Source organism: Ovis aries, chromosome 1 (assembly GCF_016772045.2).
Source record: "Ovis aries strain OAR_USU_Benz2616 breed Rambouillet chromosome 1, ARS-UI_Ramb_v3.0, whole genome shotgun sequence".
Classification (NCBI taxonomy): domain Eukaryota; kingdom Metazoa; phylum Chordata; class Mammalia; order Artiodactyla; family Bovidae; genus Ovis; species Ovis aries.
In genome coordinates this window covers 274,202,022-274,272,971 of record NC_056054.1, presented here as the reverse complement: position 1 = coordinate 274,272,971, position 70,950 = coordinate 274,202,022, and the positions used below count along the sequence as shown (strand labels likewise).

The 70,950-nt window shown below is 50.5% G+C and overlaps 1 protein-coding gene across 1 annotated transcript; it reads right to left on the bottom strand.

The window, feature by feature from the left end:
• Positions 1-15,780: 15,780 nt before the first annotated feature.
• Positions 15,781-59,038, bottom strand: GALNT15 (polypeptide N-acetylgalactosaminyltransferase 15). Its single transcript, XM_027961962.3, has 10 exons — positions 57,977-59,038; positions 37,734-37,903; positions 35,738-35,942; positions 31,280-31,447; positions 26,473-26,590; positions 24,190-24,384; positions 23,351-23,482; positions 22,882-22,986; positions 19,942-20,085; positions 15,781-17,978 (listed from the first exon to the last, which is right to left on the bottom strand). Exons 1-10 carry the CDS (start codon positions 58,501-58,503, stop codon positions 17,832-17,834), a joined length of 1,911 nt encoding a protein of 636 aa, XP_027817763.2. The 5' UTR covers positions 58,504-59,038; the 3' UTR covers positions 15,781-17,831.
• Positions 59,039-70,950: the final 11,912 nt, after the last annotated feature.

The window sequence follows — 70,950 nt, the reverse complement described above, 5'->3', positions numbered from 1 at the left end:
ACCTTGTTGTTATTCATTCTATATATAACACTTTACCTCTGCTAATCCCAAATTCCCTAATTCTCCTCCCCCTGCCCTTCCCCCAGTAGGGAACAAAGGATAAGTTTGTTCTCTAAGACTGTGAGTCTATTTCTGTTTTGCAACTAAGTTCATTTGTATCATTATTTTTTTAGATTCAGTATGTAAGCAGTATCCATATGATATTTGTCTTTCTCTGACTTACTTCACTCCGTATGACGATATCTGGGTTCACCCATGTTGCTGCAAATAGCTTTGTTCATTCTTTTTTATGGCTGAGTAATATTCCACTGTGGTCTGCACGTGCGTGCCTTCTTTGCGCCCTCATCTGTTGACGGACATGTCGGTTGCTCCCGTGTCTTGGCCATTGTTCACGGTGCTGCTGTGAACACTGGGGTGCATGCGTCCTTTCAGATCGTGTTTCTCTCTGGGTGTATGCCCAGGTGCGGGACCGCAGGATCAGATGGCAGCCCTACTTTTAGCTTTTTAAGGAACTTCCATACTGTTCTCCACCGTGGCCACACTGATTTGTGTTCCCACCAACAGTGTAGGAGGGTCCCCTTCTCTCTGCACCCTTTCCAGCATTTACTGTTTACAAATTTTTTGATGATGACCATTCCAACCGGTGTGAGGCAGTATCCCAATGGAGTTTTGATTTGCATTTCTCTTATAATTAATGAACTTCCCTAGTGGCTCAGACAGTAAAACGTCTGCTTACAATGCAGAAGACCTGGGTTCGATCCCTGGGTTGGGAAGATCCCCTGGAGAAGGCAATGGCAATCCACCCCAGTACTCTTGCCTGGAAAATCCCATGGATGGAGGATCCTGGTAGGCTACAGTCCATGGGGTTGCAAAGAGTTGGACATGACTGAGTGACTTCGCTTTCTTTACTTTCTATAATTAATGATGTTGAAAATCTTTTCATATGCCTATTAGCCATCTGCATGTCTTATTTGGAGAAAAGTCTATTTAGGTCCTCTGCCTATTTTTTGAGTGGGTTGTTTATTTTTATATTACACCACATGAGCTGTTTGTATATTTTGGAAACATCCCTTGTCGGTCACATCATTTGCAAACATTTTCTCCCAAGCTGTGGGTTGTTTTTTGGTTTTGTTTATACTTTCCTTTGCTGTGTAAAAACTTTTGAGTTTAATTAGGTCTCATCTGTTTATTTTTGTTTTTATTTCCATTATTCTGGGAGGTGGAATGAAGATACGGCTGCAACTCTGGTTTCCTCTGGTAGTTTTAGTGTCCAGGCTTACATTTGGGGCTCTAATCCATCTTGAGTTCATTTTTGTGTATGGTGTTGAAGAGTGTTCTAATTTCCTTTTTTTACATGTGGCTGTCCAGTTTTCCCAGCACCATCTATTGAAGAGACTGTCTTTCCTTCGGTGGATAGTCTTATCTCCTTTGTTGTAAATTAATTCGCCATAGGTGTGTGGGTTTATTTCTGGGCTTTCTGTCCTACTCCATTGATCTGTATGTCTGTTTTTGTGCCTGGGCCATACTCCTTTGATGACTACAGCTATGTACAATAGTTTGCAATCAGGGAATCTGATTCTTCCAGCTCCATTTTTCTTTCTCAAAATTGCTTTCTCTGTTTGGGATCTTTTGTGTCTTCATACAAATCTTAAGACTTTTTCATTCTGGTTCTGTGAAAAATGCTGTTGGTAGTTTGATTGCATAGAATCTGTAGATTGCTTTGGGTATTTTTGACAATATTCATTCTTCCGATCCAAAACACGGTGTATCTTTCCATCTGTTTGTGTCCTCTTCCATTTCTTTCATCAGTGTCCTATAGTTTTTAGTTTTTTGAGGAAGGGGTTGCACCAACCTACATTCCTGCTGACAGTGTAGGAGGGTTCCCTAGAAAAGGGCATGCTTGGTAAAGGGAACAGCGTAGCAAAAGCAGGTACAAAAGAAAGAGCATTGCATTAGGGACTATGTGTTGGAGACAGTGGGGTGAGGGGCAGCCAGCGAGTCCAGAGGCTAAAGCCCAGGCTAGGAAGGAGGTTGTAGGCACGCTATGTTGGGGGTCCATGGTATTACTCTGAAAATAATGGGGGAGCCATAGAGGGGATTCCATCAAGGGAAGCATTTTAGCGAGATCACTTGAACTGTAGGAAAGATTGAAGATGCTTGAATGAATGAATCTGAGGTTCAAGGGAGGAGTCGAGGCTGGAGAAACACCTGGGAATTATTACATCACACATAGGTATTGAAGGGTCACTGGATGCTGGGCCTGTTGCTGTGGCAATTTTGGAAAAAGTAATTATTTACAAATGTAAGTCTATTTTGTGTCCCACTTGGCAAGTGTACTTAAGAAGTCTGTTCATTTACTTTCCTGGAATTGTTTTTGAAATAGCTCTGCCTTCCCAGAAACCAGAGAGTACATATCCAAACCCATCTGAATCTGCGCTGACTTAATAGGCAGTGAAGATGATGTTTTGCAATTTTCTGATTCATGGATGGCTCATCAAGGCCATGCAAGCTTAGCTTCCCCAAAACACAGACGAGGACCTAGCCGTGTCCTTGGTACATGACAGAGATTCAAGAAATACTTGGTTTCTTTTTAATTTAGAAAGTGACCTGAAGTGTCTAGAATTCACTCTGGAAAGAGCAATGTAATCTGGGACGCGAACAGCGAACATCATTCAGAAGCTCAAGCCCAGCCTTTGAAACTCGTCAGAGCACAGAAAGGTTTTCACTTTGCCAGCTCAGTCCTCGTGGGTGTCAGCAGATGCCGCACCTTCTGGTTAATCACTGGGCAAAGAAGACGAGGATTAGGACCAAAGGGCTAGAGGATTTTGTCTTAAGCACTTGCCTTATGAGAAAGCCTTGAGGAAATCCAGAGGCCCCTTGACAACTGCCTTGTAATGAGTTCTGCCGCTCATGAGGAGCAGATGAGTTAGGAGGCTGAAACTGTTGTTTTAAATAAAATCCCCCAAACCAATTCCTATATCACACACAAAACAGGAGGAAAGTCATTGTAAATCCCAAGGGACCTTCCCTCCTCACATTCAGAAGCTGTACTTACTTGCTGTTTGTGTTTCGTTTAGAAAGCAGATGGAAACCTGCCTCTCAGAGACGGGAGTAAAGGGAAAGAGTTTTACGGGCCGGTGCTCAGGGCCACAGTGTTTTCCAGAAGGTGTGTGAGAAAAGAGATCAAACACCTTCACCTCTCAGCTTGTCTGAGCAGCCCCCGGGGGTGGAGGGGCGGGACCTGCATGGCAAGCACCCCACACTGGCAGGTGGGGGCAGAGCTGGTTGGACAACACCCAGGAGTTGTGAGCACAGCATGCTGTAGGTCTTGGACTCAGGGTCCTGCGGTTTTCCTTTCATAATGATAAAGGGCAGGCGCAGAGCCCAGTCTTGCCTGAGAGAGGCGCTGGCTCAGCGGCAGACACAGGCCCTGCCCCAGTCAACCTCCCATCTTCTGGCCAGCAGAGCCCCAGGGAGTTCCGAGCGGCAGGGTGCCCAGCCCTCTCCTCTTTGTGAGGGACTTTCTATGACTGTAGGTTTCCCTGGTGGCTCAGAGATTAAAGCGTCTGCCTGGAATGCAGGAGACCCAGATTCAGTCCCTGGGTCAGGAAGATCCCCTGGAGAAGGAAATGGCAACCCACTCCAGTACTCTTGCCTGGAGAATTCCATGGAGGGAGGAGCCTGGTAGGCTACAGTCCATGGGGTCGCAAAGAGTTGGACACGACTTCACTTTCGCTTTCACTTCCGTGACTGTGACTCAGCTCTGGCCAGTGAGGCAGAGCGAATTCTACTGATAGGGAGTGGGGGGCAGGTGAGGGGAAGAGCTCTCTCAACACAAAGATGTTGGAGGAGAGCATCCTTCGGCAACCTCTCTTCCTTCCTACCTGGGATGCTGGGGCTAGGACATCATGGTAGGTGTTGGGATGGACGTCCTGTAACCATGAAGGGATGGATGCCAGAATCCAAAGCCAACAGGAATGGCAAGCGGAAGGCAGCAAGAGCCTGTCGATGAATGAGGTCTGTGAGCTGTTGCAACCAGTGGGGAACTGCCTGCCTTTGAACAGGGCGTGTGAAATGACTCAAGAGTGCCATTTCATCATCCCCTGGGAGCCAGTTATTCTTTGACTTGCTTTCAGACTCATTAAAGTGACTAAATTTTGGTAGATCCTAAAACAACTTTCCTTATTTTCACCCATTCCTGTTTTGGTCATTGTAACCAACACTGGGAGGCAATACTGAGAGAAATAATCCTTCAGTAGGTTGATAAGGAGTCCAGGGCCCTCAAGGAAGAAGGGGTCCAGGGCTCTCAAGGAGGAGAAAGGGACAAACATTTTTTTTATACATTGCTTTGTCTTAGTCACATAAGACGTTCTTTTCTTAAACTCTGAGTTATTATGACAACAATCTTTAAGACTTTCTTTAAGCCCAGATCTAATGATTACACAACAAAACAACTCATGTTTCCCCTTAAGCTCTGTGAAAGGGAAAGTGAAGTGCTCATTTGTGTCCAACTCTTTGTGACCCCATAGACTGTAGCCCACCAGGCTCCTCCATCCATGGGATTTTCCAGGCAAGAATACTGGAGTGGGTTGCCTTTCCTTTTCCAAGAGAACTTCCTGACCCAGGGTTTGAACCTGGGTCTCCCGCAATGCAGGCAGATGCTTTACCATCTGAGCCACACAGTTCAGTCACTCAGTCATGTCTGACTCTTTGCGACCCCATGAACTGCAGACACCAGGCCTCCCTGTCCATCACCAACTCCAGGAGTTTACTCAAACTCATGTCCATTGAGTTGGTGATGCCATCCAGCCATCTCATACTCTGTCGTCCCCTTCTCCTCCTGCCTTCAATCTTTCCCAGCATCAGAGTCTTTTCCAATGAGTCAATTCTTTGCATGAGGTGGCCGAAGTATTGGAGCTTCAACATCAGTCCTTCCAATGAACACCCAGGACTGATCTCCTTCAGAATGGACTGGCTGGATCTCCTTGCAGTCCAAGGGACTCTCAAGAGTCTTCTCCAACACCACAGTTCAAAAGCACGCTTCCCTTGAGGCTCAGCTGGTAAAGAATCCGCTTGCAATGCGGGATTCCTGGGTTCAATTCCTGGGCTGGGAAGATCCCCTGGAGAAGGGCAAGGCTGCCCACTCCAGTGTTCTGGCCTGGAGAGTCCCATGCACTGTACAGCCCTTGGGGTCACAAAGCGTGGGACACAGCTGAGCCACTTTCACTCACTTCACTGGCTTCCCTTGAGGCTCAGCTGAGCCACACAGCCTCCCCTCAAAATCAAAAGATGAACAAAAGGCATCCCTGCGTGGATGTCCTCTGTTCAGTTCAGTTCAGTTCAGTCGCTCAGTTGTGTCCGGCTCTTTGCGACCCCATGAATCGCAGCACGCCAGGCCTCCCTGTCCATCACCAACTCCCGGAGTTCACTCAGACTCACGTCCATTGAGTCCGTGATGCCATCCAGCCATCTCGTCCTCTGTCGTCCCCTTCTCCTCCTGCCCCCAATCCCTCCCAGCATCAGAGTCTTTTCCAGTGAGTCAACTCTTCGCATGAGGTGGCCAAAGTACTGGAGTTTCAGCTTTAGCATCATTCTTTTCAAAGAAATTCCAGGGCTGAACTCCTTCAGAATGGACTGGTTGGATCTCCTTGCAGTCCAAGGGACTCTCAAGAGTCTTCTCCAACACCACAGTTCAAAAGCATCAATTCTTCGGTGCTCAGCCTTCTTCACAGTCCAACTCTCACATCCATACATGACCACTGGAAAAACCATAGCCTTGACTAGACGGACCTTAGTCGGCAAAGTAATGTCTCTGCTTTTAAATATGCTATCTAGGTTGGTCATAACTTTTCTTCCAAGGAGTAAGCGTCCTTTAATTTCATGGCTGCAATCACCATCTGCAGGGATTTCGGAGCCCCAAAAAATAAAGTCCTCTGTACTAATGATTATATAACAGCAATGTATCTTGTTCGAGGACATGTTTTTTCTTCTCAACAAGAAACTTCTGAGTAAACTTGCTATCTTAAGACGTGTGTTGTGGGAGTGGGTCTGGTAAGACCTTTCTCTTGTTAGTTCTAACCTTGTTAATTTAAGGTGTATGTTGTGGAGTGGGTCTGGTAGAAGTGTATAAGGCCTGCTAAGAATAGTGAGGGGGGCGCTCTGCTGATGTCCCTCTTCTGATGTCTCTGTCAGAAGCTTCCTCTGTCCCTTTTTACACTTTAATAAGACTTTGTTACACAAATGCTCTTGAGTGATCAAGTCTGGTCTCTGGCTAAATCTTCTTCTTCGGAGATCATGAATCCAACGTTGTTCACCGTTAACTATCAATACAATGTGGAGGTTGAAAATAAAGACCTTGGAAGCAGGTGAAAACCTGGGTTTGTGATCTAACTGCATCCCTTTCTTGGTTTGTGGCCTTGGGAAGATTGCTTCATCCACGTAAGCCTTTCTTTCTTCAATTATAGAATGGGATAATATAAAATGAGGATTATAATGGTACCTACTTTGCTGGCCTCGGAGAAGGCAATGGCGACCCACTCCAGTACTCTTGCCTGGAAAATCCCATGGATGGAGGAGCCTGGTGGGCTGCCGTCCATGGGGTCACTAAGAGTCAGACACGACCGAGCAACTTCACTTTCATTTTCACTTTTCAGTTTCATGCATTGGAGAAGGAAATGGCAACCCACTCCAGTGTTCTTGCCTGGAGAATCCCAGGGACGGGGGAGCCTGGTGGGCTGCCGTCTATGGGGTCGCACAGAGTCGGACTCGACTGAAGCGACTTAGCAGCAGCAGCACTTTGTTGGCCTATTGTAAATATAACAAGAAATAATGTGAGTTAAGGGTTAGGCACAGATTTATCACCTGTGGCTGTTATGACTCTTATTTCTGATGATGGGTACGTGTGTTTATCACAGAGGTCTTATTGTCTCTTGCCTAGTTAGTGTAGAAAGTTTTTTCTACTTGATTTTTCTCCAATCTCTTGAAACATCATTCATCTGTACTACACTTCCTGGTTTTCCCTCTGTGATAGAATCCATGGAGTTGAGCATCCAGCCCTTTGGTAAGTGCTAAGGGGGGACATCATGAGAAATGCTGGGCTGGGGGAGCACAAGCTGGAATCAAGATTGCTGGGAGAAATTATCAATAACCTCAGATATGCAGATGACACCACCCTTATGGCAGAAAGTGAAGAAGAACTAAAGAGCCTCTTGATGAAAGTGAAAAGGAGAGTGAAAAAGTTGGCTTAAAGCTCAACATTCAGAAAACTAAGATCATGGCATTTGGTCCCATCACTTCATGGCAAATAGATGGAGAAACAGTGGAAACAGTGGAAACAGTGTCAGACTTTATTTTTTGGGCTTCAAAATCACTGCAGATGGTGATTGCAGCCATGAAAATAAAAGACGCTTACTCTGTGGAAGGAAAGTTATGACCAACCTAGATAGCATATTCAAAAGCAGAGACATTACTTTGCCAACAAAGGTCCGTCTAGTCAAGGCTATGGTTTTTCCAGTGGTCATGTATGGATGTGAGAGTTGGACTGTGAAGAAAGCTGAGCACCAACAAAGAATTGATGCTTTTGAACTGTGGTGTTGGAGAAGACTCTTGAGAGTCCCTTGGACTGCAAGGAGATCCAACCAGTCCATCCTAAAGGAAGTCAGTCCGGAATATTTATTGGAAGGACTGATGCTGAAGCTGAAAGTCCAATATGTTGGCCACCTGATGCAAAGAGCTGACTCATTGGAAAAGACTCTGATGCTGGGAAAGATTGAGGGCAGGAGGAGAAGGGGACGACTGAGGATGAGATGGCTGGATGGCATCACCAACTCAGTGGACATGGGTTTGGGTGGACTTCGGGAGTTGGTGATGGACAGGGAGGCTTGGCGTGCTGCGGTTCAATGGGTTGCAAAGAGTTGGACGTGACTGAGTGACTTAACTGAACTGAAGAGGGAACAGGGGCTTCCCTGGTGGCTCAGATAGTAAAGAATCTGCCTGCCAATGCAGGAGAATTTGTTCAATCCCTGGGTCAGGAAGATCCTCTGGAGAAGGAAATGGCAACCTCCTCCAGATTCTTGCCTGGAGAATCCCATGGACAAAGGCGTCTCTGGCTGGCTACAGTCCCTGGGGTTGCAAAGAGTCAGATACAACTGAGTGACTAATGCTTTTACTCACTTTTAAGGGGGAATGAGGAAGCGCAGACCATGGCTCTTTGTTGAAGAAAGCCTGCTGCTCAGTCTGGGATGACTTCTACCGTGAGTCAGACTGACTAGCAGTGCTGGACCAGGGCCATTGTAAGGCAACTGGTACCACGTTCCCATCCAGGCCCCACCGGTTAGGCTCAGGCCAGCTGGGCAGGGAGGCAATGCAAGCATGTAGCAGCCGGGTTTGAGGAGGGAGCTTGGAGGCTCAACCAGCTGGGGGGCCTTTGCTCAGACGGTCTGTGCGGAGATGTCCCTGTCAAGGGCTGGAGCCTTGCGGAGACAGTAGCAGCTCCATCACCCAGCAAAGAAACCACCACCTAGAGCCGTGGGCACAGGCCTCTGTGGAGAGAGGTTAAGGGTACTCTTAAGAGCTGACTGGAGAAGAAAAGAGCATTCCCAGTAAAGAGTAGGAAGAGGGGCTCCTCATCCTCCCGTTCCATGAGGCATCTGATCAGCATGGGGGAATAAAACAAGACCTCTCCGCAGCAGGTCAGGTCAGTGTGCTCAGCGGTGCCTCTCTCTGGGCGGTCGGAGCGATGGGGACGCCTGTCCCTTGTTCTTGGTGAAGGCTCTCTGGACAGGCCGGGTCAGCCACGTGCAGAGCAGAGATGGGGTCGGGTGCTTTGAGCTGTCTGTGTGTGGGGGGAGGAGGCATCCCCAGGCGGTTTATTTTATCAGGAGCCAGCCTTGGGCATGCGGGCACCAGCTCTCAAAGGGCATGACGGGCTGGCAGCTTTGAATGTAGATTGCACCAGGCCAGAGGTACCCCTGGGTCTGGCCTTTCAACACATTCCGTGTGGCCGTGTTGGCTCAGGAGCACAAGGAGGGAGGCTGATTGGCCTCGTACAGCCTGGCCGCGAGCCCTGCTATTGGGAGACCCTCTGCTTGGCTTGACTCTGGCTTGTATGCTGAAGTCTGGCTGAATGGGCTGCCAAGGATCAGAGTTTATGTAAACACACATGGTTCTTGCACCATACAGGAGCTCATATCTGATTGTCCTCACATCCCAGTTGCAAGGGAATCGTGTTGGGGGAAAGCAGGGAGGGTGTGCATTGTCCTTTGTGAGTGTCGTCACCACCATAACCTAGAAACACGTCAGATTTCATCTGTTCCTGCAATTGAATCCCATTGGCTTGGCTGAGATGCTGAGAGGTACTCTGCTCCTTAGCACCCCTCCCTTCCTTGTTGATGCTGCCCGTGGTCTCATTTAGGAAGCTGGCCCTGCCCAACTGTCAACAGGGAAGGCACGAGGCATCTGTGCATCCAAGGAAAGGCAGCTGACAGCTACAGTGTCAATGTTTTATATTTTGATTTTTTAAAAATAAGTCATTTGTTTATTTCTATTTCATTCTAAAAAGGATTGGAGTCTGTTTACAGTTAGATCCTGTTTTTTCCCCTCGTGTGTTTTCTTTCCTTTTTGGTTATTTATAATGTAAAAACACCCTATTTTTAAACTTTCCACCTTTAGTCACAGTTTCTTTGGGAACGGTTTTCTGTTTTTAAAGGATCTATCATTTGTCTCCTTCTGTAGCTGGAAGGAGGTGGTAAACAAGGCCTGTGAGCCACATCGGCCCCATCACCTGTTTTTGTAAATAAAGTTTTATTGGAACACAGGGACGTGCATCTGTTATTGACCCTGCCTGCTTTTGTGCTACAAGGGCAGAGTTGTAGTCAGAGCAGAGACCGTGCGGCTGCAAAGTCAAAAATATTTACTATCTAGCCCTCTGTAGAAAAAGAATAAATACTAAATATAATTTAAAACGTTAAGTTATAATTTTAAAATGCCATCTGGCCCAAGTGCGTTTATTCTTATCGGCACTGTGCGGTGATGTGCGGCTAGAATTGGTATCTGTTCTCTGTACCAGTGTCACCCTGATGCCAGAGGCCCAGCCTTTCTGGATCTGTCTGGCCTGCAGAGGCTGCTCTTTCTGGGCTCTGTCCCAGATAGAGGCTCAACCCAGTTCCTTGGTTCCCATTCTCCAGCACAGGACACGGTCAGTACGGAAGGCTTGGCTGAAAGTTTAGGGTGATAGAAATAAAGTTTTAGATTGAGGACTAGACACAATTCTGAAAATCCCTCTGTTAACCCTTCCTGACTCCACTAGGAATATGTTTTTGACCATCTTGCTCTTTAGATGGAGAAGGCAATGGCACCCCACTCCAGTACTCTTGCCTGGAAAATCCCATGGACGGAGGAGCCTGGTAGGCTGCCGTTCATGGGGTAGCTAAGAGTCGGACACGACTGAGCAACTTCACTTTCACTTTTCACTTTCATGCATTGGAGAAGGAAATGGCAACCCACTCCAGTGTTCTTGCCTGGAGAATCCCAGGGATGGTGGAGCCTGATGGGCTGCCGTCTATGAGGTCGCACAGAGTCGGACACGACTGAAGCGACTTAGCAGCAGCAGCAGCTCTTTAGATGTTCATGATATTGTTTGACCCTTCTCTTCCACTTTCTTCTGGAGAGCTATCATGCTCTCTACTCCCAACTTACAGGGGATACCTGATATCTTCTAATGCTGGTATGTACCAGTTACTGAAAAATAACTGGAATATGAGAGGGAAATTTTCTGTGTTGCAGAGGAACTTTGCTTCCCTAGGCTTCAGGTTTCCACAAGGAGGGGCATCAATTAGTGGAACACGAGTGGCCTCTCTCTGCTGCTCACTCATTAGTCCTCAAGGAGGAAGGACAGCTAATATTTTAGATAAGCTTGGGATGAGGACTGACCACATGCCCCTTCCTCAGTCTCTTTCTCTTGGGACACAGCTTCCTGGAAGCCCATAGGCTGGTCTTGCAGTTTGGAGAGAAAATTTCAGTCCAAGGGAGTAGGAGTATTTGGCGCATGGGGTGGGAGTACTATAAATAAGCAAAGAATGGAATTTGATGAGCAAACTAACTCTTGTAGGTAGAAACTTTTAGTGGACAGGCCATACATTCTAGGGTGGATTTCCCTAGTAGGAGACAAGGAGATAGGGATTTGAGGGCAAGTGATTTGTCTGGAAGGTGAGCTTAGGAAGTTGAGGTGTGAGGAAAGGATTGCAGGCAATCAAGCCATTTATCATTTGGGTGCTCAGAGCTTAACCCCACAGTAAACTCTGGGAAATGGTGTAGAATCTGCACCTCAGAGCTGTCCTGCTGGAGAGATGGGGGAGCTGAGGTATTTATACTCGAACTCTCTGTCACTGATTGAGGACTGCTCCTGGTGGGGGGCGGGAGGGGGGTGACTTCCTAGGCACATCGGGCCTTCCCCACATCAGAAAGCAACCTTTTTATCTTTGAAGAAAACTCACAGGCAAAGAAGGCGGTGCTAGTGGTAAAGAAAAGTGAAGTCGCTCAGTCGTATCTGACTCTTTGCGACCCCATGGACTGTAGCCCACCAGGCTCTTCCGTCCGTGGGATTCTCCAGGCAAGAATACTGGAGTGGGTTGTCATTTCCTTCTCCAGGGTATCTTCCCAACCCAGGGATTGAACCTGGGTCTCCTGCATTGAAGGCAGACGCTTTAACCTCTGAGCCACCAGGGGAAGCCCTGGTGGAGAAGAACCCGCCTGCCAATGAAGGAGACGTAAGAGAAGCGGGTTCGATCCCTGGGTTGGGAAGATCCCCTGGAGGAGGAAATGGCAACTCACTGCAGTATTCTTGCCTGGAGAATCCCATTCACAGAGGATCTTGGTGGGCTACAGTCCACGGGGTTTCAAAGAGCTGGACACGGCTGAAGTGACTGAGCACTCACAAGGAAACCCTCAGGCTGCTGCTCACTCCCTGAGGCTGAAAGGCTGGAGGGAGGAGGGTGGGGCCAGAACACTCTTTCGCTATCGCAGACTGGTGAGGAAGGGTGAGTTTGGCCTCTCTTTCTTAGTTAACTGTGTTTTAACTTTACTGTGGGACTTAGGATTGAGAGGATCTAATCTTGGGCTTTCTCAGGATTTGTTTCCTGATCACAGAATCTCACGGTTGGCTGTTAGTTATGGCTCTTTTCCAAGGCCGCAGGTCCTGGATCATCTCCAGAAGACTCCTATGGCTCAGTGGTAAAGAATCTGCCTGCCAATGCAGGAGCCGCAGGAGACGCAAGTTCAATCCCTGGGTCAGGAAGATCCCCTGGCAGAGGGCATGGCAACCCCCTCCAGCATTCTTGCCTGGAGGATCCCATGGACAGAGGAGCCTGGCGGGCTACGGGCCACGGGGAGGCACAGAGTTGGACACGACTGAGCTCACACGCACACACAGAGGCTCACCATAATCCTCTCCACTGGCTGCCTGCCTGCCTGGGCCCCAGCTGCCTCCTCGAGACAGGGCCCTCCGCCAGCACTTCCAGCAGCAGCTTTAGCAGCCTGTCGTCCTCTGTCCACAGACAATGGTATTTCTGCACCTTCACACCATGGGTTCTCCCAGGAGAGGAGATGAGGCTGAGAACTGCTGAAAAGCTGAGAGATAAACTGGTTTGTCTAGTTCTCATAGATTCTTTGGAGAAGGCAATGGCACCCCACTCCAGTACTCTTGCTTGGAAAATCTCATGGACAGAGGAGCGTGGTAGGCTACAGTCCATGGGGTCGCTAAGGGTCTGACACGACTGAGTGACGTCACTATCACTTTCGTAGAGTCCTACCTTGTCTCTTTTGTCTCTCCCAGGGAGACTAATTTCTTAGGCTCCGTGGAAAATTATTGGTGAATGTGCTGACTGACCCAATTAGGTCAAGTGTCCTCCTGCCACCAGTTGGGGGTGGACTCCTGTAGAGGCAGCAGGTGACTCCTGGTGTGGCCACGTGGCTAGACTTGGGGACTGTGTGGGGTGGGCAATCCAACAGCTGCCCGCCTCGCCCATAACAGACACTTCTCCACGCTCTGAGCAGGGTCACTGGTGCCTCTGTACTAGTCATGGCTTGAAAACAGCTTTCCAGGCTCTTCTGGGCCTTAAGTGAAGCATCGCCACCCTTGGCCAATTCCTAGAGGAGAAGGGTCAACAGTGCCATCAAGAAGGCCGCCCATTGAAGTAAAGGTGCCCCACCTGCTGGTCACATTTTACTGTAAAGTTACGAGGCTTTCGTAAGTCCAAGCTGCAGTAGAATTGGCCCTGTCATCTTCATTTAGCATTTGTCAACGGTTCTGGAATATCGCTTGACTGTGAGTTAGCTGTATGGTTCAAAAATTTTCAACTCCTCTAAGGGAAGAAAGTGAAGAGGAACTTTAGAGCCTCTTGATGAGGGTGAAAGAGGGGAGTGAAAAAGCTGGCTTGAAACTCAACAATAAAAGAAGCTAGGATCGTGGCTTCCAGTCCCATCACTTTATGGCAAATGGAAGGGGTAAAAGTGGAAGTGGTGTCAGACTTTATTTTCTTGGGCTCCAAAATCACTGTGGACAGTGAGTGCAGCCATGAAATTAAAAGATGCTTGCTCCTTGGAGAAAGAACTATGACAAGCCTAGACAGCGTATTAAGAAGCAGAGACATTACTTTCCCAACAAGATCTGTATAGTCACAGATATGGTTTTCCTAGTAATCAGGTACAGATATGAGGGATAGACCATAAAGAAGGCTGAGCACCAAAGAACTGATGCTTTTGAACTGTGGTGCTGGAGAAGACTCTTGAGAGTCCCTTGGACTGCAAGGAGATCCAACCAGTCCGTCCTGAAAGAAATCAGTCCTAAACATTCATTGGAAGGACTGTTGCTGAAGTGAAACTCCAATACTTTGGCCACCTGATGTGAAGAGCTGACTCATTTGAAAAGACCCCAATGCTGGGAAAGATTGAAGGCAGGAGAAGGGGATGACAGGGGATGAAATGGTTGGATGGCATCACTGACTCGACGGACATGAGTTTGAGCAAGCTCTGGGAGATAGTGGAGGACAGAGGGGCCTGGCGTGCTGCAGTCCATGGGGTCTCAAAGAGCTGGACACGATTTAGCAACTGAACAACAACAACAACAATTTTCAAACATGACGCTGATCTATTGGGGCTGAGCTTGTAAACTATCACTGGGAGTGAAGTAACCACGCCGATTTTGTTCTTAACCCAAAAAGAGTCAGGTGACCTGCTTTGATGTCATGAGAGCATGGCATATTGGTATAATGTAGAGACTTTGGTGATGAGAAAATACTGACATTCCAGACCTGTGCAAAGATCTACCGCACCAGCAAAGATCCTCACAATATTGAAGCCATGCTAAGGACATACTTCCCTATTTAAACAGCACGTTTCACAGAAGAGGAGGTTGAAACTGCAGAAACATTGACGTAAAGTGAAGTCACTCAGTTGTGTCCGACTCTTTGCAACCCTATGGACTGCAGCCCTCCAGGCTCCTCCATACTTAGGATTTTCCAGGCAAGAGTATTAGAGTGGGTTGCCATTTCCTTCTCCAGGGGATCCTCCTGACCCAGGGCTGGAACCTGGGTCTTCCACGTTGTAGGCAGATGCTTTACCATCTGAGCCACCAGGAGATTGCAGAAAAATTGGAGATTGGAATATAATTAACAAAGAAATAGCAGAGGGTTCTAGAATGCTGGAAATATCACCTCCTTAGTTATTGTGCTCAACGTAATTATTGAACATATGCCCAAATCCAAGTGTTTGAAGAATCAGGGCAGGACTTGTAGGCGCTTTGGGCTTTGGCCCAACAAGCTGCATTTCTAACAGAGCCTTTACAGAACAAGCATCAACAGCGTCCACAATATGTAGGGCTGTGCCCATCAAGCAGCCCACGGCAGTGTCCGGATTTAGTGACTGGTCACAGGGCGTTTGGTGCCCAGCTGGCTTTTTCATGGCCTCTCAGTGCAAAGTGGAAGTCTCCCCTTGAGGTGGGCATGACAACGTGACCTCCAATGATGTCAAATTCTGGCACAGTGACTGACGCACGATCAGCTCGGTCCTGGGGGACTTTCTGATGTTCGTGGGAGTTGCGATTCTAAGTTGGCCAGTGGGATTAATGCATTGAGACCAAAGAGGAAATAGATCAGGGCCCCTCTAGGGATGACATCTGCTTTCGTTGTGAAATAGCACAAACAGTGTTGGACTCTAACATTGTTGGCTGAAAACTCTCAGTTCCCACAGTGGGACAGCCTCAGGATATTAGCAGAATTTGTGTTGAACATGAACAAGTCTGAAAGAAGACGATGGTGGCTGAATCTCTTCTTTCCATGGGATGATGAATCTGCCTAGATCATTGCTCACTAATGATGGTGAATTCAGTCTTAAAACCCAAACAATTAAGTCTTACAACATTCAGACGGACGAGTGAAACTCTTGGGAATCAAATCTTCTGACTGCCAGGGTTCTCCACTTTTAAATTGATCACTGTAAATAAAATCAGAACTGAGTCCATAGAGGAGAGGATTTGAATACTATTACTCTATGATGAGGAGAAGGTTGAATTTCTTTGAGAATTAAGTGGAGGCATCTGTTTTGTTTAAATTAAGGGTCTTTAAGTACCAGCCAGGGACTGAGTTGACAGCCATTTCTGTAATAAAGTAATAAATCATGGGGATGGTTAAGGAAGCAAGAAACACCATATTCTTACTTTGTTCAGCCAATTAAGCAATAAGCCATCTGGGTCCTTTTGTAAATTACTGTCAAGTACAACTTATACAATTCAATTCAACCTTTCATTTAATTATATTAATTTATTCCAGCAACTTTAAATACCAAACAATGCCAATACCAATGTTCATTTTTAAAATAGAAGTCTAGTTTAGCTTTTATTTTTTAACAGTTAATACCCTTCCTGAGGTTGTCATCTGAGAATTTTTAGCACTGTCTCAGCCTCAGGATATAGGAGAATTTGTGTGGAACATAAACAAGTCTGAAAGAAGAAGATGGTGGCTGAATCTCTTCTTTCCATGGGATGATGAGTCTGTCTAGATCAGTGCTATCCAATAGGCCTGTTTTCATGATGGAATGTGCTATTATCTGTACTCTCCCACACAGTGGCTCTTGAGTCCTTGAAATGTGGCCAGTACTGCTGAGGAACTGAGCCTAAATTTTCTTTAATTTTAATGAATTTATGTTTAGATAGCCACATGTGGCCAGTGGCTCTTTGCCCAAGTCTAGAGTGTATTCTGAGGAAGGAAAAATACGGCATGCCATTAACTTCAACAGGCGGAGAAGAGATGCATAGTTATGACAGATATTTTTTGGAAGCCCTCACTTCCTGCTCAGTGTTTGTTATCTGAAACTCAATGTTTGTTATCTGTATCCCGAGACAGCCCAGAGGAGATGAGCATCTTTGAGGGGAGTTCTCTGACCATGTGAAGAGGGAACTCCATTTGGAAGAGAAATGGGCACCATTTTTTCTTAATCGCAGAACCAACCCCACTCAACAACCCTTAAGTCCCATCTAGATGGGCCAAGTCACAGCATGAGACACATCCGGCTTGCGCCAGCATGGACTCTGCCCTGAGGAAGATGTGTTCTTCCTACGGCTGAATGCCCCTTTGGGAGTAGCCAGACATTTCCTGGGGGCTCAGACCCAGCCTTTTCAACCTCATGGACATCTACACCCCACTCTAGCTCCTCTCAAAGGAATTTTGACTCAGATGCTGGCATTTCCCTCCCAGGGAGATTTGCCTCTTTGCAAAAGTTGCTTGTTCTGATCCAGTCAATGCAAACTTGGTAAGAGGACATCAGGAGTTTCTCAACTGTACACACTTCTTTTTTGTGGGAGTGTTCAGTCTAAGCTGACCCAACACCAGTGACTATAGAGAAGTGTATTGCATGAGAATCTGATTATAGTTAATCAAGATAGAGAACAGTGAGGGCAAGGGTGAATGGAGGTAGAAAGTCCCGAGAACATTCTCATTAACATGAAAACATCTTATTCCAGGTCTACTGACTCTTTGCAGCTGCTAGGCTGAGCTGAAAACCGGGCAGAAGTCTCTGTAACCCTGTTTTCTCTGAGTAGCTTGCTTCCTTCATCTGAGTTATGGTTCAACCAATGAACATGAAATTTGTCTTCATAAACTTATTCAAGTTTTTGGATGTCAGAACTTTGCACCTTCTTCACTCTTTAATTTTTACGGTTGTCGACACAGACAGTCCAAGGTAAGGCAGTTTAGAATAAACTGATCAGTAGGGATTTTGTATCCTGAAGATGTTGCCAGGCCTCTTTCGTTTGTTGTTGCTCAGCCGTGTCCAACTCTTTACGACCTCATGGACTGCAGCCTGCCAGGCTCCCCTGTCCATGGAATTTTCCAGGCAAGAATACTGGAGTGGGTTGCTATTTCCTTCTCCAGGGGATCTTCCCAACCCAGGGATGGAACCCAGGTCTCCTGCATTGGCAGGTGAGTCCTTTACTGCTGAGCCACCAGAGAAGCCCCTCCTTTCCTCAGTCAGAGATAAAAGGAATTGTATACTGCTCAGTTGAGGGGGAAAAAAAACCAAGAATCTTCTGTACCATGCTATGATCATTTACCAGTGATGAAGACAATGAGACAACGGGTCCATATTTTTTGTCTAAAACAGACAGTGGCCTGTGAGAGAAAGGCAGGAAGAAAAGACTTTCCGTATTCATTCACGGCGCTGCGTCTCTGCCCTCGCCACCGCACACACCTAAAGGGCCTGCTTCGTGAAAGGCACGTGCTCCTGCAGTTCGCTTGGGCTGGACTGCGATGGCCACGCTTCTGTGTTCCTTCTGCGGGTGGCGTTCACCGTTCATCCACAGTGCTGACGTTGTCAAATCGCCACAGCTGGCTGGCTTTTCCATCGCACTCACGCAAGTGCAGATCTTTATTGTTTTCCTGCACCACAGCTTCCATGCATTTCCCAGAGAGAATGTGAACAATCATTCCATTCTGAAAGGAGAGAAGAGAAGGAAAAAAAATAAAGAAATAAAGAAAATCGGTCGGACCCTCACGATCAGTCAGCAAAGAAAGAAATACCTAAAATTTGTGCTAGTCATTAAGAGAATGATAAAAGCATTGTCAACTGGCCTGCTAGGGAATTGGAGTATTTTGGCTACTTTGTAATATAATTTATGTAGCCCTAAGTTTCCCAGGTGGCTCAGTGGTAAAGAATCCACCTGCCAAGCAGCAAACACAGGTTGGGTCCCTGGGTCAGGAAGATCCCCTGGAGAAGGACATGGCAACCCAATCCAGTGTCCTTGCCTGGGAAATCCCATGGACGGAGGAGCCTGGTGGGCTGCAGTCCATGGGGTCGCTAAGGGTCGGACACGACTGAGCGCCTTCACTTTCTCTTTTCACCTTCATGCAACTAAACAATGACAACAACAATATGTAACATAAAACTTCCCATCTTAACCATTTTTAAGTGTAAAATGTATTCCTGTTAAGTATATTCACATTGTGTTGAGACAGATCTCCAGAACTTTTTCTTCTTCCAAAACAGAAACTCAGAACCCATTAAATGACAGCTTCCCTTTCCCTGCTTCCTCTCGGGCCAGGTAACGACCGTTCTGTCTTCTGTTTGTATGAATCTGACTTCCCTATACACCTCATATTAAGTGTAATCATATAGTATTTGCCTTTTTGTGACCGGCTTATTTCACTTAGAATAATGTCTTCAAGTTCCATCCATGATGAAACAAAAGACAGGATTTCCTTCTTCCTTAAGATGGAATAATATTCCATTGTGTGTACACAGCATATTTTGTTTATGTATTCGTCAATCATTGGATTCTTGGGTTGCTTCCGCCTCTTGACTATTGTGAATAGTGTTGCTATGAACAGTACCTCATTTCTTTTTATGGCTGGATGAGAATATTTTTTTAATGCCTGAAAGATGCTGGGTATATCTTAGTCACTAATTTTTTACACATTATGCTTAAATGCTATTTCTAAATCTATCTTATCCAGAGGACTTGCTTAGAATGATCCTTTATGATCATTCATAAAGGGCCTTAACTTGGTTTACAAGAATTCTTTGAGCATGTGTGGGCCCCCTGAGCCTTGGGTTCACTTGTCGCCAGAGCCCCGAGAGCTTTGTTCTCAACATTTCTCGTGAGTTCAGCTCAAGTCTTAGGCTATCTGATTTTCCTCTTCCACAGCCTGCTCTAAGGGCGCTGATGCATGGAGTTCTGATTAGTTATTTAACCTCCCTTATTTCCAAGCAAAAGGGGAAGATAAGATATTTTAAAAAGATGTGTGTATTAATTCGTTTTAAGTGTACTTACACCCTAGCTCACATCAGAAGGGATTTGAGGTGAAGGAAAAACAATGTAGACAGTTGTTAATACCGTCTCCTTCCAACCCTTAATCTGCCCACGCTCCCTAAATACTTAGGCTCCTCCTATTTCCCCTTTATTGGATACTGACCTCTGGAAAGGAGCTAGAGCTTCTCTCTGGGGTAACGGGAATTAAAGTCTTTCGAAAATGATGAAATGCTCAGCATGAAATTAGCAAAGGAAGAAAGTACGATCTATACCATCTATGTGATTGTGGAACAGGAGGTGGGCCTTTCCTCTGCTCCTAAAAGCACACCGCCAATGGGGTTTGGCAGCATCTGTAACGCGCCCCACAGTCCTACTCGAGGCCTAAAGCTGATAAACTTTACAGCTAGGGGGTCTCCTTTTTCCAGTGCATGAAGACTGAGCGACACAGAGACCTGGGAAATTAGCACCTTTCTGGATGCCGGCAGATAACTCGGCTGCAAGGTCGGCTTCACCGCCCTCCGAGACCTTAGTGCCAAATCACTAAGTTCAGCCCAGGGACACAGGCTAGTGCGGTAACACTTGACCTCTCGGAAGAGCCAGACACGTGCCCACCAGAGGCCCCGTGAGCTCCTGGGTGGGTCACTCACCTCCTGGTGGTCCCAGTGTTGCTGGTGGATGGCAGAGCCCCCCTCGGTGCAGTTCTGGAGAATCACCTGCTCTCGCCTGACATCAAAGCACAGGTGCCCCGGGCCGCCGTAGCGGATGGTGCTCCGGCCCGTGTGCTCCAGGCGCTGGGACAGGGGAACAGCCGTTAGCACCGCTAGAAGGAGTGGGTAGCCGTTTCCTTCTCCAGGGGACTCTTCCCAGGAATCGAACCCAGGACTCACTCCTGCACTGCAGGCAGATTCTTTACCGACTGAGTTACAAGGGAAGCCCAAGAGTCTTAACTAACTCCAAAACCTAACATTCCTCTTGCACGAGGGAGACCATTATCCCTACTTGCAGATGAGGAAGCCAAGACTCAGAGAGGTTAAGAAGCCTACCTGACGTCACACAGCCAGAAGGTGAGGCGCTTCCACCGTCATAAGGCCTCCTCACCTACCGCTTTCTCTCTGTCCCCTGGGCCAGGAGTGAGTGCCCATCGGTGTGTTCTAGAACACTGGTAGACAGTAAAACCAGAAGGGGACACAGGGATCCTGAGTGCCTGCTTCCCGACAAGTCCTGCAGGCCCAGGGCCTTCGCCTGGGGATCCCAGAGCCTCACTGGTCCTGCCTGCAGGGCTGGACCCTCCAAAGCATTTTCTTGCTTTGGCCCCAGGCTCTCGGGGGCTCATCTGACTCGTTCCATCGTATCTCCAGGAACTCACACTTAGTTGTTCGCTTTTAATAGAGGCCTTTGGGATAGAAGAGCTTAATACAACAGCCCCATCACAGGCTGGAAGCAGAGAGACTTGGGGGCGGGTTAGACTTTTGAGGTTATCATCCAAGCTGCAAAAAGAAGCGAACCCACCAACCCTTGGCCAAAGTCACAGGGGCGTCCCGTTACCTGGGCAGGTATTTGTGTGATGGGAATTTGAAGAGAAGAAACGCCCTCACACAGAAGGAGCCCTTCCTGATAAGCCACGAGCCCACAGGATGCTGGAAGCACCCTCCGCCTCTAACCTCCCCCTCACTCGTTGAGGATCTCCTAGTCCATCCTGCCGGCCGTGCGCCCACGTGCAGGACCTCAGGGTCAAGGAGACCCTCCCCCTGCGGGAGAGAGCCTGCCGGTGGTGTTCATCGTCCCCCTTTGGCCACCGCTCGGGACATAAGCTGGAGAAGGAAGTGGCAGCCCACTCCAGTATTCTTGCCTAGAGAATCCCACGGACAGAGGAGCCTGGTGGGCTGCTGTCCATGGGGTCACAGAGTCGGACACGACTGAAGCGACTTAGCAGCCGCAGTAGCAGGTCATAAACTTTTGTTGTCCTGGGGCGGCCCACCCTTCCAGCTACCCCAGGGTCCAGCCTCCCTGCAGAGGGAACCCCCCGGGAATCTGAGGATGGTCTCCAGTGCACCCGCCCCAGCAGAGTTGTTCCCTTCCCTTCCCCAGGGGCGTTTCCACCCTCTGCCTCCCTTCTGACTGTGGAGAGCAAGCCCTTCTCCCCGAGGGAGGAGTTTCACAGACCACATGCCACACACACACACACACACACACACACACACACACACACACACACGGCTTTTGTATTGCCCTAAGAGCCCCCTCTGGCCTGGAAGTCTTGGCCCCCAGAGGCAGGACTCAGCGCCAGCAGCCTGGAGTCTCAGGAACACAGTCACGAGTCACAGGTTTGATGGACTGCTGTAAATGGGGGATGTTTTCTGAGGTCTCCTCACTTCCTCGGGGCTTCTGTGCCTATAGACCCTGCTTGGTCACCTACTGTCCCCATCTCTGGTTCTAGTTGGCTAATGGTCTTGAACTGGTCTTGAACTGGTTTCAAAAAGGTGCCCTGGTGAGAATTTGCCTGCACATAAGTTTTCTTTGATCTCCGATTATAGATTTTTAATTTAAATGATGAACTTTTCCATTTTGTAAATAAGCTCATTTGCATCATCTTTTAGGTTTCACACATAAGAGATATCTAAAGATATTTGTCTTTCTCTGTCTGACTTACTTCATTTAGTATGTTTACAAAACAGGAACAGACCCACATTCAGAGAAGACAAACTTATGGTTACCAAAGGGAAAAAGGTAGGAGGGAACAGATAAATTAGGAGTTTGGGCTTAGCAGACACAAACTGCTATATATAAAATAGATAAACAGCAAGGCCCTACTGTATAGCCCAGGGAGCTATAGTCAATATCCTGTAATAAGCTACAACAGGAAAGAATCCGAAAAAGAATATAAATATGTATATATGTAGAACTGAATCACTTTATACACCAGAAGCTAAGACAACATTGTAGATCAGCTACAGTCCAAGAAAAAGAAAAAGAGGGAATTCCCTAGCAGAGCAGAGGTGGGGATTCCACACTTGCCCTGTAGGGGCATGGGTTTGATCCTAGTTGGGGAAGTAAGATCCTGCATACTGTGAGGCTTGGCCAGTAAGTAAACAATTTTTTATTTTTTTTAATGGGAGTCTTTCCCATGAATTCTGGATTTCCAGTGTCTTTTATGGTTTTGGATGACCTTGTGATGCTGGATCCACTTCCGCACAAGACAAGAGACATGCCTGTGGGCGGGGCAGGCGCTCCTCAGTAAGAATGGCAGCTGCCCACCTCCCTGTGCCCACTGCCCCTTACCCACAGGGGTTCTGGAGACGCCTGCCTTGGTCGCCCCTGGGCTAGCTGCCCTCCAAGCCTGCGTTTCCTTATCTGTCAGCTGAATGCACTGGCTAAACAGCCTGACCCTTTTCCTTGAGCTCAGAGGCTGGTTCTCTGACGGCTCCACATCGGGGCTAGGGGCTCGGGACAGGTTGGGGGGCGGGTCACAAGAGTGGGGCCCCAGGCACAGACAAGGACGCGGGACCCAGGAAAAGAGAGGCCCCCAGGGGAAGAGAGGGGCATCCCGGCAAAGACGCCCTGGGGGTCTGGGAGCGCTGGCCACCCACCTGCTGCGGCTCACCGTCCCTGCAGGGGGCCAGCATCACGGCACAGCCTGGGGCCGCCTCTTCCGCCGCGCAGTCTGCGCAGAAGCCCAGTCCAGTGTTGTGGAGCTGTGAGCAGACACGCGGGGGTGAATCCCACCCTCCGCGCAAAGACGCCCTCTGTCGGCCGCATTCCCCTCCTTCACTCTCTGCAGTGATGCTCGAGGCCCACGTGCGGGCCACAGACGCGAGGGAGGTCAAGCTTAAACCAGCGATCCTAAGGGCCGGGCCTCCTGAAGGTCGTGGACGCACCCCAGGGTGAGGGGCCCTGCGGCGGGTTACGGCACAGCCCAGCCATGCCCCGCAGGGAGGCCCCACTGGGCCCGGCCTGGGTGCCCGGGGCGGGGGGAGAGCCTCTGAACCCAGGCCCTGGCCGGGAAGCCGCTCAGCCCCCTTTCCTTCTCCTCCGCCCTTTGTCTTTCTCATGCCTTGCCTTTCCGGAGAACCTGGGCCTGCGTTCCAGTGGGTACAGCTCGGGGTAGACGTTGGCCAGAAACCAGTGGAAGGTCCTGCAGCCCAGCCTTCTCTGCAGCTGTTGGCGCTCCGTGCAGTCCGGCTTCCCAGCCTGGGCAGGGGGGAGACACAGGCAGCGGCTTTACATCAGAGCTCACGCGGGGGAGGGACGGGGGTCTGGGAGCGAGCTGAGGGAGGCGGACAGCGCGCGTCACCGCGGGCCGCGTCCCGCGCCAAGCAGCATCCACGTGTCCTGCCAACAGAACTGTGCCGAATGCTGGTGGGCCAGTTGAAAATGCCGTTTGTGGACATTTAATCAAATGTATGAAAGGTTTATTTTTCTGGGCCTTTCCGGGGAGGTCCTCTACGTTTACTTCTATGCTTCTGTTTCACGTCTTGGGGTAATTGCATAGCCCCGAGCACTTTCCCTGGGGTGAAAGGGCCCTGGGGGACCCATCTCAACAATTACTCCCCACCCAGTCTTTCCTCTGGGCCCAGGATGAACGGCCGCAGCCTTAGATGTGATGACAGACCCCGCCCCACAGACACCGGGGGATTCGAGGCCAGGACCAGCTGTGACCTCATCCCCCTCCCACTGTTCCGCTCGCCGCGCCCCCTCACCTCCTCGCCGAGACGCTGGGAGAGACAGAGGACAACCCCACCGGGAGGGGGAGCCCCTTGAGAGGGCCCCCATGGAAGTACCAGCTGGAAGCTTGTATTTGCCCTTCGAGGCGGATGGGGAGGTGCTTCTGGCCCAGCCTCCAGCTCGGGAGGGGCCCCTGGGTGGGCACAGAAGCCTCTGCTGGGTTCTCCCCTTACCTTGCTCAGGGACAAGGCCTCTGGACTGTGCTTGTAGAAGGTTTCTTTGAAGGAGTCCAGCCAGGTCTCAGCGATGCGGATCTTGTTCTGCAGGGCGGCCTCCCGCTCAAGCTGGGAGTGGGCATCTTCATTTCGGTAGAGGTGCCCCACCCGGGAGCAGGGCAGGATTTCCACGGAGCCTCCACAAAGCCAGGTCTGCCAGGAAAGGAGAAAACGCACACTTCTGTGCTCCTCTCCAGAGATGTGGGACTCGAGGGACCCTGGGAGGGGCTGGAAAAATGCCCGCAACCTCACGAGCGCACAGTGACGCTAGTTCTCAGGATGGAACAGAGCTTCCTGATCTGAGAGTTCTGCGCAGGCTGGTAGGCGCAAGGTGGGGAGAACGAGGGTGGTGGTCCCGGGCTGGGATCTGTGGGTTGAGGGGCCACACCCCGGCAACAATGGGAGACAGTGGAAACAGTGGCAGACTTTATTTTGGGGGGGGGCTCCAAAATCATTGCAGATGGTGACTGCAGCCATGAAATTAAAAGACGCTTGCTCCTTAGAAGAAAAGCCATGACCAACCTAGATAGCATATTAAAAAACAGACACTACTTTGCCAACAAAGGTCCATCTAGTCAAAGCTATGGTTTTTCCAGTAGTAATGTATGGATGTGAGAGTTGGACTATGAAGAAGGCTGAGCACCGAAGAATTGATGCTTTTGAACTGTGATGTTGTCCCTTGGACTGCAAGGAGATCCAACCAGTCCATCCTAAAGGAAATCAGTCCTGAATATTCATTGGAAGGACTGAGGCTGAAGCTGAAACTCCAATACTTTGGCCACCTGATGCGAAGAACTGACTCATTGGAAAAGATCCTGATGCTGGGAAAGATTGAAGGCAGGAGGAGAAGGGGACGACAGAGGATGAGTTGGTTGGATGGCATCACTGACTCGAAGGACATGAGTTTGAGTCAACTCCAGGAGTTGGTGATGGACAGGGTGGCCTGGTGTGCTGCGGTTCATCGGGTCGCAGAGAGTTGGACATGACTGAGTGACTGAACTGAATCCCTGAAACTGCCTGAACGTCCCTGCCCTGCTCCTGAAACACGTGCCCAGATTCAGCACTTGGAGGATGCAAGGCTGCTTCCTGGGGGGAGAGAGTACCCCTAGTGGCCAGGGAATCTCTAAAAGCTTGTGACGTCTCCTGCTGCAGTTACCAGAAGCCACTCGTGTGGAGATCGAAGCAAGCTCTCCTCAGTCCTTCCTACTCCTGGGAGTTTCCCTGCTCTCCACTCACTCCTCCTCCCAAGTGCCTGGAGTTCATCTGACAGGAAGTCTCTTATTCCCTACTTGGGAATAAAGAGGAAAGCGAAAACCTGCCTAGGATAGGCAGAACCTAAAGACACCAAGAAGGCAAACCATGGGCTTTCCAAACTGTGCGCCAAGGCGCCCCAGGGTGCCAGAGCAAACTGAGACGGCTGAGTGGGCTGTTTTCAAAGTTCAGGAGAAGCGTAGTGACATCTGTTGGATGTTCTGCTAACTGATTACAACCTGATTGCTGTACTTGCAATGCTGTGTGTCTTCGCTGGGTTGGGTTTTCAGGGGTTGCTGCGGTGAAAAATCAGGCTAAAAATCAATGAGGAAATGAGAGTGAAGGGTCCGATCCGATCCAAGGCTTGAGAAATTGTGTGGTGCACAGTGGGGCTATGCTGTTTGGACAAAAACTGATTAACTTATTAAGTTGTTTAGTTGCTAAGTCGTGTCTGACTCTTGAGACCCCATGGACAAAGGAGCCTGGCAGGCTATAGTCCATGGGATTCTCCAGGCAAGAATACTGGAGTGGGTGGCCATTTCCTTCTCCAGGGGATCTTCCCAACCCAGGAATCGAACCCGGGTCTCCTGCATTGTAGGCAGATTCTTTACCAACTGAGCTACAAGGGAAGTCCCATTATGTTGTTTGGATCAAACTGAGCACACAGAACTGTGTGGTATTTGCTTCGGCCAGCAGGCACGGTGAAAACTCTCCAGGTGCTAAGGGCGCTGGCCTCGGAGGACGCCCAGGAAGCTCTGCATCAGGCGGAGATGACTGAAGACACACCCTTTCCTGTGAGCAGGCTCGACAAGTGGGCTCAGGAGGGAGGCTGTGGCAAAGTCAAGAGAGAGGACAGCGGGGGAGAAAGCAGGTGGGACACCCCCCGATGAGGACTCTGTGTTTGTCTGAAGCAGCATCCTTGACCTCCAAGCTGTGACCCTACCCACGGCTCCAGAGAACCTCCGGGGCCTCCTGTGGCCCAGGACGTACCTTGAGAGACAGCTCGAGGTTTCCACCTCCCTGCAGTGACAGGAGAGGGTCGTACGCTCCGGTGTTCTGGAAGTAATGTCGGTCCACGGCCACCACCCCGCTAGGCACCACGGGGCTCCTGGGAAGAGAAGGTGGGAACAGACCGCAGTTCAGAACCCGGAGCGCCTGGGGCTGGGGACGGCAGGTGGGGCTGTTCCGGGGGCCCAGAGAGTGGGCTCCGGCCTCATTCAGGCCTCAAGGCTGGAGTCGAGCGAGCATGTCACAAGTCCCGGGGTTGCATGAAACGAGAGCTCTGGCCACCTGGACCTTTTATCCCCCATCCTGGGACTCTGCTCCTTCAGGGAGGGCCCCCTCTCTGGTGAGGTCTTTGGGAAGAAGGTGCCCTGAGGCCAGCAGCACCAGGTCTGGACCAAAGCGGCCAGCGGGCCTCTTCCTGCCCTCACTCTTGACCTCACACTCTTATCTGCTTCACGACCACGCACCCCCGAAGACGAATGCCACAGGGAATCTGGAATAGAAAAGTCCCCAAGTGCTCTGGGGGAAATACACGTTCCTTAAAAACACAGAAAGCTGGAATCCCTGAGAGGGAATTAAGACGACAGCAACATCCTGCAGAAGAGTTTCCCTGAGGAGGACCAAGCCAGAGGCTTTGGGATCAGCATCTCTTCATTCGAAAGAGTACACATTTCAATATGGCCAAACGCTGGGTATGCCTCAGGAGTGGATGACTCAGAGTTCACAGTTTTACATGAACAAAACTACTGACGTTTGGGCTATTGAAAACACGAAGTTATACCACACTAAAAACCAATAGTGTAGTTATTTCCAGTTTTACCACTTACGATTTGTAAGATCTTGGACGAGACAGATGACCACTCTGGACTCAATTTCATCACCTCTAATTGGGGACAATAACGTTGCTTCATAATAGAGTTTTGGGGACTAAAAGAAATGTCATGTTGAGTACACCTGCTTGCCAAAACCCAAAGATCTCTGAAACTCAAGTGCTTTTTCATGATGCCTTTGGCAGCAAGCCCTGTCCTGAGCTGACACGGGTATCTGTATAGCCTTTATGTACCTGGCAATGATAGATTGTATTTAAAACTTGACTTTAAAACACAGCAGAGCAGAGCCATGAAGAGCACTGTGGCAGGAGGCTGGCCTCCAAGTTTAACCTTGGATCTACCGCTTAACAACTTCATGCAACTGGGCAGCCTCTGGAGGGTTCATCTCTAATCTCTGTGTACCTCCATTTTCACATGTGGGAAATGGGACTAATAATAGTGATTATTAACAGTAACTGCTTCACAGAATTATGTGTGTGCCAAGTCACTTCAGTCGTGTCGGACTCTGTGTGACCCTATGGACTGAAGCCCACCAGGCTCCTCTGTCCATGGGATTCTCCAGGCACGAAAATGAGTGGGTTGCCATCCCCTCCTCCAGGGGATCTTCATGACCCAGGGATCCAACCTGTGTCTCTTGTGTCCCCTGCATTGGCAGGCAGGTTCTTTGCCACGGAGCCAGCTGATATGTATAATATGTTTATAGCATTAACTAAGCACATGTTCAATAAATATCACTTACCACTACCATTGCAAATGTACAGATGATGGTATCCTTTCTGGAAGTTTCTTGGCATCTGTGTATAACCTATACCCAACCTCATCCTAATTCCACTTTCATGCTCTCTCACCAGACTGATGAGAGAGGTCATGAAGTCAGAGTATCCAAGGTGGGGGAGACACAGTTAGAAACGTTTGAATGTGTGTGAGAAGAGAGCTGGGCCCCGCACAGGGAGCCTGAGGCCTCCACAGGGGCCGGGTAGCAGCCGGGTCTCAGGGAAGGAGCAGCTGCCCCTTGCAAAGGTGACTGGATTCTCCTTGGCTGGAACAGGAGAGGCGCCATCTTTGGCCAATGGTAGGTCAAACTGGGTGGGTCAAGGTGACTACAGTGACCTTAGGCATCAGAGAGACCCTGAGGCCTAAAAGAAGGTTCCAGAGAGGACTGGTGCCTGGAGTCAAGGAGCCTTTGCCTCAAGTTGGGCAAAGGTCATCTGAGAAGTCTGTTCTCTTGAATGGAATCCCTTCGCTTTGGCTGGAGCAGATTAAATTGCTCCCTCAAGCAGGCCTCTCTCTGAACTTTCTGTGGACCCACCTATCCAGCGCTCCTCATAATGCTGAGATCTACCATCCTCCCACACCATAACTCAGAGAGGTCTAGAAACTTCTCTTTCGATTCTTTGGGTTCACAGCGCTCAATAGAGTGTCTGGCGTGAAACAGGGGCTCAGAAGACGCTGACAGGCCAGTAACGAAGTCAGATAGAATTAGCTCCCTGTGCTTTCAGGACGCACACCTATGGTGGAAGGAGGTAAAACATAGCTGGTTCCGCACCCCACCCCTTACACCTGCATCTCAGTACCATGACCCTTCCCCACTGGGGATACGAGGCCTAAGGTTGGTATGGGCCGGTTTCAGACTGAATGTCTGTGTCCCTCCCAAATTCACATGTCAAAGCCCTAACCCACAGTGTATTGTATTTGGAGATGGGGCCTCTGAAGGAGTAATTAAGGCTAAATGAGGTCCAGCAATGTGAGAAAAGTAAATCTCATGTTGGTTAAGCCGCCCAACCTGTGGTTTTTTGTTATGACTGCTGAACTGACTACAACGTGGCCCCAAAGCCGAGAACAAAGACAGCAGCCTCTGAGTTTTCAAGTCTAACGGCAAAGCTGCAGTCTAGGCCTAAGATGAGGGCTCATCCTCACAGAGCCAGGATTTTCTATGCCCAAACTAGATAAGATCCTCAGGCCCGGGGAGACAAGAGAGAGCCCGAGGGGAGATCAAGACACAGAGATTCAGGTAGATCCCCGAGAAGGACCTCGTATCCACCTTGACACCTTCAGGGCAATTCCTGGAGGAGGAGGATCCCTTGCTCGTTGTTTTGGGATCAGAGAGCAGAGGGCACATGGCCCACCTCCCTGCTGGCTGCGCTGGGAGTTCAGGAACCCCCTGATGGCCCTTGGCCCTAAGAGATAGGGTCTAGGTGGTGCCCGGGGAGGCAGGTGGTAGGTGCAGCTCCTTAGAGGCTCCCGGACCATCAGCATGCCAGTGTGGGCTGGAAGAAGATGTGGGACCTTGGCAGACACCATGTGGAGGGTGCAGGCCAGCGGGACCTGCATGCCAGCCCCCTTCTGTGGCCACGGCCCGTGAAAGTGCACGCATCATGATGAATCCGACACAGGACAGCCAGAGCCTGAAGCGGAGCCCTTCCTTCCCACCAACGTCCCCCTGGAAGCCCAGAGCCCAAAGTCCACCCAGAAGGACAGAGGGTGGGCACACCTGGATGACAGATTCAGTGATGAGATGACTAAGCTATCACTGAACCTGTCTAATTTGTCCAGAAGTTTTCTGCTGTTAGGAAACAGGGATCGAGAAAAAAATTACCTAAGTTCAGTTAGTAGAAAATAAAAAAATATTTCCTGCATATCCAAGTTTGGTGGCTTAGGTCAGCTGTTAGAGTCATACGCTCTCGGGTAGGCACTTGGAAGCCCTGTTTGTGACTAACGCCTCATTTTGTGTCCATAGACAAGGCACGCAGAAACAGCCTGGGTGACTTCTTGGTGCTGGGCAGGCCAACGGCGGCAGAATCTTTGTCCGTTGGGCTCTTTCTACAATGCGACGTCAACCCCACTGCGACTGAGGACCACGTCTCCCTCCTGGGAACCTAGGTGGCCTGTGGCTGTGGAGGAAGTGACCCCGGGTGACCTCTGAGACTTGCTTATAAAAGGGGGTACATACTCTGAAACATCACGATAAGTGGGAGAAGCCAGACACAGAAGGTCACCTACTGGATGAGTCCCTTGGTATTAAATATCCAGAACCGATAAATCTATGGAGACGGACAGTGGATTGGGGATTGCTAGCGGCTGAAGAAAGAGGACAATGGGAGACACCGAGTAAGGGACTTGCCTTTAGAAAAAGGGAAATGTTTGGGACTGTAAAAAGGCAATGGTTGCTCAGCATCGCGAATATACTGAATTGTTCACTTAGAAACGGTTCATTTTACATTATATGAATTTCGCCTCAATACGTAATTTTTTTAATTGGGTAGGAGATGACAGCTTGCTTTGCCTGGCTCTTCTGGGACCTTTGCTGTCTGAACTCAGTGCCAGGGTATAGGAATCTCAGGGACCCGCCTGCAGGGATCTCATGCAGAGAACAGGGAAGAAGCTCCCACTGGGTCCCAGAGAAGGCCACCATTGGACTCTGGGGAGTCCTGCCCTGAGCCGTTGAGTCATTTCCAGCCAGTCTAGTCTGATCCTGCTGAGGCCCCGGACACCAGGGAGCAAACAGCCAACACCAGAGCTCCCTTCAGAATTCACAACCCAGAGTCCAGGCTCTTAATAAAAGCTCTTCCACACCCTTAAGTCTGGACGGTTTGTTATGCAGCAGAAGCTCTCTAGAACATCGACCAGATGTTAAACATAACGTATCCTATGATAAACATAGGATATTTGTCTGAAAGTCCTACACGTGAGAAGCAAACCACAAAGCTGGACGTATTTTGAGACTTCCGGTGTTTTAGCATTTACCCAGCTGAATTCTTCCCTTTTACCAAGAAAGTATCTGAGGCCTGAGCAGCTCCAGAGTTTCCTGGTGAGATGGAGCTGGACTGAGACCCCAGATAAGGTGCTTCTGCTTTCTACTTTCAGGGTCTGGAAACTTTGCCAGACTCCACTCGTAAAGCAATGTGAGGATAATAACAGCCATCCCTAGGCAGCGGCGAAGCCGGCTGGGGAAGGAGCCTCACCTGAAGGGACTGACAGGGGAGGCGAGGGCCCTCCTCTCGCGCTCAGGCAAAGGCTCCCAGCGGAAATCCAGCTTCCAGTCCAACACTCCCCGCTGCTGGTCCTCGGAGGGGTAATACTGCAAAGTCTTCCAGTCAATCACGTCTAGGACTGGAGACACCACCCTGCTCCTGGAAGGAACCGTGAGATCAGAGAAGGGATACACACCCTCCATTTGCTGGGGGGTGCAGAAACATAATTTAGACGCCAGCTCCCAATACGGCAACCACCAGTCACGCAGCTACTGGGCTCCTAAAAATATCAGGTGTCTGAACTGAGATGTGGTGTAACTGTAAAACACGCATGGCCTTGAGAAGACTCCGTATGAAAAATGGTGTGCCCATCTCAGTAATCATCGTATTGATCGCATGTGGAAATGATAATATTTTGGACATGTTGGATTTACTAAAATATTTTGTTGAAATTAACATCATCTGTCTCTTTATCTTGACGCGGGACTACTAGAAGTGTTTGTTATACCTGTGGTTCCAGTTCTATTTCTACTGAACAGCACTGTTCTAGAAAATACATTTTTCCACAGGGAGTTGGGGGCCCATTTCATTAAAGAATATTCCTGCCCCCTTCTTTAAAAATCTCTCTGTCCATAAAAATAAACACACACACACACACACACACACACACACACATACACACACACACACACACACACCCTCTCTGGACAAACCTGAGAGACAGAGGAACGGTGACCTAGGCTCAGCTCTGCGCTAGTGCGCTGTGTGGCCTTGAGGCAGCTGTTGTGCCTCTCTGGGCCTTAGCTTCCTCATTTGTAAAATGGGAGGCGGAACTACTTCCCAGAAAGGCCTTTCTTTCTCAGCTGTAATGCTCTAGGACTATGGCTCTTGACTTCTTTGGAGGCCTTTGATTCCTTTGAGAATCACAGGAAAACAATGGATCCCTCCTCAGAAAAATGATCGCATGCACATATACAAAATATTGTGTTTAACTGCAGAGGGCTCACGGCCCCTGCTCTAGGGTCTAGTTCTGGCTCCTACCTGGGTCACGAAACTGGGCTGTCTTGAGAAACCAGGACTGTCAAGCCCCAGAAGTTTCCTTGATGTTAAAGCGTGTGTGTGTGTGTGTGTGTGTGTGTGTGTGTGTGTGTGTGCGTGTGTGCAGGAGCGCACTTGCGTGTGTATGAGTACATGGTGTCTCTCAGCGAAGTCCTCAACTAGATTCCCTTGTCCATTTCCTGTAGCTGTTGGCGTTGTATTTCATCCCCGATTTTTTGCTTGGCTCGGGACTACATGACCTCAGAGAGGGCGCTATGGGAAATTGGTGCAGATTTTGGTACAGGTTGGAAACCCTGCCTTTTCACGCATCACTCAGGTGTACCAGCAGCTGCCCTCCACCTAGTCATATCTCAGTCACATTTTTTTTTTCCCTTTCATGGCCTTTCATGGCAGTTTCTTCTAAAAGCTGTACCTTGGAATGAGTTAGGCATGAACTCAGGGGTTACCCAGTTAGACTGGTAAGAAAAGTCTTAGACTGGCTGGCAGCTACCAGTCTAAGAAAAGGAATATTTCTGGGAAAGAGATGCCAGCCATGCTGTTTACACTCCCATCGCTTTCCATCCACTTCGGAGACGGCCAGGGCTGGCACGAGCCCAGCCCATATGGAGAGGGCCAGAGTGGTCCTGGGATTCAAGGATCTGCTTTAATCTGTGGCCTCCAGTGACTGGCCTTGGCATGAAGGGTCACAGGGTTTATATTTACAGCAAGGATCCTGATACATTTTCCCTGCCCTCTGGAAGGTGATGGTGACTTGAGACCTCTGGCCTCTGCCACTTTGGAGCACTGTGCATTGACCGAAGAAGCTGAGAAGTACGGGCAAGGATTTCAGGGGGACGCGCTCCCAGGTCTGCTTACTGTTGAAAGAGCTGTGCAGAGCGGATGGATTTGGCAAGTGGCAGAGCATTTTGTGGAATTTCAGAGTCAAGAGCCAGGGAAGCCATGTGGCTGAGTTCTGAAGAGCCCCATCGAGTCTGTGCCGTCTTGGTAATTGTAACAGGACAAGAGAGGAAACTGCGTTCAAGTGTCTACACAATGTCTGTCCCAGAGCTCTCAGCTGTGTCCTTCTTGATAAAAGTTGTACCTCCCTTTTCATCAGAGAATGATCACCCTAAAGTTTCTCTTTTTGCTCTACCTTGCTGGAGGCTCAGGGTCATATGTAAATCTCATTTCTAATAACTGTATTACCCCCAGTTTCCAACACCATCTTTTCCTTCTTCTATTTTAGCCAGTTACATAAATGATTCATCATAAGCCTCTTTGAATACATTTTGGGTAAAGATGAAGATTAAAATGTCAATGAGTGAAATGAAAGATGTTTCCTTGTTTTGTTTTTTATTCCCATGGACCAGAGCAGCTGCTTGGTCAGGGCTGAATTAGGAAGAAATTGGAGTTGAGAGACTTGAAAAGGAGTGATTAAAAAAAAAAAAAACAGTCTTACATTTAGCTTTGTGTTTCAAACCTACAGATGTATCTGGAGTTCTTAGAATTCACTTAGGGCGAAATAGCAAAGCTTCCCTGTCTGACTTGGAAGGAGCGAGGAAAGGACTCACTCCATCATCCTGTCACTTGTGAACTGAGTTTTAACTCACAGGCAGACTTGAGGTCAATCCTCTCCTAAGCCTTTCTAAGCTCTAGGTGGTCAAACATTTAGGTTTCAATGGAGCCATCAACAAACACCAGCTAACTGAAATATGTGAGGTCAACCAAAGCACCACTGTCCAGGGAGCCAAAAGGTAGCTACAGCTGCAAACTCATCCACCACACTTTCACCCCAAGGAGGAACGACCCTAGTCTACCTCGCCACTCTTTGCTTTTCCCCTGGGCCTGAATGGTCCTCTTGCTCTGTGATGTAGAAAGTCATTCTGGAAGTTCATGCAAATTCTCAGTGTTTGTGGGAAGTGTCTTATACTAAGAAGCAAGAAGCTCTGCAGTCTCTCTTCCCAGAGCTTTGCTGCTCAAGTGTGACCCCAAGACTGACGCTGGCTCTCCCGGGACTCTGTCTGCCGAGGGGGACAGAGCAGGACGGGGCTGAGAGCTTTCCTGGGCCACAGACCAGAGGAAGGCAGCTCGCTCTGCAGAGCTGGAGGCATCTTAATCCCTTGTTGCTCCTCAACACACACACACACACACACACACACACACACATACACACACACACATACACACACACAAATGTGGGATTCTCCAGACTGCCTTCCATCACTAAGCCCTCAAATATGGAGCAGTCTCAACCTCAGCTAAGAACTAGGTGACCTTGAGAGTTAGGTGACCTTGAGAGTTAGGTGACCTTGAGAGCTAGGTGACCTTAGGAACTAGGTGACCTTGAGAACTGGATGACCTTGAGAACTAGGTGACCCTGGGAACTAGATGACCCTGAGAACTAAGTGACCTTGAGAGCTAGATGACCTTGAGAACTGGATGACCTTGAGAACTAGGTGACCTTGAAAGCTAGGTGACCTTGGAAGCTAGGTGACCCTGGGAACTAGACGACCTTGAGAACTAGGTGACCTTGACCTTGAGAATTAGGTGACCTTGGGAACTAGGTGACCTTGAGAACTAGACGACCTTGAGAACTAGATGACCCTGGGAACTAGACGACCTTGAGAACTAGGTGACCTTGACCTTGGGAACTAGGTGACCATGACCTTGGGAACTAGGTGACCTTGATAACTAGGTGACCTTGGGAACTAGGCATTCCTCTTGGATGCTTTTGATTTGTTAATGTGGGTTCATCAATTGTTAACCATTTTACCACTCTGATGGAAGACGCTGAAACGGGGAAGGCTATGCACATGTAGAGGGAGACGATACATGAGAAATCTCTGTAACTTCCTCTCAACTGGGGGCTTCCCTCGCAGCTCAGTTGGTAAAGACTCTGCCTGCAGTGCAGGAGACCCGGGCTCGATTTCTGGGTCGGGAAGTTCCCCTGGAGCAGGGAAGGAAAACCCACTCCAGCATTCTTGCCTCTCAATTTTGCTGTATACCAAAAATTGTTGTAATAATAAAGTCTATTAAAAAAAGTAGAATGAAGACATCCCAGACCCTGCACTTTGACCAGGAGCTCTTTGTGAACTATAAAGTGATATACACATATTTTTAAAGAACTAGGTATCCCTAAGGCAGGAGCCTGGATCAGTCTTCTTCCATGGGAAACAGCATGGTCAGCATCCTGAGCCAGGAACACCCCTAAGAGGGGGGTCTGCCCCTTTGCCCTTGGAAATCTCCCCTTTTCTCTGGCCATGACCCTTCCTCCCTGGCTTGGGCACTAGAGCTGCAGTCAGCTCAGGCAGTGGTGGCCGGGGAGGTGGGGTGTGTTCTGTGAGTGGCTGAGGCCGTAGACCATCTCTCCCTCTCCTGCCTCCTGCTTTACAGCCTCCGGGGGTGAGTTACCTGTCACCAGCTATTCTGGCCAGGAGGGGCTCCAGCCAGCCCGGCTGGCACTCGCAGTGGGCATCCATGAAGACCAGCACGTCCCCGGTGGCCCTGGCGGCCCCCAGCATCCGGGCTCCACTGGCGCCCAGCCTCCTGGTGCTCCTGAGCAACTTCACACCCTCCAACCGGGCCACGTGCTCGCTGAGAGCCATCTTGAGTTGTCCTGGAATCAACAGGGGGGCGGTCAGTGAGGTCACAGGATGCCACAGCCCTCGAGGGTGCGATGACCATCACTAGGATCATTGCTAACAGGCCCCTCTTGGGAGCGGTGGCGAGCATTGCCTACATTACGGGGTGGTTGTCACTAAGATGCGAGATGCCTAGTTCCTTTGGGTGGATTGGGGTTCCCTCTGGTAAAAACCGGGAGACATGGCGTCTTGAAGTTAGGAGAGAAGAGGACGTGTTCACATTCTCCACAGGCAGCAGCGAGGCTGGAGCAGACGTTGCTGGCGCCCCGCTCCGCTGGGACCCTCTTGCTGGTTTGGTTTGCAGGTGCCCAGCTGCCGGGAGTTGGCCACCAACTGAAGTCCCCATCCTTCCCTGCAGATGTGCCCCAGGGGACCAGAACCCAGGGGACCAGAGCCGCCTCTCCTGCAAATAGCAGGGAGTTGGGCAGAATGCTACCCCTCACTGCAGGTGGGTGATGGGTGGATTGGCAATGACTGACCGCTGCCTGAAAATATCAAGCCCACTGTTTGCCTCAAGGCAAGACAGATGCTGAGGTGCACCTGGGAACGGGCCGTGGCTGACCTTCCCCTGACACCGCACCTTAGCTCGACTTTTTCTGCCTCCTCCAGGCTTCCCCGCTCCCCTAGAGTGTTCCCCTGAGAGCACCGCCCTGCCCCAATAACATACACATGAGTCCCCATCTCAGGCTCTGCTTCTAGGGTACCTGACTAAGACACAGGGGTCAAGGCAGTCAAAGACAGAGGGTCCATTATAGGTGGCCCCCAGGAGGGTGGCACCGGCCAGAGAGGTCTTACCACAGTGGTAGGGGACTGAGCAATGGAGAGAAAATGGGAGGCTAGAGACTGAGATCAAAAGTCTACACGCTCTTCAGGAATGACAGTCCTACGGAGGATACAGGTTGAGAGAGGCTTTTTAGGCTTTGCATTCAAGATCAGGTTCGGTTCCTAGGTGGGGAGGATCCTCTGGAGAAGGGATAGGCTACCCACTCCAGGATTCTTGGGCTTCCCTGGCGGCTCAGCTGATAAAGAATCCGCCTGCAATTCGGAAGACCTGGGTTCCATCCCTGGGTTGGGAAGATCCCCTGGAGGAGGACATGGCAACCCACTCTAGTATTCTTGCCTGGAGAATCCCATGGACGGAGGAGCCTGGTGGGCTGCAGTCCACGGGGTTGCAAACAGCGGGACGTGACTGAGTGACTAAGCACAGCACAGTATATTCAAGATCAGAAAAACTGTGCAGATGGACAGGTGTGAGTGCGCCCAGATGAGCAAACTAGCAGAGATGGAGAGCCCAGCGGACAGTCACCCTTCAGAGTCGGGGTGCGGGCGTTGGCTCCAGGAGCCCCCCCACCCACCGCAGACACCGAATCTGCAGATGCTCCAGTGCTCAAGTGCCTTACGGAAAAGGTCAGTACAAGGGATCTCCCTGGCGGTCCAGTGGTTAGGACCCCACACTTCCAATATAGGGACGCAGGACTAAGATCCCACACGCCATGCAGTGCGGTCAAAAAAGCCAACAACGAGAGGGCAGCGCAGTCACCCTCCAGCTGCTGGTTCCGCGCCTGCAGCCAGCGTCACACCCTGTGGGTGTCACAGGGGGCAGAGCCTCTGGGGCTCTTCCCGGATGAGTCTCCTGCACCCGAATCCCCGTCTGCGGGACCGCTTCGGGGCCTCCCGCCTACACAGGCTCCAAACCCCAGTCTGTGCACGGGGCCCCCCCAGGGTCCACGCCCTCCCGAGAGGGCCTTCAGGAAGCCCGCAGCCACCTTGCTGGCTGAGGTCGTCCACCAGGACGATCTCCTTCAGGAAGGCCCTGGGCGCCGTATCCAGGATGCTGTGCACGGTCCTCAGGAGGGTGGCCCAGGCCTCGTCGTGGAAGCAGAGGACGACGCTGGCGGTGGGCAGGCTGTCCGCGAGCGGTGGCTGCTGCAGGCACCTGCGGGGAGGAGAGGCGGGGCGTGAGGGGAAGGGGAGCCCCAGCCGGGCGGCTCTAGCCAGTGGCTCTCCTCCCAACTCGACGGCTCTCACCCTGGGTTGTCTCAGAATCTCCACTAAAGAGAACCCATGACGCCCTCACAGACGTGCTGTCCCCTGTCTCCCAGGCCTCGGACTCCGAGAACCGCTTTGCAGTGTTTATCCTTCCCTAGCAGCCGAGAGGTGTCACCACCATCCTCAGCAGACTGGCCTGGTCTGTGAAATGGGAATGAATGACAAGATCACCCACCTCTGAGAGCTGGGGTGAGGCCTTAACAGGACGAGATACACAGAAGTGTCCTGTCAACAGGAAAGATCATCTGTTTAAGAGCAGGGACGCTGATTCTTTACTTTTGTATTCTTACAGTCTAGCGTAGCGTCTGACACACTCTACACGGTGACTCTTACTTCACTCCACGTGTGTCCCTTGCCCTGAAGTGGGTCTCCTGCAGGCAGCGTTATCATGGGCTCTTGTTTTGGTTTTTTAACCGACTCTGCCACTCTATATCTTTCAGGCGCAGCACACTTAGAGGCACAGTTAGCCCACTGACTTTTAAAGTAATTACTGTATTTATTGTCTTTTTAAACTTGGTTTCCCATTGATTTTGCATCTCTTCCTTGTCCTTTTCCATTCTGCGGCTGGCTGATTCTCTTTTGTATTAAGCTCATGATCTTTGCTTCTTGGTTTTTGCGAATCTGCTGTATGTTTCAGGTTTGTGATCACTCTGTTTTTCAAATGCATTAATCCCTTCCTACATCTTCTTCTGTTAGACTGGTAGTCACACAGGTTCAAACCCATTCTAGAAAAAAGAACTGTATGTTCTCAGTCATCCCCCACATTTTACGATTTTGATGATTTGATGCTTTTACATCTTCAGGTTCATCTTTTTGCTGTTCATTGTGGTTGTCATCACTTTCACAGAAAAATTCTTGTTTGTTTTTTTTAAATCTGGGTACTGGTTTATTTACATGATTTACCTTCCAACTGTAATTTTCTCTTTCCTATAGATTCTTACTTATTTTCTATTTAGAGAAGACCTTGCAATATTTCCTTTAGGGTAGGTTTAGTATTGCTCTGTTCTTTTCGTTCTTGCTTGTCTGAGACATTCTTTCTTCTCCCTCTGTTCCAAATGATAATCTTGCTGGGTAGAGTATCCTAATTGCAACTTTTTCCCTTTCAGGACTTTGTATATATCTTGCCACTCCCCTGTGGCCTGCGACTTTTCTGTAGAGAAATCAGCTGATGGCCTTATGGGGTCCCCTTGTCATCCTCTTTAACTTTTGCCATTTTAATTCTCATCTGTCTTGGTGTAGATCTGTGTCTGTCAGATGACACACAGGTGCTGACTTTACAAAGCCAGGGGCAGGGGTGTAAATCCATGGTTCACACAACCGCAGGGAGAAAAGCTTCAGCCCTGTTTCCCAGGCAGTGTGGCCCCTGGGGCTCAGCTGTGGTTTCATCCACCCTCCTGTGTGTGGGCAGCCTGTGCCATCTGCTACTGAGCCCCTGAGCTGTGGCTGGGGGCACTCTCTATGAGCCCGCGGAGGTAGGGGTCAGGCACTCTCTAGGAGCCCACAGAGGTAGGGGTCAGTGCGCGGACACAGCAGCTGCTATAGTGGCCCTGCCCTTGGTGCGCTATTTAGCAATGTGCGTTGCTACTGTGGAGGGCTGAGCTTCTTCCAAGAACACCCCTTGGTGAGCTGGGTCATGCTCCAGGCCCTTCAGGCTGCCTCCCAGCAGCCAACTCCAGTCCTCTCCCCAGGCCAGGCCTCTGAACTCCGAGTCTCAGCACCCAGCCCCAGTCCATAGCAGCAGACCTGTGTCTCAGGCTGGGTGCCCAGCCTGGTGGCTGGACCATCTGTGCAGGCCTCTCTGCTCTGTCTGCCGTGGGCTGGTGGCTGGGCTCGCCTCTGAGCCTCTGAAGCTCCGTTTCTGAGCTCCCCACTAGTGAAGGGGCTTCCCAGGGTTCAGGAACATTTCCTCTTTTCAGCTCCGTCACAGAGACCCAGGAACTGTCCCACTTACCTGCCTTTCCCCTTTCATCCTGCCCAGTTGCATAGAAACCTTTCTTGTCCTTTCAGGAGTTTGAGGTCTTCTGTTACGGCCCGGGAGGTGCTCTGTGAGAACTGCCCCACCTGTAGATGCGTTTTTGGTGTATTTGTAGAAGGAAGTGAGTTCCACGCTCTTCTACTCTGCCATCTTGATCAGAGCTCTCTACATGCTAATTATTATTCTGATTAATATTGTAATTATTATTGAAGAAGGGGCAAGGATTGAAACTTTGGGAGCAGTAACAACATGCCAGATGCTATGTCAAGCCCTTTATGCACATTACTGCCTGTTGAGTGTGTGGCTTGAACCACCTCACCCCACTTTACAGATGAAGAAACTGAGGCTCAGAGGGAACAAGGCTCATCAAAGCCACATGATCAGTGATTGGCAGAGCTGGATATTATACTTTCACAGCAGTCACACCCTTTCCCTTTTGCTGGTTTGTGACTGGACCAATGGGCGTGTGTGTGTGTGTGTGATGGTGTGATGGTGTGATCTCTGCTGGGAGACTAACAGGTTCCCACCTTCCTCTCCAGGTGAAGAGAATGCTCTGCTTTATGTTTGCTGAGCATGGGGTCTGTGAGGATTCTGAGTGAATCCACAGTGGAATGGACTCTAATAACAGCCTGACCCATAAAGCAGCATGCAGTTCGCACCTGTCCACAAAGGCACTTTTAAAAAATGCACTGCTAGAGCACGCCTTTCCAGGTTGTAGCTGCTGAAACCACCCATCTGTCCTCAGAGAGGCATTTGCATTTGAACTGGGGTTGTCTCAAGGACCTCAGACTTCTAACATCTAGAGGCATCTGTGCTGGCCTGGGGATCAGCCTAGCTGCTCACCAGCTGGACACCCCTCTGCTGGATGTGTCCCAGCTGAAGCTGGAGCTCTCAATGCACCGGAAACTCACCTGTGACTCTCTGGGAAAGATGCTACATGGTGAGGGATCGGTTCTAGGTGAGTGCTTTCAAATAAAGGTAAAACAGAAACCTTAGATGATGAAGCAACAAAGCACGCGAACGTCTCGTAAGCTGGCTGTGACAACTGTAATATTGTTTCTGTATTTATACACGATTTCTTTTCATAAAGTACTCAAAGTCACTCCAAACTGGGAAAAGAGTATGTCAAGGCTGTATATTGTCACCCTGCTTATTTAACTTATATGCAGAATACATCATGAGAAACGCTGGGCTGGAAGAAGCACAAGCTGGAATCAAGATTGCCTGGAGAAATATCAATAACCTCAGATATACAGATGACACCACCCTTATGGCAGAAAACGAAGATGAACTAAAGAGCCTCTCGGTGAAAGTGAAAGAGGAGAGTGAAAAAGCTGGCTTAAAGCTCAACATTCAGAAAAGTAAGATCATGGCATCCGGTCCCATCACTTCATGGGAAATAGATGGAGAAACAATGGAAACAGTGACAGACTTTATTTTGGGCTCCAAAATCACTGCAGATGGTGACTGTAGCCATGAAAGTAAAAGACATTTGTTCCTTGGAAGAAAAGTTATGACCAACCTAGATAGCATATTCAAAAGCAGAGACATTACTTTGCCAACAAAGGTCCGTCTAGTCAAAGCTATGGTTTTTCCAGTGGTCATGTATGGATGTGAGAGTTGGACTGTGAAGAAGGCTGAGCGCCAAAGAATTGATGCTTTTGAACTGTGGTGTTGGAGAAGACTCTTGAGAGTCCCTTGGACTGCAAGGAGGTCCAACCAGTCCATCCTAAAGGAAATCAGTCCTGAATATTCATTGGAAGGACTGATGCTGAAGTGGAAACTCCAATACTTTGGCCACCTGATGTGAAGAACTGACTCATTGGAAAAGACCCTGATGCTGGGAAAGATTGAAGGTGGGAGAAGGGGACAACAGAGGATGAGATGGTTCAATGGCATCACCGACTCAATGGACTTGAGTAAACTCCGGGAGTCGGTGATGGACAGGGAGGCCTGGCGTGGTTCAGCCTAAGGGGTTGCAAAGAGTCGAACACGACTGAGCGACTGAAATGAACTGAACTGATTCAAAGTCACTCCAAAGAAGTATGCACAACAAAATAATGATTTTTTTAAAAAAGCCTAAAAAGAATGCTGCCTTCTGGTCCCGTAAAAAAAGACTGTTGCAGCCATCAGACAGGGCCGCTCCTCCCCCGCCCCCACCTCTCCGTGTACCCCGAGGGGATTCAGGATAGAGGAGAACAGGCTACTGAAGATGAGCATCTAAGAAATGGTTCCAGTGAGCCCAGATTCTCGCATCTTCCCACACAGAGCAAAGCACTAAGATCACTAACTCCAGATGTCTGTTTTTTTGTGATTAGCAGTAATCTTTTGATGTTCGACTCCATTCGATGTTGACTCCATGGTTTATTTGCTTTTCTTTTTTTCCAGCAAAAGCTCCTATAAATCTGGCTCCTCTCTTACTTCTGGGGAGCAGTTCCTCAGCTGTCTGAGTTGATGTCTCTCCGGTTACAGTTCTCAGTAAGGTTCCCAAATAAAACACACCTCTCAACGCTTAGGTTGTGCCTTTTTCTTTAGTTGACAAGTGGAAAGTCAACATTTGGAAAAGGATGTACATGTGTAGGTCAAAAGAGCCTTGGTATTTCTAGAGAGAATTTAAAATTTGACTCTAAGCTTCCTGGAACCCAAAGTAAAATGGGATTGTTACCGTCAGAAAAGCTACATACCAGGTAGACTTTTTTTTTTATACAATTGATAACTTTTCCATTTGAAATCATTTAAGACCCACAAGAAGTTGCAAAAGTAGTACAGAGAATTCCTATGTTATCTTCACCCAGCTCCACCCAGGGAGAGCATTGAACACCACCACCCACAACTATCAAAACCAGGAATCTGACATGGTTCAATACTGTTAAGTCACATACAGACCTTATTTAGATTTCACCTGTTTCTAAATATAGCACTGATTTGTAAAAGAAATTCTGATGGACTGTAGGGCTTCTCTGCTGGCTCAGTGGTAAAGAATCTCCTGGCTCAGTCCAGGAGACACAGGTTCAATTCCTGATCCAGGAAGATCCCGCACGCTGTGGAGCAACTAACTGGGGTCTCCTGCATTGCAGGAGGGTTCTTTACCAACTGAGCCACAAGGGAAGCCCAGCTAAGCCCAAGGGCCACGACTATTGAGCTGTGCTCTAGAGCCCGGGACCCACAGCAAGGGAAGCCACTGCAAGAGAAACCCACTCACTGCTCCTAGAGAGTGGCGCCCGCTCATGGCAACTAGAGACAAGCCTGCACTGCCGTGAAGACCCAGCCACAGCAATAACCAAATAAGTAGAATTTTAAAAGGAGAAATTCCTGTGGACTCTAGAAAGAAGGCCCTCTTAAAGAGATGACAGTATTCTTAGAAGCATCCCCGAGATGAACAAAATAGTGAACTATATATGATTGCAGCTTGATTTCAGGGCTATTCAAATAACACATTGGAAGTGGAACAATACCAGGATTGGCAAACCCAAGGGTCCCAGAAACGGGCTTCTGATGGCTACTGAAAAGAAGTCTTAGCTCAGTGAACTCAGTGGGTGCAGAAAAACCCCACAACATTATTTGGGCAGTTGCTTGCATGATGGCTGTTTTCTGAGTCAGATAGGAGAGGAGTTGGGAACAAAGAGGATTGCATATGGGGTTCCCACGGGTGTAGATTCAGAGGGACTGAAGTCCATCACCTCAGAACACAGCCATAGCATCCCAAGGGAGTGACCCCTTGCTCTATCCCCAGTCCATGGAATATGAGGATAGGAAACAATGCACGTGTGCGCGTGTATGTGCGTGTGTGGGTGTGCACCTGTGTGCACACGTGTCCTTGTGGTGAAATCGAACAACTGAAAGGTGCTCAGCTGTGTCCACTTTTTGCAACCCCACGCACTATGCAGTCCATGGAGTTCTCCAGGCAAGAACACTGGAGTGGGTGGCCTTGCCCTTCTCCAGGGGATCTTCCCAAGCCAGGGATCAAACCCAGGTCTCCTGCATCGCGGGCAGATTCTCTACCAGCTGAGCCACAGCTTGGGCTACCCTTGTGGTTCAGCTGGTAAAGAATCCGCCTGCAATGTGAGAGATCTGGGTTCGATCCCGGGGCTGGAAAGATCCTCTGGAGAGAGGGCTTCCCTGATAGCTCAGTTGGTAAAGAATCCGCCTGCAATGCAGGAGACCTGGGTTTGATTCCTGGGTTGGAAAGATCCCCTGGAGAAGGGACAGGCTACCCGTTCCAGTATTCTGGCCTGGAGAATTCCAGGGACTGTATAGCCCATGGGGTCGCAAGGAGTCAGACACAACTGAGCGACTTTCACTCACTCACTTACTCAACTCATAGCTGATTCACTTTGCTGTGCGGCAGAAACCAACGCAACATTGTAAGGCAACTAGACTCCAATTTAAAAAAAGAAAAAGAATGGAGCTGTTAGGGGAAGCATACTGATTGAAACCGCCCACCCTGGCCCGGCACCATAGTAACTATTTGCATGAGCTGTTTTATGACAGGAGATCCTGGTAAGGAATACGGAACTAATCAGCCACCACCAACCGGAAGAGCTCGGAAAAGGTCTAAAGGAGACACCGCGTGTCCGTCCACTTCCCAGAATCCCTCTGGCTAGCATCCATCTTGGCTGAGCGATGCGTGCGCCACCAGGAAAGAATCCGAATTAGAATGATTGGTCAAAGACCACCCAGAAACTACTCCCATCACCATAAAACCTGAGACTGCGAGCCACGCGGCAGAGCAGTTCTCCTGGGTTCCGTCACCCTGCTGCTCTCCACCCGGGCGCCCTTTCCCAGTAAAATCTCTTGCTTTGTCAGCACACGTGTCTCCTCGGACAGTTCATTTCCGAGTGTTAGACAAGAGCCCAGTTTCGGGCCCTGGAAGGGGTCCCCCTTCCTGCAACAGTGCTGGCCCTGAGCGAGCGCTCTGCATTCACGGCCTCCTTCAGAAGATATCATTACTGCAGGATGGACCCCAAAGGCTCCTGCAAGCCTTGAAATGCTGTGCTCTTGACTCTTCAGAGAGCCCTTTGCATAGAACAGGGAGAAGGGATGAGGGCAAAACAGGGGAGCGGGGTTTTAGAAGACAGTCTCATAGGCCTGTCCTCCTCTCCCTCCACGTCCTGTCCAGAGTTTTCTAGATTTTACAGGTAGAGAGGACTGTGTTCTGTCTTCCTGGTGAGAGAGAGGGGTGAAGAGATGACAGGGAAGGTGCGTGGCTGGGATGAACTCAACCGGCTTCGAGGACTTTGAAAAGCAAGCGAGCTTTGGCAACTCTTCAAGGCTAAGGGGTTGGGGGCTCCCTGAGCCGTGGAGGCGGGTGTCTGGCAGCAGCTCAGAGAGGACCCTCCACGTGCTTCAGGGAAAGAGGCTCACACGTCCTCAGGACATAAGCAGGTGGCTCTGGAATACCTCTTCAGGCAACCACAGAGCTGCCGGGGCTGCGAGCTGAAAATAACCACGGTGGCAATGTGGTGCTCCCAGGAGGACCGGCGTGGGCTCCTGGGGGCAGGCTAACTCTCCCACCGAGGCTCTGAGAGCAGCACAAAATAGCAGAGACAGCTTCGGTCAGGCCTGTGTCTCAGGGCCTGCAAGATGCTCTTCAGAGGAGCCAGGATTGATTCTTTTGCTTCTGGGGGGTGGAGTGAACAAGAACAGGGGTCTATGGGCTGGGCAGGCTGTGCAGACCCCTGTGGAAGGAAGAGGCTCCGGATACATGCCTGGGCTGCTGGGGTCCAAGGTCATCACTGCAGCGATGGCCTCATCGGCCTCTGGGCAGCACCACGTCTCGTGGAGGGGGCCAGACGGGGCCATGTGGTGGCACAGGGGCAGAGGGGGGTGTGGGAGGGGATTCCCTGAGAGCTCCAACACCCTGACAGTTGAGGGAACCTTGGGAAGTTCAGTTCAGTTCAGACGCTCAGACCCCATGGAATACAGCATGCCAGGCTTCCCTGTCCATCAACTCCTGGAGCTCACTCAGACGCATATCCATCAAGTTGGTGATGCTTAGGAAGAGTGCATATCAGACTTTGACACTGAATTCAAATCCCAGAGCTGTCCTTCTGTGACTTGGACGAGAGATCTGTGCTTACTAATAGCCATCCTTTCTTTCAACAGTTTCCAAATCCACAGGCCCAGTCACTTCTGTAGTAACCAATGCTTGTTTTTCAGAATCTCCTTGATTCCAATAAGTCCTTTTCAAGCATGCAGTTTACTCTCAATTTTTTAATCTGCAAAATGGGTTTGTTGGAAGGAGCAAATCAGTGAATTCATATAAAGTGCTTAGACCAGTGCCCTACTCATAAGTAACCTTCCAGTACAGGCTGTTTATTATTGATTCCCGTAAACCTTCCAAGAGCCTGACTACCTCAGCTTCTTCATCCATAAAATGAGGATAAGATGTACAGTGGCCGTTAAGGACTACGGGAAGATTAAAAACCTCATGTAAATGGAATCATATGATCTGCGGCCTTTTGTGCCTGGCTTCCTTCCCTTTGCACAGCGTTTTCAAGGTTCGCTGTGTTGAAGCGTGTATCCGTACTTCACTCCTCTCCACCGGCGAATGTTGTTCCGTTGTTTGAGCAGACCTCACTGTATCCATTCATCAGTTGATGGACATTTGAGTGTTTCCATTTTTGGTTATTATGAGTGGTGCTGCTATGACCATTCATGTGTAATTTTCATGTGAACATGTGTTTCCAATTCTCTTGGGTATATACCTAGAACTGGCCTTGTTGAGCTATGTGGTAAATGAATGTTTGATATTTTGAGGAACTGCCAAACTGTATTCCAACAGCTGCACCATTTTGTATTCCAGCAATTTTGTCACAGCCTTGTCATCACTTGCTATTGTCTTTTGTTTTTAATTGTCATTTCAGTGGGGATGAAACAGTGCCTCACTGTGGTTCTAATTTGCATTTCTCCACTGACTAATGATTTGAGCATCAGCTCCTGTGATTTTTGGTAATTTCCTATGTATTATTTGGAGAAATGTCTATTCAAATCCTTTGCCTATTTTTAAGTAGGATATCTTTTTATTTTTATTGTAAGGGGTATTTATACATTCTGAGGCAAGTTCCTAATCAGATACATGATTTGCAAATACTTTCTACCATTTCTGGGCTGTCTTTTTACTTTCTTGAAAAACAGTTAAAAATTTTATGAAGGCCAATTTACTTATCTTTTAAGTCACTAAATTCTGAGGTGGTGTGTATGTATCTCTAGGTAAGACATAGGCAGTCCATTCTGAAGATGAGGAAACTAGAACCCAAAGGGCTTAAGTGACCTGCTTACATACAGTTGCGCAGCAAATGGGGCTTCCTCGGTGGCTCAGCAGTAAAGAAATTGCCTGCAGTGCAGGAGCTGCAGGAGACTCTGGTTTGATCCCTGCGTCAAGAAGATCCCTCGAGGGAGGGCATGGCAACCCATTCCAGTACTCTTGCCTGGAGAATCGCATGGACAGAGGAGCCTGGTGGGCTACAGTCCCTGGGGTTGCAAAGCGTCAGGCACAACTGAAGTGCCTTAGCATGCCTGCACGCACAGCAAATAGCTGATGGTCAGTGTGACTCTCTACACCTTGCGCTCTTGACCAGTATACGTATACTGGCATCTTGGACTGAAGTGCTAACAGAACGTTGTGAATTCAGTTAGAAAGCTCGTGTTCGTTCCAGTGACTGTGATGGGAGGGGATTATTTGAAGAACATATAATCCACTTGTATCATCAAATGCTCCGGGCTGTCTACACTGATTTAGTAAAGTCCTCAGAAATCAACTTCCTTTGATCCCACTGTCTTGGCTGCCTTAGAAACTTGCTTCTGTGGAGTCTTGCAACAGTGAAAAAGCTTTTCATGACAACTGCTTTGCATCATGGTCTCCGTAACACCTGTGGAGGCGTGGTCTCCTCCAGCACTTTCTTCTGTCCCCTCCACACAACTCTGGGGGAAATTTTCTCAAGACAGAAGTGCCAGGAAAATCCTTTCCTCCTTTGAGGACATGATGTGTGTCCTTCTCCTGAGCAACAAGGGTCTCGATATTTACGGTGTTTCCTGTTTCACTTTGGCCGCCAGGAAGCTCAGAGTAAGAAAATGGTGACTCAGCTGGTTAGGGTTGGGAAGATCCCCTGGAGAAGGGAACATCTACCCACTCCAGTATTCTGGCCTGAAGAATTCCATGGGACTGTATGGTCCCTGGGGTTGTAAAGAGTCGGAAGCGACTGAGCGGCTTTCACTTCCCTAGTCATTGACTGCCTATTTTCACTCTAATTTTCTCTTTGATCTCAACTTTCCATTTTCTATCCAGTCATATAACAGTTGTTGACTGACAACCTACTACGTATAAGGACTGGGAGGTGGATTAAATTCATAAGTCCCCTCCATATGAGTCTTCAAGTTGCAGACTTTCCAAGATGGGAGTGTGCATCTGATTCCAGCAGGGAACCCTGTGCCATCAGCATCGTGGGCGAGTGACCCTGCAGCTCGCCCTCCATCTCCCAAGGCTGACGACCTTCAGCTCTGCCGCCTCCTGCCCCGTCTGTTTCCTCCATTCAGCAACTCTTCTTGCCCGTTCACCCAACGCCAGCCCCTGTGTGCCAGCTGTTGTACTGGACTACTGTACCACTCAAGGTACTGCCCGGTAAGATTAGAGACGATTTCTTTACTTTTTGTGATTTTTTAAATGTATCATTTGTGTGAAAAGTATTATAAACCTGTTACAGTACAGTACTATTGAGTTGGTGATGCCATCCAACCATTTCATCCTCATTGGATGTCATCACCAACTCGATGGACATGAGTTTGAGTAAGCTCCGGGAGTTGGTGATGGACAGGGAGGCCTGGCATGCTGCAGTCCAGGGGGTTGCAAAGAGTCGGACACGACTGAGTGACTGAACTGAACTGAACAGTTCTATGTAGCCCACTGTGTTTGCTGGGTACCTAGGCTAACTTTGTTGGACTTGCGAACAAATTGGACTTGGAAATGTGCTCTTGGAACAGAACTTGTTCACATGTAGGGGACTCATCGTAGATAAAAGCCTTGAAGCAGAGTTGTGTGACGCTCCCGCCCATATCCCCTGGGGGATATCCTAGAGTACAGCGCAGCTTGACTTTTAACCGTCTGGCGGTTTTCTCTGATGGCCAGAGATGTTCCCCTTACGCACCAGTGCCTGAAGAGCTGCAGAGTCACCTCCTCCAGCCCCGGGAGTTGCCTGCAGTCGGCGCCTGAAAGGAGTCGGTGCATTAAAATCCAGCAGCCCAGACCCTAGGCGAGGGGCAGCAACTGCCGTCACCAGCTGCCCCCTCAGGGCTGAGCCTCAGCTGCCCACAGAGGAAACCGCCTGCAAAACCGCTTTTTGTCGGCTGTCCCCTGTTCTCTGCCTCACCGTCCCAGCCCCCAGGCAGGGCTCCCTGGCACCATGGACAAAGCAAATCCTTGCCTTGGGGTCTGCCTCTGGGGGAACCCCAGCTCAGAGAGCCTCTGATGTTGTGGACTTTATATCCCATTAAACAGAAAACCAAAGAATTATTCAACAGCTGAGGCCAGGACCTGAGGGTGGGTGGGGCACAGTCAGGAAGGTGCCTGGTGGGGAATGGTGTTCGTGGTAGGGAACTGTGTTCCTGGAGGATGTCACAGCCTCTGCTAAGGACTGGAGGAGGGCAGGGGCTTGCCATGTACCAGGAACAGAAAGGAAGGTTTTCCCAAGTACACTTCCCTTTATCTTGACTAAACAGGATGTTAGGAGCAATTTTCTATTTCATGATGTATCTTCAAGTCCATCAAGGGAGTAGAGTAGGTAGGAAGGCAGACAAGAGAGCAAAGGTAAGTGGTCCATGCAGGGGCCCTGGGCAAGTCCCCTCCCTCCTGGGGTGACTGGGGTTCTTTCTGTCAAGTGGGGTTTTTTTTTTGCTCTGTCTGTACCACGGCTTTGCCAGGGGGATGGGTGAGGCAGGGCAGAGAAACAGCTCTTGGACACTGAGAAGCAATGCTCGGGTATGACCAGGTCTGATGAGGCGCTTTCAGAAGAAACGCTTGCTTTTATTAAGTGATGGCGCTGCTTTCTTTGTCCTTCAACCAAACGCCTGGTGCATGTTTTATGCTCTCAGTGTGTGGATATCACACAAGTGTCCAAAAGCCCACCCGAGCTCACTTGTCCACCTTCTGAGCGGCAGCAGGGAGGAAGGAAGGACCCAGGGCTTTGGAACCAAATCAACGTGGCTCTGAATCTTGGCTCCACTATTATACCCGCTAATTAGCCAACACTGGGAGGCTGAGACCCTCCCTTTAATCCAGGGCTGCTGCCTGGATTAAAAGGGATCATTCTGGCTCAGGAGAGCTGCTCAGTGCACACAAACTTCACATCCGGAGATCAGAAGAGCCTGGATCTGTGTTAACACACAGACGCACCGCCTGGCTTTCTGCAGCTCTGGGGTCCCCCGTGACCTCAGATCATGCATTTGGAGGCTGATTCTGAAAAGAAGGAGCCACAGCCGCGCACCAGATGGCCAGGCTGTGACGCAAACCCTTATCTACCCTCCCCTTGCCTGGCCAGAGTAGAAAGGTTTCTGCTGGGTTTTCTAAAGCTGGTTTGGAGTTCCTGACCCCTGTGCGTGCTAAGTCGCTCCACAACTCCTACCAAATCAGTCGAGGTCCCCCACTGAGATGGGCTTCCCTCAGACCTGACCCCACCCCATGCCACAGCTGGCTGCTTGTCTGCAGCCCTCAGGGTATCCTAAGCGCCTTAGGGGTGGGGTCTCGGCTTGCTCACCTTCCCACCTTCAATAGTCGCTAACCAAACACTCAGAGCTGGACTTGACGGAAGTGACTTAGAATGCGTGCGGGCACAAAGAAATATTTATTCAGTGAATGAAGGTGGATGTTGTTCTTGCTCTCAAGAGGTATACAGGCTGGCTGTCTTTGGGAACAGGATAATGATACAGACGCCATGCATTCTATGAAAAGCCCTGGGTTCAGCCCATGGTGCCCCTAATTGGTGAAGCTCATCGTGGAGACCACAATTTCCAGGCCAGGCCTGGGGCCAGGGCTGCTGGGACACGGACTGGGGACGATGCCTTAGAGCAGTGGTCTCCAACCTTTTTGGCAAGGGGGGCCGATTTCATGGAAGACAATTTTTCCATGGACCGGAGAGGGGGATGGTTTGGGGATGATTCAAGAACATTACATTTATTGTGCTCCTATAAGAATCTAGGGCTTCCTTCATGGATCAGTTGGTAACGACTCCGCCTTCAATGCAGGAGACCCAGGTTCGATACCTGGGACAGGATGATTAGCTGGAGAAGGGAGAGGCCACCCACTCCAGCGTTCCTGGGCTTCCCTGGGGTCTCAGCTGGTAAAGAATCCGCCTGCAATGCGGGAGACCTGGGTTCAACCTCTGGGTTGGGAAGATCCCCTGGAGAAGGGAAAAGCTACCCACTCCAGTATTCTGAACTGGAGAATCCCATGGACTGTATAGTCCATGGGGTCGCAAAGAGTTGGACATGACTGAGTGACTTTCACTTTCACTTATGAGAATCTAGGGCTTTCCTGCTGGCTCAGATGGTAAAGAATCTGCCTGCAATGTGGGAGACTCAGGTTCGATCCCTGGGTCGGGAAGATCCCCTGGAGAAGGGCATGGCAACCCACTCTGGTATTCTTGCCTGGAGAATCCCCATGGACAGAGGAGCCTGGTGGGCTACAGTCCACGGGGTCACACAGAGTCGGACACGACTGAGCGACTAACACTTTCAGTACTTTCACTTTATGGGAATCTAGTGCCGCCGCTGATCTAACAGGAGGCTCAGCTCAGGTGGTAACGTGAACTGCGGGGCCACTGCAAATACAGACGGAGCTTTGCTTACCTGCCCACCACTCACCTCCTGCTGTGCAGCCTGGTTTTCTAACAGGGCACGGGTTGGTGCCAGTTGCTGGCCTGGGGGTTGAGCACCCCTGCCTTAGAGGGACAGACAAAGGAGCTTACAGATGAGAGAGAGGTGTGGACGGGCTTGAGCCTACATATGAGGCTGAGGCTGCCAGCCTGTCACTGCCCACGGAGGAGACAAGCCACACAAGGTGCCCACAACCCTCTTCTCTCTGTGGAGGGATCTCCAAAGTCTCCCAGCCTCCTCTGAGGGGCCCCAGGCACCCTTGGCTTTGCTCTGACCCTGGTTCCCTTGCCTTGGGCTAATGAGGGCTGCACACGAGAATCTCTGACAGTGAGTCCCTGTGGGCTGTGTTCAGTTGGTTAGTCAGGGAGGAGGAGCTGGCCACGGTCATTCATAAAACCCTCCAGCTGATTCTCACATGCAGGCAGCGCTGTGAACTGTAACCCTCATCAGTGTTACTCAAGCTTTGACATGAACATAAATCACCTGGGAATCTTGTTAGAAACAGATTTTCCAGCAATAGGGCTGAGTGGGCCTGAGACTCTGCATTTCCGATGTTGCAGGTCTAAAGCCCCACACTTTGAGTGGCTCTGGAGTAAATAAACACTAGCTTTCACTTGTGGCTCAGCTGGTAAAGAATCCTGCAATGCGGGAGACCTGGGTTCAAACCCTGGGTTGGGAAGATCCCCTGGAGAAGGAAATGGCAACCCACTCCAGTATTCTTGGGCTTCCCTTGTGGCTCAGCTGGTAAAGAATCCTCCTGCAATGTGGGAGACCTGGGTTCCATCCCTGGGTTGGGAAGATCCTCTGGAGAAGGGAACAGCTACCCACTCCAGTGTTCTGGCCTGGAGAATGCCATGGCCTGTATAGTCCATGGGGTCACAAAGAGTCGGACACGACTGAGCGACTTTCACCTTCACTAGTAATTTAAAAAGATAAGATGTAGGTTGACCACTTCTGATCTAACCCTCAAACCACAAGGCAGGACCCCCGCACCCCGGGTACTGGGTGTTCCATCTCAGAGGATGGCACTCGGCACAGTCTACACCGCAGCCCCTTGTGGGGGCTGGATCCAGAGTGGAGCTGCAGAGAGGTGCCCTCCCTGGCCGTGGCTTTGCTGGACTTGGGGGGCTTGGTGATCACAGGGTACCTTTGTGACCTGACTAGCCAGGCAGCACACACACGGGCTTGTTTTCCCTCTCATTACAGGTGGGGGATTATCTGGGCTCCCGCCCCCATCTCTGCCCAGTTACTGACTGTTCCCTGCTCCCAGCTCCTACCAAATCAGTAGTGGTCCCCTCATCTGCCCTAGGGCTGGGCCCACCCCCTCAGATTTACTGATGCCCTCGTTTGCAGCCCGGCTGGCAGAGCCATCCTGCGGTGTCTGGCTTCCTGTCAGAAACTGACCTGACCCTGTGGAGAGCCACACCCCCTCCTTCTTGACAACATGTCACAACTCCAGGGGACGCCCAGGCCTCAGCCCAGACTGCCTATTTAAGAATCCTTGCAAGTGGGACCCGGGCAGGAGTCCTTTTTAAGACTTTCCAGGTAATTCCGAGAGCTGCCAAGTTTGTGACGATTTGGCAGCCAGAGGGGGCCGAAGATAATTCACCGGTCAGAGAAAGGACAATGTGTGCAGTCCACGGGTGCCCCTCCAAGCTTCTTTCCAGCTCACTCCCCGGACCTACCCTTGAGAATACGCCAAGGGCGTCTTCCGTTTGGACTTGAACACGAGGGGTAGTTGGCACAAGTGCCGTCTCGGTTGCATCACAAGCCTCCGCGAGGGCGTTACCGTCATCACCACTTCACAGTCGGGGAAAGTGAGGCTCAGGGAGGTTGAGTGATGGCGCAAGGTCACACAGTAAGGGGTCGTGTCCAGAATTCAACCCCGGGGCCACTGTCCTATGGGTGTATGGTTTAGTCATGGGGTGGGTACACAGCCAAGGAAACCCAGAGCAAACCATAAACAAAGTCGGCGTAAGCAAGTAGCGCAGAGCCGGCTACAGCTGAGCTGCCGTTTGTGTTCAAGTACAAACCCCGGGCCATGAAAGCGACTGCATTCCTTTCGGCCTCTCTTCTCTATCTTCCAATCCCAGTACTATTTCCCCTGTGGAAACATCCAGAACCCCACTGCCTCTCCACTTGACACCCCGCAGGGCTCTGCGGGCCTCCTGGGCACGAAGCCTTTCTGTCTCCCCCATTCCTCTGATTACAGGAAGCAGCCTTCATTCAGCCTCCGAGGCTTCCCTGAGTGCCAAGGGGCGGATTCAAGCTGTCAATTAGGGGAGAAGGGAGGGACGTCAGAGCAGGGCGAACCAGTCAAGACGAACAACAGTGGAGCCTTGGGGCAGGGTCGCAGGTCCCCATCAAGGGATGCACACAGCAATACCTTTGCGCTGTTTTGCAGAAACTGAAACCCCCTCCAGCCGGGAGAAGTTAACTGTTCACTGCCCACAAGCATGTAGACCCCAGACCAGTTGGAACCAGAGCGTTAATGATGCTGACTCCTGCTTATCTAGTGAAAGGGAAAGTCGCTCAGTTGTGCCCGACTCTTTGTGACCCCGTGGACTATACAGTCCATGGAATTCTCCAGGCCAGAGGACTGGAGTGGGTAGCCTTCCGCTTCTCCAGGGTATCTTCCCAGCCCAGGGATTGAACCCAGATCTCCCGCATTACAGGCGGATTCTTCAACGGAGCCCCCAGGGAAACCCAACCACCAACCAATTAGAAGAATGTCCCTGAGCTGCTCATGCCCTCTTTGAACCATTACTATAGACCTTCTAGATGCCCCATCCAGGTTGGGGGACACACAGTTTTGAGGGCATTAGCCTGCGGGGGTCCCCTTTGCCTGGCAAAGCAATAAAGCTATTCTTGTTTACTTCACCCCAAACTCTGTCTCCAATATTTAGCTCAGTGTCAGAACACAGAGGCAGATTCAGCTTCACAGTCACCCCCAGCACTCTAGTACCAACTTGTAAAAATTCAGATTGCTGGGCTCCAACTCAGAACCACTGAGAGTTTTTAGCAACGGTGTCTGAAAAATCTCTTTTTTAAACAAGCAATCTGCAGGAATCTGACAGGCACATATATTTGGGAACCAGTGATAAAGCCCCTCGCTGCTCCAGAGTGTGGTCTGTGGACCAGCAGTCCTGGGATCAGCCCGGAGCCTGATAGAGATGTTGCATCTCTGGCGCTTCCTCCCCTCCCCTCCGCCGGCCAAATCTGTCATACTGCACACTTTCACAGGATGCCCAGGGGATCTGCGCACCGGATGAAATTTGAGAAGTGCGCTTTGTGCAACCTGGTGAATACAGTGTCCTCAGACACACAGGAGAGGAGCTTCTGAGATGGCTGTTCTTTAAAGGACTGCGTTTGGGGCCGGTTTTAAAGTCCCGTCACCCTGGAGGGAAGTGGGGTTGGGGCCTCTCAACGGGTGAGAACCCGTTGTCATCCGGGAGCCCCGCGAGGAGGGGGAGGCGCTAGCGCCCTGGGTGCCCCTGGGGGGTGGGGAAGCTGGGGACCCAGGGCCGAGCTCGCGGCTGCAGGGACAGACCGCAGCCGGGAGAGGGCGCCCACACCTCCGGAAAGAGCCCTGCTGGGGGAGGGGAGACAGCCCGACGGACGAGCCCGGGACCGAGCGGCTTCCTGACAGGACCGTGCAGCAAACCCAGGCAGCTGGTCACTCTGACCAGGAGTGGTGCACACACACCCGTGCACACATGCACCTATGCGAATCACACGGACAACACCCACCAGTGCATTTAGGCCACAAGCACAACACCAACAACGCACCCGCAAAAGTACATACGCACCACTTGCACAACACATTTATAACACACTCAGCACACGCACACAATACACATGAGCAGCACACTCACAACAAATAGACACGCTCACAGACCACACAGACACGCCAAACGAGCCGTCCACCACAGCACACACGCGCACACCCTCGCAGCGCAGGCGCACACCATGCCACGTGCGCGACACGCGGCGTTCCACATCCATGCGCTTCACAGCACTCAGCACACCACACGGATCACACATGTGCAGCACAGTCACAACACGACACACGTACCACAAAAGTATGCAGCCTGAGCCTCACATCACGAGACACAATGTCACACATACATGTGTGATGTGTGCACACGCCATGCGATCACGACGTGTGCACACACGAACCCTGCCACCCTGAAGACACACACGCAAACGTGACAGCACCCGCAGCTGCGCACACCAACACTGCACACAGTACGCAACACAGCAGCCACGCAACACACAACGCAGTGCGTTCACCTTGCACGAGGCAGACACCCAGTCACACACACACACACACACACACACACACACACACACACACACACAGTCACAGACTCTTGATTGAGGCCGTGTGTCTGGTTAGTAAAACATTCTTGCTCTAGGCCAATGAAGTGAAGTGAAGTCGCTCAGTCGTGTCCGACTCTTTGCAACGCTATGGACTGTAGCCTACCAGGCTCCTCCGTCCGTGGGATTCTCCAGGCAAGAGTACTGGAGTGGGTTGCCATTTCCTTCTCCAGGAGATCTTCCCAACCCAGGGATCGAACCCGGGTCTCCCGCATTGCGGGCAGATGCTTTACCATCTGAGCCATCTGGGAAGCCCATGAAAAGATGCGGCAAAGAATTAGAAGACGCTGTATCGGCTCATTCAGCAATCGTTTCTCCAGGCTCACCGCATGGCAAGGGAAGCAGGCACTGAATGAACCAACATCAAGGACCATTTACCCTCAGCTGTAGCGAGGGCTATGAAGTAGAGCGGCCGGCAGCCCAAAACGGCGACAGGGCGGGCCTGGCCGGTTCTGGGAGTTTCCCGAAAGGAGCTGTTTCGGTTGAGACCTGGAGACAAGCAGCAGGGCGGAGGTTTGCGACCTGAAGGAGGCGCTGAGGTCCAGAGTCTGCGCATCTGCCCGCCCCTGCGGGCTAGGAGCCCGGTAGGCTCCGAGGACTACGTGGCCCCGCCCCCTGCTGCCCGCTCCGCCCCTCCCACCCAGAGGCGCGGAGGGTGGGTTTGCTTCCTGGGAAACTCTCCGGGCTCCGGGAAGATCCGTGCCTACAAGGAAGGGATCCAAGTACCCAGCTATCCAGCTGCACTGCCCCTGGATGCTGGGGATGGTGGGGAGCGCAGGGCGTCCAGAACGAGCCCACCGTCTCCCTGAGTGGGTCATCACATCTCCCACCCTGCCTCCTGGGGTGGTCCTAGAGGTGATGGAGCCACCCTGCCAGGTCAGACTGCATCAGCGCAGTATTCTAGCTCCTGGATCCTGCACGGTCCACCTCGTCTAGTGGACTAAGGGGCAAGGCATAGTGTAGGGAGGGGCTCGGGCTGGTTGGAGCAAATCCCTGCTTCGGCGCCTCCCAGCTGTGTGATTGTGGACGAGTCACTTGGCCTCCCTGTGCCTCAAGAAAGTGAAAAAGTGAAGTCGCTCAGTCGTGTCCCACTCTTGGCGACCCCATGGACTGTAGCCCACCAGGCTCCTCCGTCCATGAGATTTTCCAGGCAAGAGCACTGGAGTGGGCTGCCATTGCCTTCTCCATGTTCATACCTATAAAATAGGCACGATAGCAGAGCTAGCACCCGTCTCACTAAGCTGTAAGGCCTTTACCAGTCGATACATGAAAAGCTCTTTGATTAAAGCCAAGCAATAGCAAGATCCACATAAATATTAACTGCAGTCGTTACTTTCATCCAAAAGAAAACCAAGCCCAACATTCAGAATATCAAAATGTGCTGGAGTCTCTTAGTCCTGGAAGCGTCGTCGGCTCTCAAGCCCCTCGGGGTTAGAGATACCTTTGACGGGCAGATCCAGAGACAGAGGGACTGGAACCCGGGTCGGTGGGAAAGAAAAAGGATAGGGAAGAGTCCTCCTTCTCCGTCTCTAGGACGGTGGGTCTCCCCTGGAGGGCTGGTTAAAGACAGAAGGCCGGACAGCACCCGGGGTTTTTGCCTCTGCGGCTCTAACAAGTTCCCAGGTGATGCCACCGGTCCGGGGACCGCACCTGGAGAAGCGCCGCTGCCACAGCGGGGGCGGCGGGCGGAGCGTCTGCGCCCCTCCAGGAACCGGGAAGGGGCGGCCGGGGTTCACTTACAGCGGATGCCGCGAGCCCCTCCTGTGCCGGGGGCTGCGGGCACTGGGCGCCTCCTCCCGGCTGAGCGCGGTCCGCTCCCCCTCTTCGGACGCCTCTTCGTCCTCCCCATCCTCCTCCTCGGCCGCCCAGTCCCTCTCCGGGGCCACCGGGTCCTGCTGCTTGTGCGGCCGCGGGATGAGCCGGTAGCCGCCGCCTCGCCCGCCCCGGCTCCTGTTCCTTCCGGCCCTGGGCGAGGCCACGGCCACCAGGAGCTGGTCCTCCCGCAGGGAGACGAGGGGCGGCAGGGGGCCGTACTCCTGGTCCTCCTCCTCGGACTCCAGCAGCCACTCCTGGGGGTCCCCAAAGTCCAGGCGGTAGCCGGCCTGGGGGCTGCGCCCGGCCGCCTGGGGGGCTGGGGGCGCCCGGGGCAGGGCGTGCGGGGGCGGGTGCAGGGCCCCCAGCATCAGCAGCACGCACCCCAGCGCCAGGAGGGCGAGCAGCGCCTGCCGCCGGCAGGGTCCGTGTCTGCGCCGCTTCCTTACAAGCATGCTGCGCGGAGCTGCCAAACGCAACAGGCCATCGGCCACTTCACTGTCTCCTCCCGCTCCGGGGTCCTCCACGCTGGCAGCGCAACCTGGCTTCCTGGGTCCACTTGGAAGCTTTTTTTTCTTTTTTGCCAGCTTACTTAACCTGGTCCTTTTTTCCCCGCAGCTGACACTTGCCAGCAGCGTGTGTAAGACTGGTTGCCTCTGACAATCAGAAAACCACCGACCCAGGTTCCAGCCCAGGTCCTCTCTGAGCGGATGCCTTTAATTGCCTTCCGAAAGCCCATCCACGGGGGGCCGGGGAGGGGGGAACTTCAGATCGAACCCTGATGCCCTTTTCCTCCTTGGGAGAAAGAATAATTCCTTTCTGCTCAGGGGGCGAGTCCCACGTGTTTCGCTCCCAGCACCCCGCCGCTTGCATGAAGGGTCAGGTTGCTGTGGGGTGTCTGGGGCGGGGGGAAGCCGGGAGGTCTCAGTCCGGCAGAGCTGACCCCCGTCCTCCTTTGGACCCTTCAGGTCGGGTCGGACCCACAGATGTGAAGCCGGAGCAGGCTAATTCGCTTTCACACATCGCTCCGCGCTCGGCCAAGACGCTGCGGGCCGGCGGGCGGGCAGGCGCCCGGCTCCTGGTCCTAAAGCCCTCACTGTTTCCGGGAACACGACCCGGGGAAAACAAACACTGACGCTGCTGGGACCAATCCCAGCGGGAACACCCCGGGGAGGTCCGATCTGCATCTGATCCCAGGAAGGCTTCTCTCCCCACCCAAAGGGGCGGGAAAGAGGATTCCCTCTTGATTTCCAGAAGGCTGTTCCTGGGACGGAAATACAGGGAGCTGGGGGGCTGTTTGCACCCTCAGTCTCCTATAGGTGACCCGGGAGAGCCAGGCTGGGCCCTCCCTCCCTTCCTGAGGACCTTCGTCCTCCTCCTTCTGAAAGGGAGGTGAGCTGGTGGAGATGCTCCCATAACAAGCTCCTCTGGAGCCCCGGAATGCCCGCCCAGCCTCGGCCACCAAGCAGGTGGGGACAGGGAGAGGGATGTTGAAACAGAAGGGGCACACTCCCTCCGTTCTCAACTCCCTTCATTCAACCCACACATAATGATGAGCCTCCACCGTCTGCTGAAACTATCCCCGGGGCTGGGCGCAGAGATCACAGCGAATAAAACAGCAAAATGTGTGTCTTGTGGAACTTACAGCCTGGTGGGACAGACAAGCACGATTGAGACCTACAGTGGGAGAGATGGCGATAGTGCTAAGGCGAAGACAGAGGCAGGCGGCTGGAGAGCAGGGGCTGGAGGTGTGCAATCCACCCGGAGTGAGGAAGGGGCCCCAGGAGCTCTGCTGAAGGAGGAGGACTGGGCAGCTCAGTGCAGGGAGAGGAGCAGCAGGTGCAAAGGCGAGAGCTTGCCTGGCCTTTTGAGGACCCGCAGAGGGCCCGCGAGGCTGGAACAGAGTGGGCAGGTGGGGATGGGGTGAGAGAGGTAAGGGGGGCATCTTTTAGGACCTTGGGGGGCACTGTGGGCACTTGGGCTTTTCCTCTAAGATGGGAGCCCTTGGAGGGCTGTAAGCAGAAGACAGACACCATGGACTGGGATGCTAACTGGACCGCTCTGGCTGCTGAAGGTAAACAGTGGGAGTGCAGGGCAGAAGCAGGGAGACCGACTGAGGTGTTGCTGCAGCGAGACACGAGGGCATCCCTGGAGCCAGAGGTGAGTGCTCAGCTTGGGCACGTATTTTAAGGAAAAGCTCGTAAGATTTGTCGGTGAATTTGTGGGTGAGAGACATATGAGTCAAGGATGGTTACAAGTTTTGGGTCCAGGCAGTTGGAGGAATCAAGTTGCCCTTGAAGGAGATGGGAAGGCTGGGAGCAGGCGGGGGGGGGGGGGGGGGGGGGCAGAGGAACAAGGTGGCTCAGCGAGGGACACGTATCATTGAAGACAGCATCTCGACAGCTAAAGGAAGGGGAGGTGTGGGCAGCTAGATGAATGGATACATGGGGGTGTATATACCTGGAGGTCGGGGGACAGGTCTGGCTTGAAGATGTAAAATCAGACACCAGCAGCACAGATATGGCTTTTAAAGATTTTGGAGGGAGTGATGGAAACAAGAATATAATCAATCTGATTTCGGTGTTGACCATCTGGTGATGTCCATGTGTAGAGTCTTCTCTTGTGTTGTTGGACAAGAGTGTTTGCTATGACCAGTGCGTTCTCTTGGCAAAGCTCTGTTAGTTTTTGCCCTGCTTCATTTTGTACTCCAAGGCCGAACTTGCCTGTTACTCCAGGTGTCTCTTGACTTCCTACTTTGGCATTCCAGTCCTCTATGATGAAAAGGACATCTTTTGGGGGTGTTAATTCTAGAAGGCCTTGTAGGTCTTCATAGAACCATTCAACTTCAGCTTCTTCAGCATTACTGGTGGGGGGATAGACTTGGATTTCTGTGGTATTGAATGGTTTGCCTTAGAAATGAACAGAGATCATTCTGTCGTTTTTGCGATTGCATCCAAGTACTGCCTTTTGGACTCTATTGACTATGATGACTACTCCATTTCTTCTAAGGGATTCTTGCCCACAGTAGTAGATACAATGGTCATTTGAGTTAAATTCACCCATTCCAGTCCACTTTAGTTTACTGATTCCTAAAATGTTGACGTTCACTCTTGCCATCTCCTTTTTAACCACTTCCATTTGCCTTGATTCATGGACCTAACTTTCCAGGTTCCTATGCAATATTGCTCTTTACAGCAACGGTCTTTACTTCCATCACGAGTCACATCCACACCTGGGCGTTGTTTTTGCTTTGGCTCCACCCCTTCATTCTTTCTGGAGTTATTTCTCCACTGACCTCCAGTAGCATATTGGGCGCCTACTGACCTGAGGAGTTTATGTTTCAGTGTCCTATCTTTTCGCCTTTTCGTACTGGTCATGGGGTTCTCAAGGCAAGAATACTGAAGTGGCTTGCCATTCCCTTCTCCAGTGGAACACATTCTGTCAGACCTCTCCACCATGACCCGCCTGTCTTGGGTGGCCCTACATGCCACGGCTCATAGTTTCACTGAGTTAGACAAGACTCAAAAAACTAAGATCATGGTATCCACTCCCATCACTTCATGGCAAACAGATGGGGAAACAATGGAAACAGTGACAGACTTTATTTTCTTGGGCTCCAAACTCACTGCAGATGGTGACTGCAGCCATGTAATTAAAAGATGCTTGCTCCTTGGAAGAAAGTGAAACTGAAAGTCGCTCAGCCGTGTCCGACTTTTTGCGACCCCATAGACTTTACAGGAAATGGCAACCCACTCCAGTGTTCTTGCCTGCAGAATCCCAGGGACGGGGGAGCCTGGTGGGCTGCTGTGTATGGGGTCGCACAGAGTCCAACACGACTGAAGCGACTTAGCAGCAACAGCAGCAGCAGATTTTACAGACCATGAAATTCTCCAGGCCTAAATATGGGAGTGGGTAGCCTTTCCCTTCTCCAGGGATCTTCCCAACCCAGGGACCAACCTAGACAGCATATTAAAAAACAGAGACATTATTTTGCCAACAAAGGTCGTCTGTCAAAGCTATGGTTTCTCCAGTAGTCATGTATGGATGTGAGAGTTGGACTATAAAGAAAGCTGAGCGCTGAAGAATTGATGCTTTTGAACTGTGGTGTTGGAGGACTCTTGAGGGTCCCTTGGACTGCAAGGAGTGCAACCAGTCAATCCTAAAGGAAATCAGTCCTGAATATTCATTGGAAGGACTGATGCTGAAGCCGAAATCTGATACTTTGGCTTCCTGATGAGAAGAACTGACTCATTGAAAAAGACCCTGATGCTGGGAAAGATTGAAGGCAAGAGAAGGCGATGACAGAGGATGAGATGGTTGGAGGGCGTCCCCGACTTGATGGATGTGAGTTTGAGCAAGCTCTGGGAGTTGATGATGGCCAGGAAACCCTGGTGTGCTATAGTCCACGGGGTCGCAAAGAGTCAGACATGACTGAACGACTGAACTAAACTGATGGAGACAAGAGAGAGCAGGTGAGTTGGCAAGCTCAGGGTTCAGGCATCTGGTGGACCAGATTGATGGCGGGTGAGTAACCATCATCATGAGAAGTGACTCTTTTGATAACTGCAGGAGGAACTAGGGTGGGGCGGGTTCCTGAAATGGATTGCTCATTCTTTTTTTCTGATTTGATTTTGATCTTAGATTGTGAGCATAAAACATCTCATGGAAAAAAATGTTTTTCCTTTGGACTCTGGGGGGTGTGTGTGTGTATCTGTGCTCATATTTGTTTTCCCTGAAGCCACTCAGAGTCAGAGGTGAACGAGTGGGTCCTAAACAACTGTTTGCAACAGCCCAGCCCCCAGCGGGCAGCTCATAGGAATTGACAGATTGGACCGTATTTTCCAAATCCCACATCAGGATGTCCTGGGGGTGGGAGTTGCGGGACTTCCAGGTTCAAGAGGCAGGCATTCTGGGAGATGTGGTCTATTTATTTATTTATTTTTTTAAGATTTTTTTTTGTTGTTGTGGACCATTTTCAAAGTCTTTATTGAATTTGCTACAATAGCGCTTCTGTTTTTCTGTTTTTTGGCACCAAGGCATGTGGGGTCTGAGCTCTCTGCCCAGGGACTGAACCCGTACATACCCTCTGGAGTGGAAGGTGAAATCGTAACCACTGGGCCACCGGGAAGCCCCTGGGAGATGTGGTTTAGAATGTAGGGACCTCTGGGGGTTGGGGATGATGGGAGAGAGAGTTCCCCTTCCTGGGGGCTCTCAGAGGCCTAAGGGTGCAGGGTGTCCACCCTGGGGCAGAGCGCTTCCCCGCCCCGCCCCGCCCCAGTAACACCGACCTCATGCTGGCCAGCCTCAGCCTACAGCAGGGCCTTTACACTTATCCTCTGCTCTGCTTGAGAGCTCTTTCCGCAGAGGTCCAGCCATAGGGCTTATTTCTCCACTTGGGTGTGAACCCCAGAGTCGCCCATTCAGGGAGGCCCATCCACGTGTGGCTTTCTCCGTATCTCTGGGACGCTTCTCAATACTCGATGTTCTTCATCTGTTTCTGTTCATTTTCCTCCTCATCACGGGTCATATTTTACTGACTCTTTGCATGCCTTGTCATTTCTAATTTGATGCCAGATGCTTTTATCTTGTTGGATACCAGATACTTTTGTATTTCTATATTGTTGAGCCTTCCCCAGAAGGTCTGGCCTTAGAGCAGTGTTTAACTGAGGGTCAGCGTCTCCACTGCTGAGACAAGGGCTGAGTCCCCCTCCCAGTGTCCCGTGCATGTCGAGGGTCTCCTCTCTGGAGCAGGGCTGCTGCCTACCCTGTGGGAGCACCGGGGATTCCTCACTCGGCTCTTCCAGGCGCTCCTTTCCCTGGCCTTGGTGAGCTTCGCCACAGGCAGGTTCTGACTCTCGCTGGTCCCCAGAGCCCTCTGCGCACAGCTCTCTGCTCCCAGCGCTCTGCCCCCAGGCCTGTAACATCCCTGCCTCCGGGTCTCCCAGCTCCACCTCCTCAGATCACGGCGCCCCCAGTTCCATCCGGAGAAGCTCCACCCTCCTGCACTGCAGCCTGGAAACGGTCTCCAGGCAACACGCTGGGGAAATCCCAGGACTCACCTTGTTGGTTTCCTCTCTCATGGGTCACCTCCCTGTTACCGGATGGCAAGTCCTGAAACTACTGTGTTGCATTTCCTCCAGGGTTTTTAGTTGACCCTGATTTACTTGACGAGGAAAATACCTCTGAGATGTCTTCTTTAGGGGTCCCCTAGAAGTGGGCGCGGGGGGCGGGGGTCCTGATGGATTCTGTTTTTGTGATTTCGCCTACTTGCTGCAGTTGGTCTGTAACCTCAGAATCATTTGCGGACACGCACAGAGCGGCGCAAATGTTGACTTTTTCTATTTAGTGCTGTGTTTACGCCTTTTTGTGTTTTGTGTTGGCGACTTTGCTGTTTAAAACGGCCCCGAGCCTAGCGCTGAAGTGCCGCTACCGTCCTAAGCTCAGAAGGCTGCCATGAGCCTTATCGGGAAGATGCAAGAGTTAGGTGAGCCTCATTCCCGCGCGAGCTCCAGTGGGTTTAATGTTCATGAATCCACAGTATATATTAAATAAGGTGTCTTTGAACATAACTATGTTAAGGCAAGGTTATGTATTTATTGGTTGCCCAGAGGGCCAGAGAGCAGTGAGTGGTTCTGTATTCTCTAAGCCAGTATTCACAGCGGTTTGGTAGAACAACATTCATATGAGGTCTTGTTACTGCACACGAAAAAACTGAACAGATGGTTTATTCAGGGAGGGGAGAGGGGAAGAGAGGGAAGGTGGGCAGGCTTTGAAGGGCACGTAATCAGGGCAGCTACTACTGTGGGTATCTGGGGCATAACATCTTGGAGGATATCTGGGGGTCAGAAGGCAGCCTGCCTCAGAGTGACGGCAGCCAAGGAAGGGTGAGTTGGGGTGTGTACGCACCAACCCCATCAGCGGAGGACGGCTGCGGAGGGGCGCTCACGGCCCACTGGGGAGCAGACAGAGCTACTGACTGCCAAAGGCCGTCCTCAGGCAGAGAGGTGCGGACGCTGGCAACTGGGGCGCCCGCTACAGCGGGGGCGGGTCTGAGCGCGTGTGAGCCGCAGGTGGAAGGGCATGGGCCTGTGAACTCAGGAGCCCCCAGGAGCGGGCAGGTCACGTAAACCAGGGCAGTAGGCTGAGAGGCCGCAGAAGCTGGGAGTATCTCTCCCTGTCTAACAAGAACAGCTGTTTCTCAGCTATGGCCAATTTTTGCCATGCTGGAAGATAGGAACTAGACTTGCCAACTCTGATTTTTTTTCAAGAAAAGTGGGAAATGCAGATTTTTTTTTTAATGTGAAATCCCAAATTTGTAAAAACTGGCAACGAATTAAAAAACTTCCAGTTATACTATTAAAGCCGAACAAAATGTGGCAGCAAGCCAACGGCAGCCCTAAGGTCTGCAGCCTCTCGGATGGAAGGTGCCTGAGATCCCAGCTGCTGGGTATGGGCCTGGAGAAAGCGTATCATCATGTCCTGCGCACACCGAGCCTCCCGGGGTGCAGGGGGCCTAAGCGTCTGTCCCGACACCCACGTGGCAAGGCACCCTTGTGTCTGTGCAGTGGGCTTATCTTGCTCTCTTGCCTTGAGGCTTCTGAGAGACCTAAGGATCACCATTCCCTGTGGCTAGTGGAGTTCTCCAGCCGTTTCTCGTCACTGGCATTTTTCTTCTTGTGAGAAATTAGCTGAGCCTCCTGGGCTCTTCACCTGGGACCTGCTGGTCTGCATAGTCAGCCTCCTCCATCCTTGAGAACAGGGCTGCCCTCCCAGCCTCCCACCTGCACGCCAACCAGAGATCGTCAGAGGTGCTCGCAAATTGAGTGGTCCTGTGTGTGGAAGCAGAGCCCAGGGAATTGGCCTCCACGTGGCATTTTCCTGCAACACAGAGGGAGAGGGGAGGACGAGGACTGTGCTCCCAGAGACTGGCAGAGCACCCGTCAGCCAGCTGTCAGGAGTCAGCCAGAGAAACAGATCCACCGAGAGGCAAAAACGGGAGACTCAGGATTTGTCACAGAGATATGGCCTCACGTATCTCTGCTCCGGGAGCTGGCAAGTGGTCTCTGCAAGGCTGCTGTCTTCACATCTGATGCTGAAGCTTGACGTCAGGACAGGCAGCTACGAAGGAAAGATAATACCAAGCGGGGGGAAGAACAAGAATATCAAGAACAAGCTGGAACCCATAAGCATGAGCTGGACCCCCACGCAGAGGCACTGACGTCTTCGCTGTCTCTACGTGGGTGGTATGGGTATCCTGCAGAAGCCGGGCCCTTTGTCATGAATCTAAATGCCGATCCCTGGCCCCGAAATCAGAGCAGAGATGCTGAAGGAGGATTCAGGGAAAATCCTACTACTTTGGGCAGACCAGTCAGCAGATCAGCAACAACTTGCATGTCCTACACGTCTGTTTCTTCCCTTCTGTCCGAAAATCTCCCCTGTGCCCCCCTGCGGAGGGATCGGAACAGCCCTGCCTTCACTTCTGGGGACACCTGAACATCTGGTTTTTGATTTATGATCAAGGTGAAGGCAATGAGGTGTGTGATGCCCTGTCTGAGGTCTGAAACTCTCCTGGCAAGCCTCAGGGATCTCTTCTCTGCTGGTGGATGGCAACAGTTTTGAGAAGCCTGGCTGGCATAGCCACAGCCCCTTTCAGTGAGTTCTCCTGAAGCCAAGTTTCCTCACACAGGTCAGCAGTCCAATCCAGAGACTCAGTGCGGTCTGTGTGGACAAAGTCTGGGCCCCAGTGTACAGATCCTGTGTCTCAGAGCCACACTGTTGCCCTGCGTTCTCTTTCTTTCCTTGGACTGGATCTTCTGGCTTTAAATAAAAGCCTTAACATGAGGCAGGAGGAGAAGGGGACAACAGAGGATGAGATGGGTGGATGGCATCACCAACTCAATGGGCATGAATTTGAGCAAGCTCCAGAGGTTGGTGATGGACAGGGAGGCCTGGTGTGCTGCAGTCCATGGGGTCGCAGAGAGTTGGACAGGACTGAGTGGCTGGACTGAACTGAACTGAACTGAACTGAACATGAGTATATTCTGTGGAGTCTAGGGAATCCTTTCTGATATCTGAACTGAGGCAAACAGTGTAACCAGTCTTGCTAAAAACATGCAAGAAAGATCAATCTGGGAAACGTGGGTCAGCCTAACTGACACGTGATGAGGTCACCAAAGCATCCATGGGCCTCATTGCTCTGTGGCCGCCATCTTGGTATAGGAAGGCTTGCTCTTGGCATTGGTAACAAGGATGGTGGACCTAGGTCTTTTTAAAGACATCATTCCACAGATGCCTGGGGAAACCAGAGCAAATGAATTCTTAGACGAAACAGACTTGTTGATTTCTTCAGACTCTCCCTTCCTGTGATTCTGTGGCTAAAAACCCTGTGGTTTCCTGCAAGCTCCCAACACTAACAGACAGAGAATGCAGAAGGTCTGCTTCCTTCTGGGAAGGACCCTCTAGAAAGAGCCAGGAAGACAGAGATGAGAAAACTAGGCCTGCCAAGAGGGAGTTACAACATGGCGGATTTGGGCTCCATCAACGGGAGGGCTTTATAATATTGAGAGCAAAGTGTCCAGCAGCTGAAGGGATTGACTTGTGAGAAACAGAGTCCAGCTTTTTGACTTGTTAGCTTTAGGCAGAGATTTAATAATTTCCTTCCTTCCTCCTTCCTTCCCTCCTTTCCCTTCTCCCTTCCTTCCTTCCCCCTCTTCTTTCATTCCTTCAGTGAGTCTGAACACTCAGTTATTTCCTACGGATGCAATCAGTCTGTCAACAATTATGGAACATGATATTCCACGTGCTGTGTTGGGCTCTGCAATCACAGCTCAGCAGAGAGAGTAGTTGTGGGTTATTGACTGCTTGCTGTGTGCTGGACACTGCTTGAGTCGCTGGAGTTTAGAACCTAGCATAGACGTCAGTCTGGGGCTGGTGCTGAGATTCTTCAGCTCTAAGCCGTGGTTCTTAATTAGCTCCCCTATTTGTGAGTCCCATCCCACTTGGCTCTACCAGCCGTGATCCCTTGACTCAACGGACCCACGCGGCTTCTCTTGCCACTCAGATTGTTTTGGTTTGGCTGGGTCCAGGAAGGCTGGGATGTTCTGGGCTGTGACCTCATTGTTTATTATCATTTTTTTTAAAAGCTTCTCTCTCCCTTCTGTAGGCTGGATCAGAGCTGGAGACAGCAGGGTGTCTATGTGAAATAAACTCCAGGCAGCATTACTGTCATCTTGAACACCCAAACAATGGGTCACACGCCTGCAGCTCGTGTCTTCTTGGCATGTTGGCTGAGCCTCAGCTTTTCCATTTTTATCTGCCATTTGAGATAGGAAGGCATTGGAAACAGCTGATCTGTGAACATCTACAGTGTAAAATCCATGCAGAGAGAGAGGAGACAGATTTATGAGCAGTCCAATCTTAGCCATTGGGAAAAGATGAGAAAATACATTTAGTCTGACATTTAAAAATCTGATATGATCCAGATGCCATCCGTTTAGCACCCAACTTTCCCCAAATACTATCCAAGACCTGGCAGGGGATGGTGGCCCACGGTAGGACACGTGGGTGGAGGAAGACCATAGGGACAACCGTTCCTCAGATGGCAGCTGGATTTCACCCCTTGGATGTGCCTTGCACTGAGTCCCAATTTACAGGATTGAGACTGTCTCTAAAGGAGGCTTTAGCAAATATGAGATGATCCTCGAGAGAGAGTGTGTGTACAAAGCTGGAGACAGCTCTTGACAGAAGTGTTCTGCTAATATGCAAGAATGGGGCAGGCAGAAATGGGAAGGCTGCCCATAGAGAGAAGGCAGAGCTGGATTCCCAAACAGAGAATTCTCATTGCCTGCGGGACTTTCCGTTAGGACTTGTGTTCCTTTATGTGTTCAGAAGGCTGTTCTCAGATGGTTTGGGGCATAGATGTCTCAGGCAACTCTGCAATGCTTGGAGGATGGACGTCATTGTAAATGTCCCTTAATGAATGCATTGAGGAGGTTGGAAAGGGCTTGGAGGAAGTCTCTGAAAGTTTGTCTTAAGTTAGAACTAATTTTTTTAGTATTTCATTTTGTTTAATGTTTATTGAAGTATGATTGATTTAAAATTGTGTTAGTTTCAGATGTACATCAAAGCTCAATTATACACATATATGTAAATAGATATATTCCTTTTTCACATTCATTTCTGTTATAGGTTATCATAAAACATTGAGTATAGTTCCCTGGGCCGTACTGTAGGTCCTTTTTGATTATCTATTTTATATATACCAGAGTGTATATTTTGATCCCAAACCCCTAGTTTATCCCTCCCTTGCCCCTTAGAACTGAATTCAGTTTGCCTGGTTCTCGGTTGACCACAGGTGTGATGCAGATTGAATTGTAATCCAAAGTCTGCGGCTTATCCTCTGTGTGAACCTGGACAAATTTCTATGTGTTCATGGAAGGAAGGGCCGGGTTAAACATTCCCCAGAGATTTTTCAGCACTAAGAGTCTATGATGGAAACTGGACATGCATTATGAAATGGAGATTGTGCCTGAGCCATTTACACAGAATCTCCCAATAGTCACACAGCTGGAAGAAAGTGAAGAAATCTTGGATATCCTACCCAGCCTCCCTGCTTTCTGAACAAAAGCATTCCTGAAATAACCAACTTTCGGGGATATACAAATATAACCCCACTGAGAACCAAGTCATCAGCCACAAAGAGCTTAACTTCAGGTGTTTAAGGCTTCCCTGCATTCCTGTTAAAAAGGCTGTGCTCTTGGCTCAAAATATTTCTGTAAGTTTTAAATGATATTTGCATACTATTGCAAAAGGCCCCCTCAGCAACTAAGTAAATAAATTAATTATAACAACTGACTCTGATAGCACTCCAACCCAGCAATGACATCACCCCTAGAGAGCACAGAGTTAAGCCTGTCAACCAATCAGAATAACTGTACTCTTGACTGGGAAGGATAAAGGTGCTGCTGAAGGCATTTGTTAGCTGCTCAGCTCAGACTGTGTAGAGAGGCTAGGGGACAGTTTCATAGAGAAAGCTGAAGTGAGTTCCCTGGGTTGGGCATTTGAGTATTAATTTTTTATTTCATATGAGATGGGGTGGAGCAGAAGCATTCACCCAAAACTGGGAACCTTGCATCATGAGAGTCAGCAAGATCTGCTATATAGAGTCTCCTGTATTTTTTGGGCTCTTCCCCTTCCTAATAATTAGTCAGTTCACTCACTCAGTCGTGTCCAACTCCCCATGGACTGCAGTCCGCCAGGCCTCCCTGTCCATCACCAACTCCTGGAGTTTACTCAAACTCATGTCCATCAAGTAGGTGATGCCATCCAACCATCTCATTCTCTGTCATCCCCTTCTCCTCCCACCTTCAATCTTCCCCAGCATCAGGGTCTCTTCCAATGAGTTAGCTCTTCACATCAGGTGGCCAAAGTATTAGAGCTTCAGCTTTAGCATCAGTCCTTCCAATGAATATTCAGGACTGATCTTTAGGATGGACTGGTTGGATCTCCTTGCCATCCAAGGGACTCTGAAGAGTCTCCTCGAACACCACAGTTCAAAAGCATCAATTCTTCGGCCCTCAGCTTTCTTTATAGTCCAACTCTCGCATCCATACATGACTACTGGAGAAACCATAGCTTTGACTAGATGGACCTTTGTCAGCAAAGTAATGTCTCTGCTTTTTAATATACTGCCTAGGTTGGTCACAACTTTTCTTCCAAGGAGCAAGTGTCTTTTAATTTCATGGCTGCAATCACCATCTGCAGTGATTTTGGAGTCCAAGAAAATAAAGTCTCTCACTATTTCCATTGTTTCCCCATCTATTTGCCATGAAGTAATGGAACTAGAAAGTTATGACCAACCTAGATAGCATATTAAAAGCAGAGACATTACTTTGCCAACAAAG

Bases quoted from the DNA above. Each gene is read 5' to 3' on its own strand.
- GALNT15 (XM_027961962.3), bottom strand. From the start codon at position 58,503: ATGCTTGTAAGGAAGCGGCGCAGACACGGACCCTGCCGGCGGCAGGCG. The intron at 23,483-24,189 runs GTAAGGGGAGAA...CCCCCTGCCCAG, and splicing joins AGGCCTTGTCCCTGAGCAAG to GCTGGGAAGCCGGACTGCAC. The intron at 17,979-19,941 runs GTGAGTGACCCA...CTCTCCTTTCAG, and splicing joins AACACTGGGACCACCAGGAG to AATGGAATGATTGTTCACAT.